General features: G+C 41.1%; 1 protein-coding gene across 1 annotated transcript; it reads right to left on the reverse strand.

Annotated features, from left to right (window-relative positions):
• Positions 1 to 21,253: 21,253 nt before the first annotated feature.
• On the reverse strand, positions 21,254 to 58,472 carry mtnr1aa (melatonin receptor 1A a). Its single transcript, XM_068727608.1, has 2 exons — positions 57,976 to 58,472; positions 21,254 to 22,772 (listed from the first exon to the last, which is right to left on the reverse strand). The coding sequence occupies exons 1-2, from the start codon at positions 58,157 to 58,159 to the stop codon at positions 21,904 to 21,906; spliced, it is 1,053 nt and encodes a 350-aa protein (XP_068583709.1). The 5' UTR covers positions 58,160 to 58,472; the 3' UTR covers positions 21,254 to 21,903.
• Between the last annotated feature and the right edge of the window lie 2,476 nt (positions 58,473 to 60,948).

Consider the following 60,948-nt stretch of genomic DNA (forward strand, 5'->3'; position numbering starts at 1 on the left):
GCCGATCACATCCATTGAACATGCAAGAGGTCATTTCAATTATGTCACAAGGCCAGCTTTCTAATTATGCATATGCACAAGAGCGTCATCAATTATGCACATGAATTATTCATATTATTAGAGCGTCAGAGCAGATGAATTTGTCTTATTGGATTTCCAATGTTTCTTTTTTTCCAGACAGTTCCATTAAGCTACTATTAAATAGTGAACTAAACAGTGTATGGACAATAATGCGTAATATAGCAATTTACATACATTCATCAATGGCTGTAAAGCCAGTGTTTACTAACAGTCAGTGAAAGACGTCCAGCCAGTATCAACCCACAGGGTAAAATATCAAAACTGCTACATTTTTTTTGGGGAGCTTTCAACTGTATGCCACTGCTTTCTTCAGCGAATAGAGTTTGCTGGATCTTTATGGCTTCTTCCACAGGCTATCCATTGCCTTTTTTGTTGATGACTTTGCCACTTTCCCAGTCACGGTTGCGACCAACAATATAACACTTCCTGTTATCATGGAACCAAGGTTGCACACTTACTGCGGGTCAGTGATTCCCAACCAACGGTACCATCCCATCTATGATGACAGGGTACTTGGCCCATCTGATAAGGCTGTGGGGTATGTTGGACAAAAAAACAATTGGGAACCACTGCTGTAGGTTATGTGAAAGACAGCAGAAGCAACTTTTGGAGTCAGATGGGAATCAAATCAAAGTCTGTATTGTATCTGTGTTGTGTGTGTGTGTGTGTGTGTGTGTGTGTGTGTGTGTGTGTGTGTGTGTGTGTGTGTGTGTGTGTGTGTGTGTGTGTGTGTGTGTGGGCCGTGTGTGTGTGAGCGTAGGTGTGGTGCTGTCCGTAGTACTGAAACAGAGCGGAGGAGGTCAAGACTGATGGTTTCTTTCCCTGCTCGCTTTCCTTGGTTTTAAAAAGAGCAGCTGTTCCTACGCGTCTCCTGCTGCTGATTTAGACAGAGGATCGTTCAGAAGTTGAAAACATTTGTACAGCTCTGCTAGTGCTATGATTTTATGATAGTGCTCTGAACCTATTCTTTGATTTTAAAAGAGTGGCCTTGTGTTGATATATGCATATTAATGTATTGCACGGTTAAATAAGTACATTTTTGGAAAGAAAACAATTTTTAACAACCCCCCCCCCCCCCAAGTCAGGTCATTCTGATCTGGCGCACAGACGGAAGAGTGTTCTGCAATATCACTCAATACTCATACATCAGTAATGTCGGCCATTGTCTATGCGCCCTCCTCCTGGGCATGCCTTTAGATACGGTCCATGGGTCACGTGATGACACTTGAGCAAGTTCCATTTGTTAAAGAAGACCATGAGATATAGTCAAAAAGCTCCAGAAGATGATGAACCTCCATGCTTACATGTCCATTGTGATGAACACAGAACAATGGGTGGCTGTGTGTGGCTGTAATATGCAGTTTAAATCGGCTTTACATATGTCAGCAGGGAAACCTGTTGTTGTTAACACTGCATTGTACCCTTCATTGACATTAGCATGCTAAGTGTGTTGCTGCAATCGGTGGAACAGCTGTATCCTCAGGCAGCATCTAGGGCCAATATGGTCTGACTGCATGTTTTGGTTGGACTTTCTTACAAAAATAAACTTAATTATGAATTCTAAATTCCATCCAATATCTGACATGAATCTTAGAAAGCCTTTGTTTTCTCTCCAACTAAGGAGCCTTCCACTTTAATCTTCCCATTTCTATTTTGGGATCTGTTCTGTGTTGTCCAGCATAGCCTTTCCTTCCAGAGGCTTGTTACTTAGAGCTGGTGGGATCTGGGCATATGTGTCCCTGTTTGTTTCCGATGTATTTTCAGAGAGGTTAATGCGTGCCGACATCACATAAATGTCCTCTCATCCAACTGAGAATATGCCAACCATGCAGCAAGCAAGCCAACTGCACACACGCACACACACTCACACTCTTCATCACTCTGTCCCAACCTCCCATCGGAGTTGATCTTTCTTTTTTCAATACACTATGATCCCATCTCTCTCTCTCTCTCTCTCTCTCTCTCTCTCTCTCTCTCTCTCTCTCTCTCTCTCTCTCTCTCTCTCTCTCTCTCTCTCTCTCTCTCTCTCTCTCTCTCTCTCTCTCTCTCTCTCTCTCGCCATCTGTAAATTACCAGGCTGTCCTGCTTGATTACTCTAACAAGTTTGTGTGACAATATACACTGTATCAGTAAGTCTGAAAGAGTTTTCCAGGTCTTCCATTCAATAGTGTTGGAGTACTTTCTAGCCATTTAGTACTTTACACTAAATACTTGGAATTTTAAAGCTTTTGTTGCTTCAGAGGGAGAGTATTCTTACTAAAGGTGGGGCTGAAGATGACAAGATTTAAAATTTAAAAAATCTGGGAATGTTACCATGTTACCAGAACTCTACACCCAATCCTCATCTCTGCCTTGAGGCCAGCAGTTCGAAGCTTCATTAGCTGCTACCAGCATACCCTGAAATCTTCAACCAAATCCCAATGCAAATGAAGGCTGATACGGTCTCTGACCGCATGGGAGCTATGGGGTATGAGTAGAAGATGAAGAGTGTTTGCCAGCTATTGAGCCTTTTGGCAAGTACAGACCAGATATTACTGCACATGTTTTGTACTCCAATAATATGAAGCAATATGACTCGTTGACTTCTCCTCTTGTTAGCCTTTTTGCCAAATACTCAGCAGTCAAGTTGCATTTTTTGGTAAAGTTGGTGCCATGTTTTGAAAAGGAGAAGGAGGTTCTTTAACCCTGTGTACTCTTAATATTCTGTATACTCCCCTTGTCCTAATAGTATAAAATGCCGAAACCCCTAAAGTAAAGCAGCTTAAATGAAATTTAAACGCTAAATCTATTTTGTGTGAAGAAACAACCCAAAATAGATTCATCACAAACTTTATGTTTTCCCTCTTCACAGTTCAGAAAAAACTGAAGGGAAACAATAACAGTCTTGAACTTTTCTATATACTGTTCCTTGAGGCATTCAACTACTAAATACTAGTCTTCTTCCATGTTTTAACCATTGCCCCCACCCACAATGTGTAGAAACATAAAAAATAACGATAAAATAAGATAATAAATACAAAACAAAAACATCAAGAACATCAATCAATCAACTCCAATTAGCACATGTAGGACAGTAGGCATGTCAGTAAGTCTGTGTGCATGGACACTGAAATGTACTCATGGCTTCTGCAACTAGAGAGCTGGGGGTACAGCCATCCTGTGTGAAATCCTTTTTAGCCAACCTTCACAATAAAGATGCCACTTTGCCCTTGAATGAAGGTTTACTGTATTAACTTTGCTTGGGTGGCTTTAAATATAGATGTCTGGAAAGTGAAATAATGTACTCCAGTGGGGTTTAAACTCATGATCTGATGACGTACAAGCACTAATCACTGAGCTAACATGTTCAAATAAGTCTCACAAAAAAAAAGTGTCGGATGAAAACGTGAGAATAGAGAAATATAAGAGAGTGTGAAAGTGTATTTTCTCAGGAAAATTGCATGTGATAGCAAAATGTTATGACTTAAAGGAACATTCTCTAGGGTCAGAGCTGCTAAAAACATAGCTCCTGTTTGCTGAATATTTGGGGCATGGACAAAATGTACAGCACAAGGTATTCAGAAGTAATAAACAACATGGAAAAAGGTTTGTCAGGGGCATCCAGACAGATCGGTTTGTCTCAGCCTGAGGCACAGCTGCAACGAGGCTGCAAAGAGACACAGAAGAAGAAATGTGACCGCAGAATTGGGTTATTGTGTTCTTTCCATTTCTGCAGAGCTGTATTGACAGTTGCAAGTATAGTATGTAGCATACTGGGTACATAGTGCAAGGACAACATCACCTCGCAACACAGGCAGTGAACATACTTTTCGATAAACTCTGTCAAAAGATGAGTGTGTGTGTTGAAGTTGCATGCCAGTTCAAGAGAAGAGAGATTGACACTGAGTACTAGTCTACACAATGAAAAATGTATATCTAGACTGGAAAGCCTACATTTCTGTGGGTGAAAATTGTGATGTCTCCCAGAATAACCCTGTTGATATATCTATATTATCAAATTAGATCTCCCTGTGTCTCACACTATTACACTCAAATACTTGTACAAACCACTGGACCTCCTTGGCTAACAGTCTACTTTCATCTGCCGACTAGCTCTCTTGACTGAAAGTGTACTTGTTCCACTGACAGCAGTGGTAATTTACAGACATTAAATATGGAAGGAGCCATGACCATTTCCATCATACTAGACCGGCTGAAATACTTAATCAGAGGGCTTCTTCCACATACTGTGACTGAAAAAGTGGGCTCCTTCAGACCAGTCTTAAACACAATGCTATTTTTGTTAACATTCAATTTTCAAGCAATTTTTAAGCAAACTTTTGAAATGTCGCAAAAAAAGAAATGTAAACTAGTAAAAACAACCAACTTAGAAACACTGATGAAATACACTTAAAGGATACCCACACACATACAGACAGAGATCCCTTCATAGTTTGATTTAAATGGGCACATTTTTATTGTTCTTTTCATTTCAGTGAGTATCAGCCATTTTTCATGCTGTCCGAAGATGAAGACAAACACTTGCACAATATGGGAATATCCGAGAGGACACCAACAGCAGAAACAGCTGATCAGTCATGCCAGTTAAATGTTCCCTATGTCAGAACTTATTCAGTAAAGGCGTTTCTACGTATATCCCATTTAGTGCATCAACTCGTTTCCCACAAAGGCAAAAACAACACCTCAAGTGAGCATAAAAACTTGTTTGGGCAGCTGTGCAGTTTCATTACATTTTACAGTTACCATACAGCATTTCCAATGAGATACTTTGAATAAAACACAACTACTGTGACCTTTTTAAAGTATTTAACAAAAGTCAATTCTTCAAAGGTATTGCAGAAAACTTACAGTATATTACTTTGTGTATTTCACAGACAGACGTACAGGAGTATGCACACATAAGCTAGCACACTGACCTCTGGAGTGACACCATTCACAGTGGGATATAATGGTAGATAGGACCACCTTGAAAAAGGGAGGAGCTGTTCTCAACCAAGCAAGAGAAGACATATGTCCTGTTCAACACGGTTCATTTAACCCATATGTTACCGTAAGGGCAGCACACCACATACCAGCAGTGTACAGTCCAGTAGAAAAGTAGTCTGTAACAAACAAACAAGCTTCTATCCCTTTGCATATGTGGATGTGAAGCCAATCGTGAAATGATATTTTGAGGTGATGCATGAAACAAAATCAAGTTAAGTAAAGTAAAGCTCGGGTTCAAGTATTAAAAAAAAAAAAGTACACAAACTGTCATTTCTTACATTGTCTGCTTACATTTTTACCCTTTGACACCCAGTTCAGTTGTTCACTCTGCCATACATTTTACCAGGATTATTTTGTATGCCATTATTTTTGAAAATGAACAAATGAATTTAAAAAAATGAGAGCCTAATTAATACATACTGTATTATTTTAAATGTTCAGTTTAATGTTCAGTTTGGTATTAGCTGTTTAAGTTCCTCAGTGAGAAGATAAGACGTAATCATTATGTCTGTCCGTGGTAATATCTCACTCTCTCTAGAAAAAAATGCAACATGAATAAAATGTTGCTTCAAACACATAAATAATAATAAATAGCAATACAATATCAAATGGGGGATTGTTCTCATTCTTTTAACGGTATTCTTCCATACTTAGGTAGAAGACATACTGAGGTAGAAAACAACACAATGTCCTGTGTGGAGATAAAGGAAAGGAAATCTGTCTCGGTTTGTGAGGCAATGTTAGTGACATGTTAACTTAGTTTACATATTTATTTTAAGCCCAACCATGATGTTTTCCCTAAACCTAAGTAACTTAAGCCTAAACCAAACGTTAGTTTTTTGCCTAAACCTAAAGTGAAATAGTTTCGGTGGCGGCAGCACCATGTAGTGCGTCAGTAATTGTGGTCATTTCACAAATTTCTGTGAGATCACGTTGTCGCTGCAGTGTATAGCCAACGATTTTAGCCCAACAGGGTTCAGGACTCAGTTTTAGGCCCGTGCAGAACTTTACATTAAGCTCCATGAGCAGAATGATCAAACTTGCATGCAGCAGAAGGTTCATGGTTCATCTCCACGGTCCCACAACTTCACTGCACGATTATATACTGTTTAATGTAAAACCTCTCTTTTACATTATTGGGGTGTTTACCCTTGAAGATAACTGTGCAGTGGTGACATATCATTTTCTGTAAATTCAAGCATGCGATAGACCACGGCCTATTACATACAGTACAGAATGTGCTACTTTGTGGTCTTTTATTCACAACCCAAGTCTGCGCTTCATGTTGGCGTGTATCCTTTCAGCTAAAGTGACAAAAATCTAAGCCCCTATTATATGCAGGGATTCCGTCGCTGACTGGTTATTATATGCGGATTTGGCGTATTAACATTCACAAGATTTAGAAGACAAAGTTGTTAAGAGTTTGACAAGTGAAGCTCGGTCAAATGTCATCATGATTTGCTAACGCTGAACCGCAAACGCTGCAAAGACTCTCAATTAAAATTCACAGATGAGATATTTAAGGCATATTATTTCTGTTAAGATCAGTGTCGGCTAATAGAGTGACCGGGAGAGAGCGGAAACAGTGATATGAGCTCCAACAAGAGGGCAAATAACCGGCTAGAACTAACACTAACATGGTAAGATACATGAAGTCTTGTAACTAAACAGTGTAACACATCAGATCCAGCCAAGTCGGCGACTTTGGATTTAGCAGCCACACTGGTATTCTGCCCCCTTGAGAAATGCTCTTATGCATTATGTGACCCTGGCAGGGCTACAACGCTTTGTTTTTGTTACCCTGACTTCTTTTTGAACAGATGTGTCGACATTTGTCTTTTGCCTTGGCTGTGTGACTCAGTTTTCTTAATTTTCCTGTAATTGATCATAGAAGATGTTGATGCGCCACCTGGTCCCAACGGTGACCGTCTGGAGGTTACTCAACAGAGTAATGCTTGCGGACAGTCCTTCTGGAGCACAGGGAAGTCGATGTTGGCCTGCCGTCAACAGTCAACTTGACCAGCAGCAATAGAGCAAGCAGGAATTAGATGACAGACCTCTCAGAATCCACACATCAGGCTCATGCACTTGGGCCAAAGCTACTGTTTGCCAGTCACACTGCTCAATCTGTAAGGGATGACTGGTTGATGTAGCAGCTGTCCACCTGCTTCTCCACTGGTAAAAAAAATGTTTTTTACCTTTGAAATCATTCTTAGTTATGTAATTAAAGTTAAATGGAAAGTAAAAACATCACCAATAATAATAAATAGTGATTAAACAATAAAATGTTTTACCATAAAAAATCTGTACGTATTTATGAAGAATACTTTTTTTTTTGAGTTGTATTCTGATACGATTGTTCAGGATAATATTTTGATCTCAATCATGTTTACACTTAGTGGCTCCCACTCTCACTTAAATTAACAGTAACATTACTAGCACAACATAATGACTGCCAATGAAGACGTAAAGACTTTAAGTATCTTTAATCACACTCAGCAGCTGAATTTGATCTGTAAGATTGTAATTCCATATCTGTACGGCAGCTTCTGTTAACTGATCACTGATAGTTTGACATTATTAAGGTAAAGAAAATGATCACACGTTTGCTCGTCTAAGTTTTAGCGGTCTGATATTTCAAAAATAAGGCAGTTTGTTGAGGTATGAACAGTATAAATGTGTGTTTTTAAGACTTTCACAAGTCACAAAGAGAGACATGCTACGTCACGGAGGATGTATTATCCTCTAGCTAGCCCAGTTAACGCTATTAATGGCTTCCCAGCATGTCCAAAAGTTGTCTCGCTCCCTCATTAGGAGAAAGTGTCACTGCCTGGACCTTTGCTAAAAGGGACCCCAGCTGTGAACTGAAACATAGCAGACCACAATCCCTGAGCGTTTCTCTCTCTCTCTCGACTCCCTTTCTTTCTTTGTCTTTAAACCCATCCATCATTGCTTTTCCTGTTTTATCCAGGACCAAAGGACTTCTTAATTAGTGCAGTCATTAAAAGTAAAAAATCGTACAAAGACGCTGTGGAGACTGGCACTAATTCCCATTCAGACTCCATCAACCCTCCATTGAAGGGATAGATTGGATGGTCTGAATATGCCACTTTATAATGAAAAGAGCTAAAAATAACTGGCCACTCAATTTAAATACAGTTATTCATTCATTTGAAAAACCATCAAGACTTCTTTAATTCTCTTTGACATGTTAATGCACTTGTACAGTATCCATCTGTTTAATGTGGGGTCTGCAGACACATAGGAAGAGATGAACTGACAGTAAAATGGTGTCAGTATTACTGATGCAATCAATCAAGCTTGCATTATGCACAACTTTTACTTGAAATGAAATAAAACCTAAAAAGGCAACTTACAAAAATACTTAGATTTCATAGGTTTGATATGATCTACAATTCTGCAATACTGTATACAACGCATTATAATAATTAAGATTTATGAAGCATGATGAACTTCTTCTGTGGGTGCATGACCCTGCAATGAGTTTAGTGACAGTTTGACCCTCATCGGGGGTTAAGGTTAGTGATAAGAGCTGGTTCAGGTTTATGTTGCATTCTCATGAATCAGGCAGACAGCAGACGGACAACACCATCTGGACGGCACGGGAAAAACAAAACAAACAGTAAATAAAATATATTGAATATTTTATGAAATTATGAATGCATATAGCTTTAAAATGCAGCTTGCACTCTTTCTTTTGAAAACTTAAACAACGTTCTCCTTGTGTGAGGAAGCTACGTAACGTCTGGTTGTAAATTTCGTTGCAGGGAAGAGCATAACGGCAATGCAGTCTACTGTTACCGTTGCCCATTATTCTTTAACGGCCCCACATAATTTAACCATCCTCCTCTCATCCACTAACATGATATCCGGATTGCCGTCTACTGTTTAACTGATGCATGTGAATTATGCATTAGGTAGGGAGAAACACACATCGACGGGGAAACAGTATCCGACACAACACCTGGACCGTCAAACAGACTATGGGGTCTGTTCACTGTTTACACGACCTCATCATCCCCTTGGACAAGAACGGTCAGGAGGACGCTACGGTGTCATTCAATGAATGCACACTAAGCCACAAAGAAACTTGACTTTGATTGAAACTTGGCACCAAAACCAAACTAACAATTGGGGGAAACGTTTTGACTGCTACACACTGGATGTGAAGGTAAACTGACTAAAGGAGAGGGAAGCACAAAGACTAAATACACAAGGAAGGAAATGAGGGTGATAAGACACAGGTGGAACTGATCAGGGCGGGGAAGGCAATCACACAGGCGGGAAACACACAATGGCTGGAAGTGAAATTATATGAAGCGAGAGACAAGGTGAGTATTTTAAAATAAAACAGGAAACACACTACTAACACTGCATTCTATTTCCGAGCGTTGAATTAGAAGATTGAGACTCGAACATCAGTGCGTCACATACAGAGCCCGAGTCGGGTGGAGATTACCTCCGCTCAGCGTGAACAATACACTTTCTTGACTAACAGTTTATCCATATGACCAGCACTTCTATGTGAGTGACCCCGGCTGCTGCACGGGTTGCATGACTAATGCAAGACAATAATTTTGGTATTTTGCATTTTCTCTAAACATACCTTTAGAGATGCCGGTAGGTGCATGTTTCACTTTGGAGAAAGCCAGGCTCAAACTCTGTGACAAAAGGGAAATCATCCGACATAATACACATGAACATATTTATCGTTTTTCATTAATTTTATGTAAAAGTTTACTCTAAATCAACAGAGACTGTGTCCGTGTGTGCGTGTGTGTGTGTGTGTGTGTGTGTGTGTGTGTGTGTGTGTGTGTGTGTGTGTGTGTGTGTGCGCGTGTGTGCTTCCTTATGTCTAAATAGCTCATTTAATTCCGGCTTATTGACCCTCTTATGATCTATTAACCATAATTGACTTTTTAGTTTCAGGGTGATAATGACCTTCACTGTTCAGTTGGCTTTCAAGCCTGTACTGGCACTAGGTCTGTGTAATATTAATATTATGAAAAAATAATAGCCTTAAAAAATGAATGCCCTATTTCAGTTACTGAACAAGCATGAATAAAACATGCATCGTAAGACTGCTTTCTTTGTTGAAGCCTAAACTGAATCATTGCATTTATGTGATATTGTTGCTTGCTCATAATAAGCTATCAATGACTTATCTTCAGTTTATTATAGTTCTTGGATAATAAGATTGTTTTATGCATACTATATGGATATTTTGGTATAATATGGAAATTAATGTAGACATCTTAAGCAGTTACTTTTCCAACCTTGCTGTGTTTATAATCAGTGTACATTCACCAAAATGCATTTTTTATTTATTTGTTTATTTATAGGAGATGGTACACATCCATTAACATTGACGTTTAACAGCAACAACGCCGTCATTGTGTTCCCACCAGTTCCAGTCACCTGATTCTCACTCTTATCGGCACACCTGCCTCCAATCCCTTCATTTGTTTCCTATACTGCCCTGCAAAGGCCGAGTGCCATAACTTATTAAGTTAAGAAAAAAATAAGAAAAGAAAAAGTAAAGGTTTGATGGCAAACTGTCAGACAGAAGTGCTTTCCTTTTATGGCATTTCAATCTGATTATATTACCCAAATAATTGTCATAGAACCATGGCGTGAACCAAGTGTGTTCACTGTGGTCAGTGTATCCTTTGATTTTAGCAGTGGTATTCACTGCTGTTTCATGGCCTTTATTTGAGACCACTAGCCTCTCAGTTGATGATCACTGACCTCTTCAATCAGAGCAACTGTAGGCTACTATCTCATTCATTGACTTCAAGTGTGGTAAGACTGTGTCAGCTCCAACCAACCATCACAAAAACATACTCCTGGGTACATGTAACAAACAAAACCTAGCCAGGCGGCAAGGCCTGCCTGCACTCAGCTGAACTTACACTTCAGGTACATTCGATAGAAGGACAGTCAACAACAGAATACAAAGGCTTGGAAACAACACCTGCATTCGATTGTGTTTCTCATTTTAGCACATGATAGACAATCAATCATGTCAGAGTGGTTGGTAAATGTGTCCAAATTACATTTCACATCCTGCAGTGTCTTTTCTTACATTTACCGAAGACTGATGACCTGTTTAATACGCTGCGGTCAAATCGTATTTTCAGCCTTGATCATCATCACAACGATTGCATGAATATCTACAAGCATTTGCAATGCACACATGCACCACGGATGGTGATGGAAATGGGACTGAAATGGGACAGTCGTCGTCGACCCGATATGATGTATTTGGTGAAAACATGGGGACTTATGAGGATCTAGCCTCTGAATTTGGGACACAGCCTAAGCACATATGGAGGGGAGGGAAACTCCTGACTTGCTGGAACACGCTGGTCTTGACATAATTTAATGTATTATCCATGTAACCAGGAGAACTCCAAACATGAATTAATCTCAGCAAATTCATTTTACATTGACTTGAACTTCAGTGAGACAAAAACATCATTTGTCTTTGCCTCGTCACCAGGCTGTCAATTATGTGAGTTTCAGTTTTTACATTGTGCCATCATGTTCTCTTAACCGTCCGGCATCAACATCTGATCGTAAGTGTACGTTGTGTCGAAGAAAAAAGTGTTTGTGTCTTGAAATATAGTTGTGTAAAATCAATCATATCCATACTTTGAAATGTATCCATGTATATTCACATTCATAGTGTGGTATCGGCCTGTATCATTGTCATATGTTGTTCACGTCACTGAGTTTATAGTATAGCGGCTTTGGAGCCTGGTTGAAGATGGGGGGGGGGGGGTGAAGCAGATAAACAAGGAATGCAGGGTTTCCAACGGAGGGGAAAGCAAGCGCATGAAAGCTGAAACCATGTGTCTCTATTACCTTTTCTCTACCTTACACACACACACACACACACACACACACACACACACACACACACACACACACACACACACACACAAAGGCGTACATGGAGTTACATGTGGACCAGATAACCTTTTGTGCCTACACTTCTCTCCGGTTTCTAAGAATAGCTGCCAACATTAAATGAAATATGACTGCCCTTCAATGTAAATAATGCAATGAGTGGTTAAATACATAGACATCTAGACTATCATGGCGATTGTACATTCACAGCTCTGAAAAATGATTTATTTCCATTTGCCTCACTGATGTTAGGTTTTTAATGTGTTGAATTTCACCATGGCATGAATACTTTTTATTTTGAATGTTAAAATGTTTTGATTGCTATACAGAATATTTAACATCCTGTTGGACTAGTTTAGCAAAATAGTAAAAGTTTCACACAGTTTAAAAGTGAAAAAAGTACCCATTTCTAAGATGTTATAAATTATTAGAAAAGCTGCAGACATGAGGCACCCCCCATAGTTAAATATCTAAGTAAGGTAAAAGTAATTAACATATATATACTGTATATATATTCAGCTCACACTAAAATGTTCAATTGACCTAGTCCAGTCCACCAAGACAACCAGGGCTGTCATTAAGTTCAAGCGAAGAGCAAAAGCGCTTTTAGGAAAGAAAAGAAAAAGCTTTTCATAAATGCCATCATTGCTTCTAATCTAGGTATAAAAAGGAATGTGAATGCTTTCATTTATACTTTTCCGTCAATCCGTCCATTATCTTTAACCGCTTATCCTGTTCAGGGTCGCTGGGGGTTGGCTGGAGACTATAGTCGCCAGACTATCGCAGGGCTGACGGATAACATTCATGCTTACATTCTATGGACAATTTAGTCATCAATTAACCTAAGCTGCATGTCTTTGGACTGTGAGAGGAAGCCGGAGAAGCCGGAGGGAACCTATGCTGACGCGGGGAGAACATCAGCCCAGGAATGGAACCCTCTTGCTGTGAGGCGACAGTGCAAGCCACCACACCACCGTGAAGCCCCGTTACTGTTTCAATAAGGAAATTCTCAGCAGTATCTTACCTCCGTTCTTGTCTTTGCAGCGCCTCCAGAATCCTATAGAATAATGGGATTGAATCTCAGCAGAGTTAACAGGAGTCTCAAACACACACACACACACACACACACACACACACACACACACACGTGTGTATGTGAGCTACACACCAGGGTCAGTGTTTCATGGCAGATAATGATATCATCTGCAAATCTGATTTTTAAATAAAATCTAATTATCTCACAATGTAAAAGTAGTACCACACTAATTAGGACACATACATCTCACCTCAATCTATTATGATATCAGCCTCACACTCCCCTGGAAAGTGTTCCTCAAGAGCACCAAAGGAGGCTGCGTGGCTCACCTCATCCCAGTCACATGCACTCATGACTGGAGCACCGAGTTCCTGTCCAATGAAACCGTGTCCGCAGGTACTGCACAGGTTGTTTAATATCTCAAAGTAATAAAGGATGAGGGCTAGAAAGAATGTCAGTGTTGTCTGAGAGCCAACTGAAACCCGGCTCCTCAAACATGAGTCATCTTCGTGCCTCTCCTGGCAGTATCCTCGGGTGAAATAATCCAGCGCTCACACACAGTATTGTACACAACACGGATAAAAAAGAAATGATGCTAGTTCAACTGCTCCTACGCTAATATAGTTCCAATTTGGAACATATCCTGTCTCTCAGAGTCATTTTCCTATATCTAATCTCCTCTGATATCTGCATAGACATGCAATATTTCTTATTCTGAACTCCCAAATGCCACTGCAGCTCATGAGTCATAATGAAATCAAGTTAAAAGAACAAAAGTTAAAATGTGTCATCAAGAGGTGAAATTGTCTACCAAATGGTCCTTAAAGAGTGTCATGTTTCTTTCTACTCCTGATAAGAAACAAATATGACTCAGTTAAACCAGCCAGCAACCTCCGGTTCTGCTGAGTGAAGCCACTGCGGAAGCTTGCATTCACTCTACTGACCAGCAGGGGCCATTCCTCCGGTTGCAAAAAAAGATTCTGACTGTATGGAAGTCTATGAGAAAATTACTCTAATTTTCACTTGATTTATTCCCTCAGTAAACAATGTAAACATGAGTTTATGGTCTCAATCGCTAGTTTCAAGTCTTCTTCAATACGGCATGATGTTCATTTAGCAAATTATGGTGCAGTTTAGAGTAAAATGGACCACAAAGCGGAGTATTCTTTACGGCTGGTTTATTGTGATTGACAGGTCGCTGCCGCTACCAGAGACGTATACAGCGCCTCTACGTCACTATTTTGAATTCCAAATATGATATGGCGACGGCCATAATCCAAGATGGCGACGGCTAAATCGCCGAACTCAAGGCTTCAAAACGGCAATCAACAAACCAGTTGGTGAGGTCTCGATGACTACGTCCACTTCTCATATACAGTCTATGGGTTAAACTGACAAATACTTGAGCGCTCTCGTGCAGGTGTGGCACCCTGGACATTTTAATGGCTACAATTATTTGCAGAATTGTTATTGTATTAGTTTGTGTTATTACCTTGCCCCCCGCCACCATTTTCTTCTGGTTATTATAATTTAACATGCTTTGTGTGACTTTTAAACTCACCTGCTTTCACCTAGACCAGGGGTCTTCAACGTTTTTCAGGCCAAGGACCCCCAAACTGATAGAGAGATGGAGCAGGGACCTCCTACTATATATATTGTATAAAATTGTGTTTTGCATTAAACTGGGCCTAGTGCCATGTATAAACATACATCTTTATTGTGCATTCAATACGAAGCTATTCAAATAATACACAGTTTCATATATTCATGTTTTTATTTCAAACATATACAAGGTACAGTGAGTAGGGTGGCCGTGCCACTGCCATTTATAAACACACCTTGTCAGCTGATACCAATGCCAATATCATCATTGTCTGTCAATTGCATGATAATCATGCATACAAGCTATTCAAATTGACGTTTTTATTTTAAACATAAATGTGGAAACAAAAATGAGTGATGGCCTATTAGTGCCACTGCCATGCATAAATATAGCTGTTATCTTGCATACAAAACTGAACTATTAAAATAATGGACAGATTCATGTTTGGAATTTTTTTTTTTTAAACTATCTAATCAACCAAAAATTTCACGGACCCCCTGTTGAAGACCTCTGACTGATACTCATTTTCGCTAATAGGTGGCAGTAGCGTTTTTTGGCAGTTTAGCGCCATTGTAATGTCAGTAACCTGGCCTGATAATTGTATTGTTCCCATTTAAGATTACACAGATAAATGGTGTGTCCCGTGACAAGTATAAGCAGTAGTTTGTTAGGCTGCATATTTCAGGAGGGTGTGTTTCACAATTCATGTATTTCTTGTTAGACCAGCCGTAAGAAAGGACAGTCGAGATCACGGATACGAAGCAGAAATTCATCTGAGACTGTGTTCTTGTTGTATTCACAGCACAATAAATTCATCTGGAAAACTGAATGGAAATTGTCATCATTCAGTGTGTAACACAGGCTTTATGCATACTTTGAGTTTTAGGTATACGATTCGGACGTTGAATTAGCGAGGGGATTTTTCTGAATTGAGCTGACTTCAGTCTATGTTGCAGGTTTAAAAGGCCTCCAGGTGTTAAATTGACCACTTAAGTTAAGTCGAGTGAGACAGGCCTCAGGTACAGGTCTTCCTTACATTTTTTTTTTAGGCCATCTCTGCCTCTGAGCTAATTGGAACAAACAACAATTTTTCAGCCCAGTTGCCAGGAAAGAAATGTTGGCAAACATTTTTTGGAAAACCACTGATACCTTTAACGTGGATGTGTTTGTGTTAGGTCAGAGCAAGTCACGTAGTATAGTGAGCAACGTGCTGTTTTGTATATCGAGCGACCGTAGTATGAACATTAGAAAGCCTATGGCTTTATTGGTATTTACTCTGTCTAAACTCTGACATCCATAGGCAGTAGTGTCTTCTCAGTGGGCTTTAAATGCATATTTTTCTCCTCACCAAAAAGCTCCTGTTGGCATGAAAGTATCTTGTTAAAACAGAAAATGTTCTCTTTATATTTAAAAATATCATCATTAAATGAGAAAAGGCTTTTTTTCACGTGGTGGCAATAATAAATTGTCGTGAATATGAGATATATTGTCTTTAATGAGAATCCATCATATCTTTCAATTTAAGCGTTTAATCAGATGTCATGGGCTGAACAGAGAACTTGCTCTTCCAAACCACTTTAATCATTGATAAAACACAAGGCCATTGGAAACAGGAAAAAAAAACTGAGCATCTTTATTATTGCCCCGTGCGTTTGTTGGCCATTCTCAAGGCAAACAATACAGATTTTAACTTAATACAAGCTGCACCAGGGAACCCCTAGAGAGTAGTGAGGAAGCGGAGTGAGCTGTCTTTGCTGATTAGTTTTATGCATGCTTGTAAGAAAGGCAGTAGAGTCCAGCAGGAGGGATGGATAGAACTGGATTTCATCCAAAAGTGCTTGTACTCCCATTAATCCCATATTCACGTCGCATCACAGCAATCATTTTGCCTACATTCTATAGTAAATTCAATAACAAGGACCACGCTAATAACAATATGGGTTTCAAAAGGTTTATTGCATGATGGAATGAGAGGGTTAGATTTAGGAAGCGGATCAGGGTCGAGGGGTGAAGGGATGAAGGGATGGGGTTGAGGGATGTAGGGTTAGGGATGGGGGTCGTGGGATGAAGGGATGAAGGGTGAAGGGGTTGACATTTAACCAAACAACATGTGGGGGGGTCTGCACGGTGGTGTAGTGGCTGGCAAGAGGGGCCGGGGTTCAGACCCCGGGCTGGACGGCCCCTCTGTGTGGAGTTTGCATGTTCTCCCTGCGTCAGCGTGGGTTCTCTCCGGGTTCTCCGGCTTCCTCCCACAGTCCAAAGACATTGATAACTCTTAACTAGTAGGTGTGAATGTTAGTGTGAGTGGTTGTCCGTCTAGCAACCTGTCCAGGGTGAACACTGCCTTCGCCCAATGTCAGCTGGGATCGGCTCCAGCCCCCCCGCCCCCCGCGACCCTGAACAGGATAAGTGGTAAAAGATAATGGATGGATAAGCCTGTAGGATTCTGGTGCCATGTTATGAAGAGGCAACATACTCCTGCCACTTTATGAGGAGCATGTTGCACTTCCCTCAACACTTCATCTGCCCTCCGTCATGCCTCTTCATAGCACGTGTTTTAGAGCAACTCTTAAAACTCTAAAGGTTTGCAGATGATTATGAATTAAAGTAGTGAAGAAAAAGAGGATTGCACATGTATCGCCATTATGGCATGAATATGAAAAAGGTGGGTAATGCTTGGTTTTTGTTCAAATGTAGAAAGAAACTGAATAGCTATTGTTAACTGTATCCTATACATTCTGAAACCTTTATAATGATTCAAACTAAGAGCATCTTCTGCATGCATTGTTATTCGCTTTTCTTTTCTTTTCTGTCTGTATTTTTCTCTGAATGGGAAATGTGGTAAAAGGTATGTGAAAACCACTTCTATTATTGGATGACAGCTGGAGAAAGTAAGAAGAAACCTGAGAATAGCTGAATGAGGCGGGAAGCGAAGAGGCTGCTCTTGGCTGAATGAAATAAATATACTGTCGAGTAGCAAAAACAAATGGAAATGGTTTCCTGTCATTTTTTTAAAGAAGACAAACTTCTGACAAGTGGCTCATTGTCATGCTGCTGCATATCCTGAAAAGATTGCATTTAATTTAGCACAAATGTAGAGGTTAGTGTGGAAGTGCAGTGTGAAAATATACTGCATTGTTTTGTTGAACTGTTTCTGCTTATGGTTATCTCTCTTCAACACATATCTTTGACAGCTCACCTCATACTCATACTCCACTGGTGGTGAGATCTTTATGATGTCTCTGCTGTCTTTCTCAAAATTTTTTCCTACCAGGCGGCAATAGCTCTGGGGACCTTTCATGGGGCCCAGGTAGCAGCACTGAATCCTCTGTGGATTATGTCTCTGTGAGGGAAAAATGGGAGGACAGACCTGCAATATCCAGAATCTTAACAATTTTAAACATCTTTAATTAGGACTCAAAGCCAGCCAAAACAAACATCATAGACACAGCTGCACCCTAAAGGGTAAACTAAATGTAACAACCTCTTTTACGGTCTGTTATGTGTTTGTTGGATTTTTTTCTTCTTCTTTTTTCCCTTTTGGGTTAAATTCTTTAAAGCTGCACTAATCAATATTTTTTAGATTAACAATAGATCCAATTACTGTGTGTAATGTAAAAGTTGCTGCTTGCATGACAGGAGAATACTGCAGATTCTGTAGCATTAAATAGAGTACTGACACCCTTGAAAACATCTTTTTTTTTACATCCTCTATCCATTAAGCTTTGTTCAAGTGAAGTCAATTAAAATAATGTTACAAATAAAGAGGCTCAGCTTTGAAAGTCAAGATGAATTGAAAGACAGCTGTTAAGTGAAAAAAAATAGGCGACAGTAAAAGAATAGGCATGAAAATAGTTTATTTTTTAAACCACCGCATCCAATAGCCTTCTTCAAAAGGGACTTGCTCAGAGGTCATTAGGTTGCTGAAGTACATAACTTTAGTGTTCGTGTCTGGAGACTCACCCCCTGTAGTCAGCAAGCAAAACTTCAGTTTAAAATAAGTCAAGAGTGACTCAAGGAGCTCATATGAACACATTTCCCCACTCACTCTTGTGTAACGCAGTAATGAAGAGTGCATTTTCCTCTCTATTTGCTGAAGTTTGAGATATCTGCCGCTGAGACTTTTTAAGCTCAACTGAATTTTGCTTGAGTGAAAATGATGTTTGTAAAATTCAACAGCAACCTGCCACTTCGAAAACAATGTCCTGGTTACTCAGACCTTGCATTGACTGTTTTGGTGAAAGCTTATATTATAAAAAATATGAGTGAGATAGACATGTAGAGCGGGGGTTCTCAACCTTTTGTAACTTAAAGCCCACTTCTGATTGTTAAAACCAAATAAACGAGAAAAAAACGCATGACATGACAAAAAAGGGAGAAAAAATAAACGTGGAATATGCGTCATTCCACTGTCAGTTGTAATGGCCAAAATAAATAGTCTGCTTACCCTCACTAATCACTGCTGGCCATTATGAATCTAAATTGAAGGGTCATATTTCGTCATGCTTTGGAGCTTTTATTTGTGCAGGGTTGTCTCCCACATTATAACCAGTATATACGCTTATACCCAGTCTACATCAAGTCTACATCAGATGAGTCAGACCTACCTTTTGATATGTCATGACTGGCTTAATGATATTTAAACAAAACTGGTCATTAAAATTCATCAATAATCTGTTATTTATGTGAATTCTTGAGTACATTTAGATTTATCAATTTACAAATTAAACTACAAAAACGAATATTTCTTTAATTTAATCAAACCATTTGTCAGTACCTCTGCGACCCACTAGATGAGGCTCACCAGTGGCCACCGGCCCAGTGGTTGAGAATAGCTGATGAAGAACAGATGTTTTGTGTTGTGATGTGTGTGTGTGTGTGTGTGTGTGTGTGTGTGTGTGTGTGTGTGTGTGTGTGTGTGTTTGGTTTTTTTATATCAATCAACAGTACCACTCCAGGAGAAACATTTACTTGGCTGAGAGTCATTTAGTGAATAAATATTGTATTGACGTGTCCAGTGTCCATTACAGCCACATTTTTCAAGAAATGGAGATCTTTCCTGTCAAAATGCAGAGCTTTATTGAAGACAGCGTAGGATTTGTTGTGTTCTGCTCTTTGAAGGAAATGCTCTGCTGGTACTTTGATCTATGGCCTTGCCACAGTAAAGGACACATTCTATTTTCTTTTCTTGGTGTAGAATCACTTATGGTTATGAAAGATGGGACGTGACTGGTCATGTAACACCTGACTTTTCTCTTCTTTATTGTTGTACATCCTGGGCTTTAAAAATCTTTGGGCCCAGATTACAGTATAACTCTGTTTTGGGGCAGTGTAAATCCCTGGGATTTTTACATTTGCTCATCCACAACCCATTCCGTCCTTTCCGACCACACACAGCTCTTGGGATTAAACAGAAGGGGGCAGGGAGTCTGCTGGGAGCTGGCTCTTTCAGCTTTTCGCTTTGAGGATGATGGTCAGCGGCCGTTATGTAAGCCAAGTGGATTTCAAATGCGTAGTTGAGCCGTTCTCCCTTGTGATGCATGATGCCTTTGTCTGTGTTCCACTAACCGGGTTGTCCGCGAATACAATGCAACACACATGCAAGCAATGACGTACAGTAGGCTATACAGTCCCTGCCTCCTGTGCACAGCAGAAGGACACTGGTGCCTTCCAACTTGTATGTTAACCTCGAAATGTGTTTGTAGAGAGAGCCTTATAGCTTCAGTGTTGAACTACAGCACATATGTGACCGACAGTACGGGGGCTGCCTGACATAAAGCCTAATCATATTTAGAGATCTGATGCCATTTTCTGCATCCTGGTTACGATTCCAAGTACTTAAACTTGTGTATCGACTAAGATGTATCCTTCAAAACAGGTTGCAGTTTTGAGGGAACACCTTATAACTTTAATCATATTAATGTGTTCTGTTCATTCAGGATAAAATTACATTACTCAGGCAGATTTGTAGGAGCTGTCATAGTTGATCCTTGGCATAAATATAAATTTACAAGATTTTAAAATTTAAAGGCGTTCATGTTTTGAACATACTGGTTTTGGCAAAAAATAACTTTTTAAGTACACACAGTTGCCAGTTTGTTAGGTACACTAGACTAATTCAACAACTCTGCAATATATTCTACTTTAAAGGGGCAGTGTGTAACATTTAGGGGATATTAGAATAAATACTAGAAACACCACTGCGCTGTATCAAGCTACATTAGTTTGAGTGGACATGTGGTTATGTAATTTACAACATGGATAGTTTTTGGCTTTCATGCCTATCGGTAACAATAACATTGGAGCAACAACCTAACATCCATCACAGTTTAGAGAATGACTTCCTTGTTTAACTTTAATCTACTTCACTTGCTGTAATTGTTCACATGCACTTTTTCTTCTTCCATTACTTCATCTTACAGTTCGTGTTTCCCCCGTTGAACTTCTCTTTAGAGAGGCTGTCTACCGAGATATCAGAAATTGCTTTAGGGAGTACATTGTTAAGATACTGGTTAGGTAATATGGTTAAAACTATGAAAAATGACCAAAGTTATACATTTACAGGATTGCAATAAACTTGCATTTGGGAGAAAATTGGACACAGGACTAAAGCACATCGTCTATCAATATCAGATTTATTTTGCATTAGAACGATTCCTGCATATCCATGCATACAGTATAATGAGCTCACAAGGTGGCAGAGAAAGAGAGAGAGAGAGATTCAAATATATATTCCACTTAATGTATTGCAGGGTATAATAAGACAGCAGCAACCCACATTGCTTGCACTCAATTAGTGTTACAGTGTCACAAATGAGAATATTAAAATTGGTTAAGTTTATAAACTTCTGGTTATGTTTTTAACCAACTTTTGCAGATTTCTTTTTTTTTATTAGCCTGATAAAATGTTGTTTTCATTTAACATAACATTTCATACAAAATAAATACTTATATAATGCATGATACATTTATATCATCACTGTAAACATGAAAACAAAACAGACATCATATATTTACTGTACTACAAGTACTGCAGAGTCAAACAGGAGCGCCTGATAAAAGACAAAGATAATATGCACCCCTGTTTTTACTGATTGGTCAGAGGTCAGATAGCACCATATGACTAAGCTCAGAGGACAGAAGCTGTGTTATATTCATATTTGGTATTTTTCTCACCTTTTCTCTTTTTTTGTTTTGTTTTTTACGCTCAGTCACAGCATATCTTTTCATGTTTGCTTCGGGGGGTTTTTCTCGGAGTTCTGGATCAGACAGAGTCCACTTTGACCTGGTTATTGTTGGTCATGAGTGGAGACGGTTTACTCTTGAGCCTCTCCACTGCATCGTTCGAGCTGTCCTGGAAGAAGATGCGTGCCGTGCACACTGACACTACAATGCGTTTGTACTCACGTCGGAAGTTCTGGTTCAGCACACCATACACAATGGCATTAAGGCAGCTGTTGAAGTAGGCCATGAAGTAGCTGGCGACGAATAACCACTCGGGGATGAGGGGAACCACCACCTCTGGTTTGATCGCTACGGCCAGGCCGATGAAGTTGAGCGGAGCCCAGCAAACGGCGAAAAGCACAAACACCACGAACATGGTGACAAAGTTTCTGACGTCGTGCGGTGTCAGCTTGGGCCGGTTGTCTGGCTTGACCCGTCTCCGCACCTGTATGACCAGTATCCAAATGCGCAGGTAGCAGTATGTGACAATCATGATGGGTAAGATGAAGTGAAAGAAAACCACTGCGATAGTGTACGCTGAGCTGGCTGACTGCTCAAATGTGCAGGAGTAAACCCGTGGGTCATACTGGAGTGAACCCACGAACAGGTTGGGCACGATGGCGACCACAGTCAGCGCCCAGATTAACATCACATAGCAGACGGAGTTTTTGTCACTGTACAGTTTGTCATACTTGAGGCTGTGGCAGATATAACAGTATCGGTTGATGGCAATGCCGGTGATGTTGAAGATGGAGCCGATGACGCTGACGCCCATGAGGAAGCCACTGATCTGGCAGTGGACGTAACCCAGGTTCCAGCCATTGTGAAAGATGGAGGTGAGGACCAGAGGGTACGGGTAGATGGCCACCACAAGATCTGCCACTGCCAGGCTCACCACAAAGATGTTCCCTACAGAGAAAACACACACCCACAGGAGAGACAAAGGAGGACACATGAGCCATTGACAACAGAAGCAGAGCAGATTGGTCACCCAAATCCACAGGACAAAGTGAGAGAGCGATGTAGAGAGAGAGCGACGTAGAGAGAGAGCGACGTAGAGAGAGAGCGATGTAGAGAGAGAGCGACGTAGAGAGAGAGCGATGTAGAGAGAGAGCGATGTAGAGAGAGAGCGATGTAAAGAGAGAGAGCGATGTAGAGAGAGAGCGATGTAGAGAGAGAGCGATGTAAAGAGAGAGAGCGATGTAGAGAGAGAGCGATGTAGAGAGAGAGCGATGTAGAGAGAGAGCGATGTAAAGAGAGAGAGCAATGTAGAGAGAGAGCGATGTAGAGAGAGAGCGATGTAAAGAGAGAGAGCGATGTAGAGAGAGAGCGATGTAGAGAGAGAGCGATGTAAAGAGAGAGAGCGATGTAGAGAGAGAGATCGATGTAAAGAGAGAGAGCGATGTAAAGAGAGAGAGCGATGTAGAGACAGAGCGATGTAGAGAGAGAGCGATGTAAAGAGAGAGAGCGATGTAGAGAGAGAGCGATGTAGAGAGAGAGAGCAATGTAGAGAGAGAGCGATGTAGAGAGAGAGCGATGTACCGAGAGAGAGAGCGATGTAGAGAGAGAGCGATGTAGAGAGAGAGCGATGTAGAGAGAGAGCGATGTAGAGAGAGAGAGCGATGTAGAGAGAGAGCGATGCAAAGAGAGAGAGCGATGTAGAGAGAGAGCGATGTAAAGAGAAAGCGATGTAAAGAGAGAGAGCGATGTAGAGAGAGAGCGATGTAAAGAGAAAGCGATGTAAAGAGAGAGAGCGATGTAGAGAGAGAGCGATGTAGAGAGAGAGCGATGTAAAGAGAGAGAGCGATGTAGAGAGAGAGCGATGTAAAGAGAGAGAGCGATGTAGAGAGAGAGCGATGTAAAGAGAGAGAGCGATGTAGAGAGAGCGCGATGTACCGAGAGAGCGCCAACGTATTCATTCAGAAACATGTTGGAATGATCTGCCTGAATAGAAAATGTGCAGCATTTAGCTTGTTATAGCATATAGTGGGAAAAAGAGGATATAGTAGAAAAACATTCATATAAAAGAACATCTGTAATGTCACACAGGTGTTTTCTGATGGGGCAATTTCAAGCTTGGGTAAAGGTTCACTGCCATACAAGCCAGAAACTCCTAATTTGGGAAATGGAGTGGAGTGGTAATTGCATTATCACGGAGCAATAACTGTGACAAATGTAAAACCATCACACTGATGATGTTCCATGTGAAGATCAAAATTTAAGGTTCAAGGCTCCTCATTTAAAAAAAAAAAAAAATGCACTGAGATTTGAAAGCAACGTAAAAGCTGTCTGGCAGGAAGGACTGTCCTTTGAAAATCCAAAAAAAAGCTATGGTTTGCTTTGGAAATGTCTGGCAGTAGTTTAAGTATACATGATTTGTAAATATGCTGAAAAATGCAAAGAAACCAGCACAATCCTTTAGAGACATCCATTTGTTCTTGTTCCTACTTCATTACATAAGCCACAGGGAAAGGGCCTCAAGGCTAGCAATTGAGATGGAATGCGTCTGCCAAATTTGTATTGTTTATGTATATGTGCGTCTGTGTGTATAAGCATAAACATATTTGGTAGTTTACCCCAGTGATTTGGCGAGTGTGCACTTGCATTCAATTGTCATCCATAGATGTCGGTGAATAATGAAACAGGGGAAAAAAAAAAAAAAGTGAAAGGGTCCCTGCCCCTAAATAATGCATATCTCTAATTGCCAGCAAGGACATGATGTACAGACCACTAATCAAGGGCACACGAGTGTATTCTTTGTTCTAAAACTGAAATTAGACTTAACTTGTCGGAGAACACACTGTTGCACACGGAGAGGTTGCGCAACCTCTTTCAAGTGAAATACACGACACGCACTTGAACGGGACAAAAGGGCAAATATGCTTCTTACTCTCTGTGGAAACTGCCTCATTGTGTGTGTGTCAGCACTCACTGCTTTGTGTCTCCTCTTTTCCCTAATTATGCAAACCTCCGCATTGTATCATTAGTTACCGTTGAGCGGCATGTCATGAGGATGTCGGAGGATCCTAACATCTAGCCGCACAGCATTGTCACAGCTGTCACTTGTATATTAGCGGAGTGTGTCCTATGTATAATAATAATAATACATTTTATTTATATAGCGCTCGTTTGTAAAAGGTTACAAGGCACTCAAAGACACTTTACAACAATAAAAGCATTTATAGTCGTGAGTACCATATTATGAGGCCTAATGACAAGTCCAGATCCAGTTTGCCGATGTTAAACAGCATGTCACGGATGACAAGATGCATTTACTGCATCTCAGATGGGAAGTAAGCACATTGTATATATCTCTACAATCACTGCAGAGCAATTTCATTTCTGCGCTGACATTTGGTCTGTCAGTATCAGACACACTCCCCCAACCCGCAGGCAGAGCTGTCAGTCTCACCTGAGCATTAGAAGCACGCTACTGTGGCCTGTTATCTCCAGTAGAATGTACCAACTATTCTACTGCCAGGGATCACGTGTGACTATTAATATAGTTTTGTGCTTTTTTTTAATTAATTTTTTTATCTCTCATTCAGCTGACAAAAATAAGTAAGAGAGATAGCTGCTGCAAGTGAATCTCTATGCATTCTGCCAAATGAGAATATGTTTTCCATGTTCAGAGAAGATGTTGACACAACATGCACAGTCATCTTTAGAGCTCCCTTTCCCTCCCTTGGCTATTCTTTACTCTAACAACCCGGTTACCGGATTTTAAACTCAAGTCACTCAGTATTAACAGCCTTGACCGTGACAAGGTCATTTCGGGAAAAAGCCTAGAGGCAGCTGGCTCTTTTGACTGTTGGACTCTCGCCCTGACTGTCTCTGTCACTGTGACTAGACCTGTGTTTGACGCATCACTCTGAGTTTTCATTTGGCTTGAGGAGAGATATGGCCTGGTGCTGTGTTCCTTTTCCATTTCTGCAATCCCACATTTTTCAACCGTTTTAGGTACACGTCTGAGCATTTTTCCTACTGTAGCGCGCAATACATTTTGACACACTCACTGACGAGATAAAACATTATCCAGTGCATTTGGACAGTCTCAAGCCAGCTCCACATTTTTCACAATGTATGTTGTTGCAGCATGATCTCTAAAATGGAATATGGTGATTATCTCTTTGGGATACTATCACACTCTTTGTATTTTGGACATACTGACAGTAAAAGGCATCACATCCAAATTAGTTTTAACCACCTTAGTCAATAGTTAATTAATGGTGGCAGTGATGACACCTCTGAGTCGGTATCAACCTGGAGCATTTGAAGTAGGATTTTGTCCCATTTTTTTGAGAGCACAGTTTCTCCGATTCAGTCAAGCTGAAAGTGAAGTGTCTGTGAGCAGCTATACTGAGGTCTTTTCACAGATTTTCCAAAGGGTTTTAAGACCTGGCTTTTACTGGGTCATACCAGGACTGTCACTGTCTTGTCCTGAAGCCACTGCAGTGATATGGATGGGCTTTGATTTGATATGCAGCTTAGCGTAAGTGCAGTCAGGGGTAACTATTTTATTCTTAAATCTTCTGCTTCTACTTGTTCATTGACTACTTCCATTCGTTCATTTAAACTCCTCCTCTTGGCAGTTCTCTATTCACAAATTTTGCCTTTTAAGAAAAAATCAAATCAGGTAAAAATCCAAGCGGTCACCCCATCTAGATTCATATCTTCCTCTCAAATAAGCTTAATACTTCACTCTGTACATCCACTCACTAATCAGTGTACAGTTATTTTCCCCAAAAAGCTGCTCCTGCACTTCCATCTCACAACATAAACACTGGCCAAGCCACAGGGCTGAGCAGTTATACGGCTATTTCCCATAATTGTGCATTAACCTCGAATGAAGTCCGAACCAAGAACTGATCTTTGTTTAATTAATAAAGACTTTGGGTTCATAAACATAGACTCTCTTGACTGAATTGACTGTATATCCCTCATGTGGGAACATAAACTGTCACCATAACATAGGGCTTCCCATTTGGCTGCTTTTCTTCCTCCAACCTCACAAATCCTGTGTCCCTCTGCGCTGAAAAGAGCACCCACAGCGTGAGACGGCCACCTTCACGCTTTACAGCAGGGATGTTGTTAGACTAGTTGTTAGCTGTCTGTTTCCGTTTCAGTTATGCTGTTTTTCAAGCAGTGAGGTCTTACAGTACTTTGACATGTCGCCAAGCTTGCTCTGCTCTGACTGTTGCCATTCGAAATGTGCTATCTCAGCAAATTGTAGTTCTGTCAGTGGTCCCCCTGACCTCTCTGATTGAGGCTCTCATTGCCCAGTTGTTCAGTTTTGGGAGAAATATAAAATATATATCAGTCCTGTGATCACTCGTGTTAAGATGTTTTTACACAGAAATGCTAATGTATCTTTGGACTACAGTCTACTGTCCTGAAATCTCAACACAAACGTTGTTTGGTTTCTCACAGCAGATATACTGTCAAAAATGTGTATTCTGATTACTTATTAACCTAAATCTATACTTTACCCTCACCAATAACCTAACTAAACTCTGTGTCTTATTAAATTATTTCCAGCAAAATATCCTTTGAAGACATCCACCAACTGTCTAGCAACTGTTGCAGGCTGTTACACTGATGCATGTTGAATATGAATATGACGCCTCAGAACACATTCTGATAATAATTTTACAGTAGGGAGACTGTTGGTAAAGCATTCAACTTAGCATTTTCAGCATTTGGTATACAGACTCCATGTGAGATATAATGGACATGTGCTGAAGGTTAGAAGCAGGTGGAGCAACCTGGACCCAATGTACCCTTATGTCCTGACTGCACTAATGAGCCAGGCATTTCAATACCCACGCTCAAAAGTCAAGTTTAACTGGACACCTTTTAATGGGAAGTTACTGAGGTCAGTGTGAAGGTGCTGATAAAGCATGTAAGGCGTTTTAGTACGCTGCCTTTGGCAGAACATACTGCAGAATGCTCATTTTAATGTATGTTGATGTGAGAAAAACCACCCCAGGTATATGAATACATTTCAATTAGTCATGTACATTTTAAGTGAAATGCATATCTCATATCATGAATTTCAATTCGAAATGGATCTGGTTTCAGGCTAGTATAAAGACTGGTGCAAACTGAGCTATAAGACATGTGCATTTCCCTCACCTTGAAATGTACTTTCTTGCTTTGGTATATTCACACCCAGCGCTGTGTGCAAGATGGAAGAAGTGGCATAAAGAGATGGCAGTTCCAACCACATGAGGAAGCACAGGGTATTCATATTTTTCTTTTATGCGGAAAGACTCTCACTAAATCTCCCAACCATCAAAAGAAAGCAATTTGGAAAGTGCTACGGCAAAGTGCAGTGTTATTGCACATGGTAACGTGTGGTTTTCCTGATTAAAGCAAGTGCGATCAACAGACTGCTGCAAAATAACTACCAAAACTGTGAGTTTCAGTTCTCGTCTAAATGTATATAAATGTATACCTGTTATGTTTTGAGGTTAATACGTGACGTCCTGACACACACCACAGAGGTCACACAGTGACAAATATTTAGTTAATTCAGAAGTCACTCCCTTCCCTTCCTCTTTTGTTTTACTAATTGTTATTTTAGCCTACGAGAGAGAGGGTGAGAGGGTGAGAGAGAGAGAGAGAGAGAGAGTGAGAGAGAGAGAGAGAGAGAGAGAGAGAGAGAGAGAGAGAGAGAGAGCAATTGAATGTGACAGTTTGTATTTGAAAAAATATATATCAATATTATGCACCAAAAACTTGATACAGAAAAAAATCCAAAAATCTATATAAAAAAAAAAAAAAAATCAAAGACATAATCAATCTTTGAATGTAGAATTAAACAAATACATGCTGAGAGGTTGCTGGTTTTATCTCTGCTGTATCGTTGAACAAACTCCTTTCCTAATCTCCACTTTTACTGCCACTTAAACTGCCCAAAGTGGCACACATGCCTAGAATCGGATCGGGGAGAACTGAATCTTTTATGCCAGAACCAATAAATAACAAAATTGCCTTTAGAGCTAACCACTGAGCTCACCAAAGAGCCTGATGAGGCTAACCAGCAATATTACCCCCCGGAAATTATAGTTATATCTAAAAGAACATTTATTAGTGTCTTGAAATATATTTGTGTAAAATCAAATCATACTTTGAAATGTATCCATGTAAATTCACATTCATACTGTGATATTGGCCTGTATCATTGTCATATGTTATTCACATCACTGAGACAGGGAGTCTATTATAGCGGCTTTGGAGCCCGGGTGAAGATAGAGAGGGGAAGACGTAGAGAATCAGAATCAGAATCAGAACCGTTTATTGCCAAGGCAGTTTGCACCTACAAGGAATTTGCGGAGGTGCATAACTAATAATTAATAATTTACAATAGAATATAAAGAATATAAAGGTATAAAATAATGTACAATGCTATTGTGAAGTGAGTTGACTCCGGACAGCTCGGTTTACTTGTATATTTTGTGATGCAAATAAATCTGCGTGAACTGAAGAAAATCCAATCTCTCTTGTGTTCTGTGGGTGTTTGTTACTGAGTTCTAATAGTGACATCCTGTGGTGTCACGAGTCAGATAGATAACAGTTACTGAGCTAGCCGTTAGTTATTGAGTTTTACCATAAGTCATAAAGTCAAAGAAGCTGATCCACAACGGGGAAAAAAAACACAACACTAAAAATGAAAGCTATTGTTGAAATGAAGGTGGAACTGCACAAAAAGATGGATGATGTGTTAACTTCTGTGCGAGCCATTGAGAATTGAATAAAGGGATGTGAAGAAAGTCTTGACCAGGCAGAGAAAATCATTTCTGGGACCCCCTTAACTGCTATTACAAAAACTTGAAACAGACATTAAGGAATTAACTGAAAGAGCAAAGATGGCCCCGTCAAGGTCTCGCCTTTCTAATCTGAGAATAACACATCTGCCAGAAAAGGCAGCGAGAGATGACACCTGTGCCTTTTAAGAAAGCTGGCTACCTGAGGCTTCAGGGCTTGTCTTTGAGCCACACTGCTCCCCGCTGATAATAATGAGTGCACACCCCATCTCTGGCCCAACACAACCCGGCACCAATGCTCCACCAAGAACCCTCTTAAATTCTTTAACTGCAGGGACAAGATGCTGGTTACAAAGGCGGCCAAGGCAAAAAGTTAAGTTCTTCTTAAGAATTGACACGTCAGATTTGACCTGGACCTTTCCGCTGGAGTGCACAGGCAGCAGAAACGCTTTGATGGAGTGCAACTGTGGCTGCTGATTACGCACAGAGACGGAGGCTTTAGCTCTAACACTTCGGCTCGTGTGGAGGAATTCAGTGAAAGGATTAAAAAAGAAGACGTGTAATAGTGTTCACTTTTCCCTCATTTTGTGAGTTTGTTTGTTTGCTATGAGCAGCCTATCAAACTGCAGTCAGAAACATTCAAAACCTTGGTCGGTCTCCTACTTTGTTCTCTTGCTAGTTGAATTCACATGGGAGCCCTTGATTAATGGATCCAACTGCCAGCAAAGAATATTTCTATTTTTTTGCCGGGCCAGGCTGCTTGGAGGAAAGCTGACTGGTTAAGGAACAAAATTAACTTTAGCCACTTTAGGAGCGCCAATCATTTACGTTTCCTTTGTGCCTTATGCATGGACCATCTGATAACATGCGCTACTACACGACAACTACAGCGGACAGATGTATGTCAATGTCTTGCTTTTCTGTTTAATATTATAGTAAACCCTTTAGAGACCAATAAAGCCATTCAATGTTTTTGTGAGTAATTGTATAGCTCTGATGGCCCTCTTAATTAGATATCTATGTTGTTAAAAAGAAATACCTCGGCAAACTCCTCTTTGAAATGCTTTTAAAAAAAAAATGGGATTCTCCCCATCTATGTGAGGGTCATTGATTATTTTATTTCCAAAGCCAGGGAAACAATGATGATAATATATGGTTAAATCTGCGTCCTATAAGTCTCCCAATTTAAGACACCAATATACTGTATATTGTAAAGTATTAGCTAGGAGGCTAGAAAATGTAATTCCAAGTATAGTTGAGCAACACCAAAATGGATTTATTAAGGGCTAAATATTTAATACCACTAGAAGGGGGCACCAGACACAGCACTTCTTTACTCTGTGACGGGGTTAAGTGGCCCTATCTCTTTAAAGTCCTTAGCCAATGTGAGTGGGTAAGTCTACTACATAATGTCTACTTTCTAGTAGTCCTACTACTGAGATATTTACCAAGAATAATATCTCAGTCTCTATCACAATATTTAGAGGCTGCCACCAAGGGTGCCCTCTATCTCTACTTTTATTTATTTTAGAAATTGAGCCTTTGCAATAGCTGTACACTCACATGCGCATGGAGCATGGGATTGCTCTATATGCCGACGAAGTGATCTTGTTTTTTAAATGACTTAAGGGTTTTGTTGTGGGTTTTTTCCCTGTTGTGGATCAGCTTCTTTGACTTTATGACTTAGGTATTGAGTTTTACCATAACGGCTAGCTCAGTAACTTATTTATCTGACTCGTGACACCACAGGATGTCACTATTAGGAACTCAGTAACAAACACCCACAGAACACAAGAGAGATTGGATTTTCTTCAGTTCACGTAGATTTATTTGCATCACAAAGTATACAAGTAAACCGAGCTGTCCGGAGTCAACTCACTTCACAATAGCATTGTACATTATTTTATACCTCCATTCTACCTTAAGTCTTCCCCCTCCTTCGAAGATGTCCTCCTCCTCCTCCTCCTCCTCTGAACTTTCACCTAGACAATTTACACTATTTTAATTAACCACAGACTCCTTCCCCACTCGTCTTCTCCTGATTCCGTTTATGGCCGCCACATACATTTTTCTCCCACATTCCCCCCTCGAATTACTCACGTCACTCATACTAGAAAAATGTTAGAACCTCAACAATTCTATACCTTCAATCATTCTACAAAATGGAGAGGAGAAAAGCCATCCCGGTCAGGAGGCCACACATTTTAAGGTCACAGACTGCTTTACATATTTAGGCATACAAATAGCACCTAATTTAGAAGACATAGTTAAGTCAAGCAGGATTAACACTCTTTAAATAATAATCTTCCTAAATGTTTATATTTATTTCAGAATATTCCCCTACCAGGCCCTCCACATCTATTTCCAAAATTTAAAAAGCTATTCACCAACTTTATATCTATAATAATAGACGCCCCAGAATAAGTCTATCCCTCTTGTATCTACCAATCCTTAGAGGGGCGATTATGTTGCCTTAATCTCCTGTGATATTACTATGCCGCCCAGCTGATGTATTATGTATTATTTGTCATCTGAAAATCTAATAAAAATAGGATCAATGTCTGTCATGTTGTGAAAAAGATATTTGGGTGGAGGTCAGGTTATTTCTTGCTTTAGTCCAACATGGAGTAACAAGGAATTTGTGCCTGGTATTAATTCTTTAAACCTAATAATGGAACCCTCATGTCATTTGAGGAACTGACAAGAATGCAAAACATTCCAAAAAAAACCCTTGTTTTAAATATCTACAGATCAAAAGTTTTATTTCAACCAGCCAGAACAACTCTTTAGCAAAGCCGCCTCTTTCTGCTTTAGAGTGAGTGCAAAACTGCTATGGCAAAGATCAAGTTTCTGTAACAAATTACCCATTGGTCTCTAGCGGTGCTGAAATTTAAATGCCTTGAGGGAGGATTTAGGAGCGGAGATTACGCTTGATAAATGGCAGGATGCTAAAGTTACCCCTTGACTCATAGGTTTTTATTTTGGGCTCCCGGGTAAATCATTTATACAGAGTTGTATACAAATAATCTTTGATATGTGCTTGCTAAAAGCAAGACGTCTAATTGCCCTCTCATGGAAAAATGTTAACAGACATACAGAATAGGTCAATGGCTGAAGAAATGTCTTGGCTACCTGTAAGAGCTCGCATCCAGTTTAAGACTCTGGTGCTAGCCTACAGGGCAGTGAAAGGAACAGCTCCTTCCTATCTCCAGGCCATGGTCAAGCCTTACACCCCCGCCCGACCACTTCGCTCTGCTGCCTCGGGGCGATCGGTCGCCCCGTCGCTCAGAGGTCCTGGCGGCCGATCGACCCGGTCACGGCTGTTTTCTGTCCTGGCCCCACAGTGGTGGAATGAACTTCCCACTGACGTCAGGACAGCGGAGTCGCTGCCCATCTTTCGGCGCAGGCTGAAAACCCACCTCTTCAGGAAGTGCTACCCTGAGCCTTCCACTTAGCGCTTATTGTTTTCATACTAGCTTGTTGCACTTATTGTATTCGTACTACTTATAGCACTAACTGTTTTTCTTGTTTCTGCACTGTACTTTGGCTCTGAGTTATGCTCTGCTTCATGCTCTTAGATGCTTGTTTGGAAAAGGAAATGTACTTATGACTTCTGGTGACTAGTAGTTCTTTTGATTACCAATGTTGAATGCACTTATTGTAAGTCGCTTTGGGTAAAAGCGTCTGCTAAATGACTGTAATGTAATGTAATGTAATGTCTTCCTGTCTCTTAATGGAAATAATAACCTACATCCTTGAATATGTTAAGTGGCATGGTGATAATAGATAAGAATGGAACCTTGAATCTGATAAAGTAAACAGAGAAAAGCATAAAGTTTGTGTTCTTTTTATATTTATTTTTTCTTTTGTTTGCTTATTGTTGTTTTTCCTCTTCCGCTTTTCTTCTTATTTTTGATGTTACATATTTGCATCTTGCCGCTGTGAACCTCGAAGAACAAAATTATTTTCCTATTTGGAGATTCATATCGATTTGATGGGCCATTTTATTCATACATCACTGTAATTGACAAGGTCGTTTAAATGCTATGACATAAGGAGTGTGACTGACTGTGAGGGTAAAAATTTAAATAAACCAAAGTAAATATTAATTTACAATGGTATCGAGATATAAAACAAAGCTTATAAACAAATAGCTAACAATAAAAACAACACGGTATGATAGCTAAAATAAAGTTAGTAGTTAAAATACAGGATCATAATCATGTGGTTTACTTTCTACACCTATTCATTCCTTCTAAGAAATAATTATTGTGGATTTTCTTTCGTCATTACTGAGCGACTGACTGCTCATACATGATTCAGTGATCGGTAACTTTGCCAACTAATTTGAAATTCTTGAATAAAGATGAGTCCTTGATGAATGAGAGGATATAATGTGTTTTTTGTGTGTCTGTGACTGAGTGTTGGGGGCATTTAGTGAGGTCTTGTGGAATTCACTCAAAATATCTCCCAGCCACCACTATGACATCAAAAAAAAAAATCTGATTATTGTGGCAGCTCCCAGGCGTGCACAGAAATGTGACAAAATGCACACAAAACAACTGTGATGTTGGGACTTTACTTGAACTGCATTACTACTAATCCAAAGAGAGAGAGGTAGAGAAAGGGGGAGTAGAGTAAAAACAGAGAGAGAAAGAGAGAGACGATGAGTGATTATAGTCCCTGGGTCACTGTTGGATTCGAGGATATTGCGTTTACATGTATGAATGAAGCCAGTGACGGACGTGGATAATGAGTCTCTTGGCAGGTTTAATCTGCTCACTTCTCTTGGAGAAGCTATTTCAACAGTGTTACATAAGTACAAACACACAGTATATTATTAATAAAACATGTGTGCTGGAAGACAAAATCTGTCAATAGCATCTGTTGCTGTAAAGAGAATTTCTTTTCAGCAGCTGATAGAATAGTGAAAAGGGAAGCACTTTCGGCATGGATTTAGGTAGAAATGGTTCATTCCTGCCCTGGTGTGGCAAAGGAAAGACGGGATTTACAAACTGGCCTCAAGTGCCCTCTTTCCTCGGGAAGCACCAACCACATACAGCAGAGGCGAAAGCAGCACTGCCAGCATAATTCTAGATTGCATCAAGCACCACGGCTGTTTTCATTATTTAAATGTCAGAATCAACAGTGGCAGTTAGGAGCACATGCTTAAGAATGACTCATGTCATCCAAGCATGTGCTCCTGTGTGTGTCCATTGGAGAGGAGATTCCTTCTAGATACTCTCAACTTGCTCTCAAAGCATTTTCTGTCACCAATAAGAACGTAGTTGTGGGGCTGTAAGTTTTATTTCATTTTTTTTCCCAGTCCATGCATTCTGGTTAAACACTGTATTTCTGCACAGTTGCAGATTAAGACACTAATATTATTAGTATGATACTGTTTAGGGATGTCCTGATCAAGGCATGAGAGGGAGTGGTGCAGTGAGAATTTCCACTGTTAGCGGGGGGGAGCTGTTCAATCCCATTGCTCCCCTGTTCAAAGCCACTCCACTCAATATCGCTACGTGTTCAACTCAAAATTCACACCACTCAACTCAAATTGCTCACCGCTCATTTGGGGGGGAAAGTATGTCATATTTCAATTAGAAATGTAGGCTACTGAACATCTTTTAACATTCAAAGCTTCTAGTGAGGTTTTTGGATTAATTTTAGAATATTTCATTATAAAAATCATTCAAATCAACTTTCTTTAATCGGTAGTTTCTTCCATCAGTTTTGTTTGATTGCTTCGGTACCGCCCCATTAATAGTGTGTCCTTTGTGTATACTGACTGGATAGCAAACAGTTTTTTTTTTACCTCAGTGAAAACATGCTAAACGGAAACAAATATGGATTCAAGTAAGATTTCTCGTAATATAAAAACATGTTATGAAATCTGTAAATTATCTATCTTTTTTAAATTTATATTGACTTTTGGACTTTACAACACTCTGGAGTTGGAATTGTTGGATCCCACGCGTTGGAGACAATCCCACGCAGCTCAGTTGGTATACTTTGGACTCATGGTGTGAGCGGTACACAAAGGGAAGCCCGCATCTGTATTAACGAAGCGGTCTAGCAGCGATCTAACATCAGCGTAAATTACTTTTATATAATAATAACTAAAAATAAATTGTGTCTGCTTATTTTTAGGGAGATCACGGCATACAATGTGACGACGGACATTCAAAGCTTCATTCACAGACCTGAATAAAATCTTTGAATGTAAAAAAAAAAAGATTAATAGCTACATTTTACAGATTTCAAGTAAGAATTTTCTTTGCTTTGTTTGTAGAAAGATTAATTAACTCCTCTTGTAATTGAGAGTGTTATTATGCCCTGTGGGTGTTAGCACTGGAAAGTAACTTGGGTGAAATTTTAACAACTTCTCAGATCCGGTGAGGTTTAGGCTGCCGCCTAACTGGCCAACCTTGTTGTCATTCCTTAAAAAAAAAAAAAAAAACTAAGCAGTCTCAATCTCAAATAGCTGGGCCCCTTTCTTATAGCCACCGCTGTAATTTTGAGGATCATGTGTTGTGAAAATACCTGTCCGCCACGCTTACTTTCTATGGTCAGGGAGCAGAGATGACAAAACACCACGGGTGGTGTCACCCTGGATGTCAGCCAGACCCCCACAGCTGGTGGCCTGACACAGGCTGACAGGTCCAGTCACGTCTTCCAGATAAAACCCTCTAGACAAGTTGTCCAATGTCATGTTGTCAATCTGATTACACAGTCTTCATGTGTCATGAACTAGTGGCAAAACAAGATCTCAAAACTTAACCTGTTTATCAGACCAGGCATAAAAATGAACAAGATTTGCAACTCTCATATCTGTGTTAAACAACTGTTTTGTCATATATGTACAAATATGTATCTTCCTATCACACTGATCTTGATTAACATCAGGTCAATGCATGGGGGATACTGTACGGAGCTGTGGGTCGGGCGAACCATGTGGCCACAGCTCTTGTGGCTGCTGGTGCTGCTGACATGTACAGTACTGCAGCTGCTCCCCAGTGAGCCACCCTCTGTGGTTCAGCTACAGCGTCTGTTATCAAGTAGAGAAAAACTAGAAAAACATTTGTGTGCAATGTAGCATACTGTGTCTTCTTTGTAACCATTCGAGATTACAGACAAAGGACAATGCCAGCAGAAACCCCCATCTCAAGCTAAGTGCTGTTTGAATATAGGTAATTCTGCTGAGTTCAAGCCCCATCAAACTGTCAATGTGACAGGTGCAGGTTATTTTGCTGACGCTAGTCTCCCCGAATGACATTAACCACCAAGGACATGTGAATGACGAGCGCCACGTTTCCCTGCATTTACAAGAGACTGCTGTTGCAGATTAATCTCTAATAGTCACTATTCAGAGACTGTCATGTATTGCTTTTGCTATTAAACCTGTTATTCTCCTGCTTAAGTACATCTGTTTAATGATGTAATCTAAACATCAAATATAAGGCATTTTTTTGCACTTTCTCTCTGTCGTACACTAAAATGATGGCCATCACATGGTTCACCACCAACCACTTCATGTTTCTACAGCGGTTTCCCCATTCAGCGACACACACGCCAGGAAACCAACTCTCTGATTATTGGCAGCTCTATTCTGAGGAACTTGAAGTTAGCGACAACATATTTAATTTCCTTCTGTGTGGAGATTGCATGCTTTCCCCGTGGCAGCTTGGGTTCTCTCTGTGTTCTCCGGCTTCCTCCCACAGTCCAAAGACATGCCGCTTAGGTTAGTTGATGACTCTAAATTGTCTTTCTCTATGTGTCAGCAGCCTGTGCTGGGTGTACCCTGCCTTGCACAATGTCAGCTGGGATTGGCTCCCGCGACCCTGAACAGGCTAAGCGGTTAACGATGATAGATGGATTTCTTTCCTTTGGACAAATTTCTATTTTGACCTGATGGTCGCGCTAGATGAAAAGTCAGGGCATCGCCAAACAATCATCCTGAGGGGACAATGTCTGAACTAAATTTCAATCATCCAATAGCGGTCAAAACCTTTTATTCAACACCGCAAATGTCAAACTAATTGTGGCATTAGAGTAAAAGTCGAACACCAAAGCCAAAAGTATTCATCATCAGGGTACCATGAATGCTGAATGTTGTGCCAGTCTGTCCAATAGATGTTCAGATATTTCACAGGATAAGTGATAACTTTGACCTGCTGCTGGAGTTAAAGGGGAAGTCAGGGGATGACCAAGTCATTAGTTATCATCCTCTGGAGACCACGAATTCCTCATGACTGAGTTATTTCAGTCTGGACCAAAGTGATGGACCAATAATCATGCTGTTAACATGGCTGAATATCATTATTTTTGATTAAAAGGTAAATAAAGAAAAATAGAAATACTTTCTATCTTGCCATGCAAGTTGTATGTTTGCAGTTTGACACTTATTTTCAAATGAGTTTACATAGTGTTCAACGTAAACCACGGATGATCAAACATCATTCATTTTACAATGTAGTTTAGGAATAGAGTACGTGGGTCGTGTTAAAATTGAATAAATTACAAGTAAGGTATAATTAGTTTGAACTGTTTAAACACCTAACAGCCCTATTAGTGTGAGCAGAATCTGGGGCATTTTGACGGAATTCCTATTCCTACCATGCTGCAGTAAATCCTTAGTTATTTTAGACTTTATCCATTTTTATGACATTATTTCCATACAAAAAAACAGATATTACAGTCTTTGCACTGTGTTTTGTTAAGCTCGTCCTAGCTTTGAAAGCACATTTTAGTCACAAATCCCAATTGTTAAAAGCATCATTGTTGCAAAATTGACCGTTGAAGCACACACACAAGGCTAGCTGTTCTGTATGAATTTGTTTGTTTTCTCTGTGAAAACATACAAAGAATAAAATGGAAACAGAGCAGAATAGAGACAAATTATCTGCTGAATAGAGATATTTTTTAGGCTGTTATTACCTGACCTGCCCTATTTATTTTTTAACCCCCTCTATCCTGCCTCACAATTCCACAGGTGATCAAGTCTGAGTAGCGCTGTCTGAAAGGCTGAGCAGTGCCGAAACGTGGTAGGGGGCTGATGGGTTGACCCAGATAGGTGAAGACAGACTTAAAGTTCAACCAGGACACAAGGGATAGGTTAGAGTACGGTGTTATGGTGTTATGGTGACCACTGCTTCGTTCTCTCTCTGTATCTCTCCACACCCAAACGCAAAACCATTGACTGTGACAATTTAATCTCCAGTTCATACAGCAGCACACCTCGAATTTGCATCATTGATTATTTCCCTGCTTGCCACGGTAATTGTTTTCCTAATGTAAGCTTCAACAGATTTTATCTTCAACTCAATCGGGGAACAGTAATGTCTCTATTTCGATATATTGCTTTATTTCCCAAAGGCAAAGTGGATATTGGTGAGAAAGACAGCAAAAGTCTGGTCAGTTACGCAAGAGTATACCCATCCAGCTCTGAAGACAGAGGATGTACTGTATGCATGAACAAAAGTACTGTCCGCAGATGGAAGGTGTTGAAACATCCAGTCATGCTCGTAGTTGTGCTGAAGGCTTTAGAACCGGGCCATTCAATTACAAATTTTGAAACAAGCTGGTCTCAAAGAACTACATGAAATGACCTCGATCAGTAAGCAGAGGTTGATGTTGCGGTATGTGTTAACGTTAAGTCCACATTTCTCGTCAGTATTGGGAACACCTACTTTTAAACATTATGAAAGACTTGGATATAAGCAGGTTTTTTTGGATACATGTAAACATCTCAATTTTAAGCCTTCACTGAAGATGTCCCCTGTCTGTGCAATCAATGCCATTCTTACTGTGTTTTGTCATAAATTATTTTGCTAATACTTGTCAAACACGAAATACCGGTCTCCGCTTTCTACTCAGCTTGACACAACCTCTCAGCTAAGTGAGCGCGCACACACACACACACACACACACACACACACACACACACACACAAACTCAATAAAAGAGCATTTGGGGGCAGTACTAATGCAGACAGAAAGGAACATTTCTCTATCATCATCATCATGCTTGCATTGTTTTGAGGCTGAGGCTTGTGGTCGTAAAATATACACATAGTGAATCGTGACTTGTCAATTAAAACTATTTTATTAGAATAAAACATATATATAATAAAGTAGCTGGCTGGACTTAAATGAGTAGTTGGCTGTTTGGTCAGCATCCAGCGCTTATGGAAAACTCTGCTACTCATACATTTTTTAGGATTACGCTGGGTGTGGCAGCTCGAGATTTGGATGGCAAAGGGACTTCTGGGCACACCCACGTCTGCGCGGCTGATACGCACGAGATCTACAGAGCTCTAGAAGAAATCCATTACAATTCCAGTCCTCAAAAAGTCTTGACCTGAGGAAAATAATGATTATAGGCCATAGGCTCCTTGGAGAGGATCATGACAAGAGGAGCTACGTAGGGAGGTGCAACCATTCCTTGATGAGTACCAATTTGATTACATAAAGAAATCAATGATGACACAAATGATGCCATCTCCACAAGAGTGCACCATGTCTTGAAGCACTTATACAGATCTGCTGCATGCCATGATTTTAGTTCTGTTTTTAACACCATTCATGCATATATTTGGCTTAAAAACCGAGTTCAGTTGAAGGTGAATCTTTTTTGATTAAGTAGTATTATTCTTTTTGGTCAAACGAGCCACAACAAGTGAAATTAAATTCCGCACTCTCTGACATAGACCATTTTTACAATTTATAATTATTGACGACGTACGAAAGTGTGCACTAGCAGTTTGGCAACAGAAGTACAGCATAGTGCTAAAGCTTGTCAAGCTATACAAGCGGCATTAAACAGCAAAGATCGTGAATGCAACCTCAACAAATTGACTTTCAAGATCTGCCTGCATTAGCGAGTGGCCCAATATTTAGTGGCCATATGTATACATGTATTTAGGTTGCAGCCATGGACGCTGCCGGTGTTTCGGTTTAACTATTGACCGTGTTCCCTGGTGACACAGCCAAATGCGTCAGTGGTTGCTTGTAGTGAAGGCAGGGTTAGGGTTAGGGTTAAAAGTCAGATCTGTGCATCCCTACTCCGTGTACAAATGATTGTGTCCCAACCTCATTCATTCGTAGCGAAATTCTCGGTTGACACTGCTATCCTCAGTTTACTCACAAGCAGCTCCAACATGAGCATCAACATCCAATATCAGCTATAAAGCTGAAGTAGACAGGTCTGTTGACTGGTGTGATAAGCATAACTTGCTCAGTAATGTGCGTGAAATTGAAGAAATTGTGTTCAATAGGTCACTTCCTCCAAACTGCTTAGTCAAGTGAAGAAAGTCGTCCTTTAAATCACAAGGTTAGCGATTCGATTCCCAGCGCTGCGTGTCTCAAATGTCCTTGAGAAAGACATTGAAACCCAAAGTTGCTGTGTATATCTTTTCAATAACACATGCATAAAAGAAATATGTGATTTATCAGACATTGTGTGAATTGGGTCGCGATGGTCTGTCATTTTTAAACAGCGTGTCCCCAGAAAAAAAGTTAAGGAAACACTGAATTAAAGTGTGTATGCTTTGAGATGTATGCTTTGAATTTCCGTAGCCCTTAACAGAGTGAAAGGCTTGTGATTAATTGGATTGTTTGTTCTTCATCTTAGGCTGATGTTTGCACATGTTTTTATTCAATGTGTTTTAATGTGATGTCTGGACTTGACACAGAAACTTTCCATTCTCCAAGACAATTTTCTCCCACGGGAGACCATAAAGTAACCTTAACCTTGGCACACAGCCTCAGTCAACCACATTTCATCGCACACACACACACACACACACACACACACACACACACACACACACACAGCAACCAATTACAGGGTGGCTTAGATTCCCATTTGCAATTGCCAAGCAGCTGATCCTGTCAGAAGATTGGATTGATCCCATTTATGTCATTTAGGTCCCTGGAAACTAAGTAATTAATAAGAAGTTACTGCCACTCATTATAAAATGAGCACAATCATCATGCTTCAAGGTTATTGAGGTTCTTGTACAATAAAAACCAAACTAAGCGACAGTAAAATCCTGAATGTTTGTTAAAGATTGAAATTAATGTATGCATTAATTAGGCATCCATTAAACACAACCTGAACTATAGATTTTAAATGGTTTTAGATAAATATAAACCACTAGCTGTGAAATGACAATGAGGATTGTCATTAAAAAAAACAACTTTTGCATTACATGTTGAAGTGAAAAAGAAATCCTTTTTTTACTGTAAGTAATGGATTACAAGTTTGAAGCAATGACAACAAAATGAAAGGATTATTCCAACATCATTTGGTTAATCTGAAATAGAATTAACATTAAACAAATTTTGGAAGAAAACTGGTCACAATCCAATTAACAACTGGTAGGAGACGGGAAGGCTTACCACTGCCTCCACACCCTTATTGTTCGCATTACTCCCTGAACTTACAGTGAACTTGGCCACATTATCAAAAACACTAGGTCATAGGGCTGAAAAGTGTAAATGAAGTTTATATCGCCACATATTTTGTATATTAAAGTATTGTATACACTAAATCGCCATGAAATGTGATTTAAATACAGTTAGTAATACGGTAGTTAATAAATATGCCTGGAATTCAAGTTATTTGCAGTGGTTGTTGAGGCAGTCTCATACACGCTGAAAGTTCAGAGCTTATCACACTGCACAGCTGATTCTGTGCGTGTGTGTGTGCGTGTGTGTGTGTGTGTGTGTGTGTGTGTGTGTGTGTGTGTGTGTGTGTGTGTGCTGTTTGCTCCACTTTCTCACGACAGATGCTGTAGAATCTTGTTTTGGGTGAAATACTTGCAGCTTGATATTAGAAACCATGAATCCAGCGTGTTCACCAGTACCTCAAAGCCATCTGTCGCCATAGCTTGGATGGCTTCCAGGTTTCAACATACGGTACAGTAGATGATGTGTGATGATGTTTTCTGTACTTTAAAGCTGCTGCACGACTCAATACATTTTAAAAAGTGTCGTAGTGACAGACCCACAGAGAACGTTTTAGCATCTTTCAGAATTCTTTTGGTTCCTCTCTCACTGTTCTCATCAATCTTGTTTCCAGCAGTAGTCACCTGTTTACTTACTCCACACCAAATAGTAGACACATTTAGTGACTAGCTGGTTAACATAGAAGAATATTTAGCAGCTATAGAGCTCGATATCTCCTCAGGAGTTGGTGGAGACCAAAGCAGAGCTTAAAGGAGAGTGAATATTAGATTTACATCCACCAGGTGGACACAAACACGACTCCAAATTCATTTGAATGTTGCTTGCTGCATGTTGAAATCTGCAACAGAGAGTAATGTCACAGACACACACAGACTATGTGTCGTCGGTTCTTCAGCGCGAGTGAAGAATTTGGAGTTCTTCTAATCATATAACAAATAATTAAAACTGCTAATACAATACGATGTTTTTTAATCGAGGCAAGTATTTCAATAAAAATACATTCTTGTATCTATAGATGAGGAGGAGGTGACCGCAACAGTTGCCCTGCAGAGTCTGCAGAATCCTTTTTACAGATGAAGCATTCCAGTTTTTAACAATTGCTCCATCTTTTGGTCCCGTTTATATAACTGTGCATTTCTTCACTGAGGTTTTCTCAGCATGTAATTTGGCATAAAAGGGGAAGAGTACGCTGACAAGTTTCTGTTGACTTTGCAGTGACACGGCCTTTCATTAGCAGCTGTGCTGGTGAGCATGTGGAGAGCTGCACTGACATTCGCAGTACAATTTAAGTGGCAATTAATATCCATGGTACATATCCGTTGTGCCGGTTGTCGGAATAATAGGCAAGAGAAAGGACTGTGTGAAGTTTAAGGTGATGAATATGTAATGTATCGAGTCACGCAACTGTCTTAAAGGAAACAATCCTTCGTGTATTTTTATATATTGTTGCTGTTCCCATGGGAAATTGAGGTCATACCAGAGCTTGAGCATCTGTTGAGCTTTATTATATATGATTGGTTTGTGCAGCAGTTATTTCCATCATCCTATCAGACCCCAATTGACCTGAAAGAGCTCAATGTAATCTCCTAATACCATAGTTGGAATTCTTTCTGCATTTTTTTTAATGTCATCTTTTGAATTATTTTTCAGACTTACATACCATACATTTGCAGGCTTTGGACAGATGAGCCATCTTTTATTGCTGTGGTTAACGTCTTATCTTACCATTTTTTGTCCCTTGAGTGTCACACTGAGCATAAGCTTTGGACACAGTCTCTAATTTCCTATTTGCTGCATGTAACAGCTCTGCTTCAAAGTCACATGCAGAGCAGCCAGAATATTCCCACTAATCCCCTTATTAAAAACCCACTATCTTTTTTTTTTTTTTTTTTTTGCATCACTGGCACATTCATGTGTATCTCAACCTCGCATCACATCCTGTGCAGCGATTCCCATCATAATATAACAAGATCAAAAGTTCACTTAAACACAGAGCGTGTATGTGTAAACACACAATCATATGCGTACAGAAACTGTATCTGCGTGTGGAAAGGAGCTTTATGGGCACACAGTAAATACACAGAAAAATAAGCGTTGTGTGTAAACACACAGAGCAGCTGGGAGACAGACGTCAATCACCCACCCACGCTGGTCATACAACCCTCTCTCTTCCAGTCCGTGACTACTCGCAAATAGACGTCTGAAACAACGACGTCAACAAGCTGGTGGTAAAAACGGAAGACCCCAATAAAACCAGTAACCAGGAGACACACATTATATTTTAATTACAATCTTCATGGAACAAATGGGCCTTGAGTTTTTCCATTCTGTTTGTTGTTAGGGAGCTAAAGCTGAAGGATTTGGGGAAATAAATAAGCAAAACAAATTATGTAACATGGATGTGCAACTACAGGGCTGAAACTAAGCCATATTTTTATTATAAAGTAATATATTTTTCAATAAAGCAAGAAAATAGTGAAAGTACCGCTCAGAAGAGAAGTTCCCAGAGCCCGAAGTGATGTCATCAAAACACTTGTTTTGTTGCAAGTTATTAAATTTGTAACAATATAAAGAAAATGCTTATTTGAGAAGCTGGAATTACAGAATATTTTTGCTTTTTCACTTGATAAACAACGTTAAAGCTGCCAAAATCAATATTTTTATGTTAACGATGGATCAGCTGACTGTGTGTTATGTGATCGCCGATAGCAACAAAATTATTATCAACTGACACTGCCGTCAATGCGCTAATTTTCTGTTGATTGACTAATTATTGCTACAGAACTTACTTATAACTACTACATAACATAATTCACATATTCAGCCTCACAGAAATGAACACATACATTCACGATGCAGAGTGTAGAACAGGGCCATTCAACTTCAACTGGGCCGGATTTAAAAAGATGGGCCAGACATTTCAGCTGCCTATTTCTAAGTTTTTTTAAGCTTTTGGTATATAGCCACATCAAAAATAAATAAATAAAAAATACGGCAAATTAATATAGTAAAAAGCTAATCTTTATTGTTTCGCTTTTGAAATAAATACATGTATATTTTTGGTCACATATCTGACCCGGACACATCACAAAGTGCAGAAACGCAATCAAAAAATACACACACACACACACACACACACACAAGCCCCTGACAGTGCTCATTCTTTAGCACATAATCCTACCCTTCACCCTGAACACCACATGTCTAACCTCAACCCTTCACCCAAAGCTGACATGAATCCACTTCTTATTCTGATTACATTCGTCTAACCTCAGCTGTGAAAGAACTGAGACTCGGTCAAAATGACCTCATTTTGCAAAAATGTCCTCAGTTTGAATATCAAACCGGTCCTCACAGGGACAGGGGCACTCACACACACACACACACACACACACACACCAACCTGTCCTACAATTACAGCGCAGGCAGTAATTTGGACTCTTGACAGGATGATTTAGCTCATGTGGGATTAAAGGACACAGATGATGAATGAAGGATCAATTACTCATTTTGGATCTGATACCGTATTCAAGCCTCTGCACGGAGTAATTGACAGCATCTGCTGCGGCCCATTCTGACACCTAATTGAATTACAAAAGAAGGGGAGGACAGATTCTCGTGTGACGCACAGCGCTCCAAACATTTTTTGCCGCCCTCAGCAGGGGAAATGTTCACATCGTCTGGCAACATCATCGCCATCTCGCTGAGAGGCCCCTGAAGGCCAACTATGCATCCCTCAAGTAACGTTCCCATCCTACGGCAACACTGGGGGCCAAAATCCTTCTGATGTAACTATTTGATTCAACATAAATCATCAAATCTAATCCAGGGGATTTTTTTTTAAACAAAAATCGGAGGTACTTTTATGTTGTGGCGAAAAACAACAACAACCAGCAGCTTGGCTCACACTTCTCTCACCGTTCCAGTCGTAATAGGATGAGCTCATGGTTTGATTGCCATGGTGACATTACATCCCAATCCGGAATTCCTCGTCACAGATGATGGATTTAAAAAAAAAAAATCTGCATTCTGGTTCCTTTTTAGTTTTTGTTTTGAAAAATAAAAAGTAAAAAACTAGAGGAATTTGGCCCGGGGACGGTGCCGAGCCATTTCCTTCTGGATAAAGCAAGTTTTATCATCTGACTCCGCTTGATACACTTGAACCACTGTCATTTGTCCTCTACTCCCTACGGTGGTTTTATTTTGCACCACCCATGTGCTCCAACATCACATTTCACCATTTTCAACAGCGCTGATCCATTTTTGATGGAATGCATGTTAAAGCATTACAGCGGTATACTTCAGAAACACCGAAAAGCCTTTTTTTTCTGTCGTCAGTTTGGTAAGAATGTACCTGAAGGGTTTGCATATTCTGCCATGGCTATAGTCTCCCGACATTAAAGCTACATAAAGTGAGAGTTCTGATGCAAACAATGAATCAAACTATGACTGTGAAATGGGAAACAGTTGCTATTGCTGCCAAACCCCAAGTTAATCAACACAGCTACAGTATTTCCGCCCCAGCGGAAGTAAACAACTGGCTGGTAAATAAACTGACTTCGTAAATATGACACCAATTGCACGAAATTATAATGTTGGTCTGTGAACAGTTAAAATCCCGGAGCAACTTTAAGTCATTTTGGTGACGAACACGCCTCGATGGAGGAGCTGATAGCATCAGAGCTATAATACATTCTCAGGAAACCAGACAATTTGTAACCAGCCCTTAATGGAAATGAATCCTCGAATGCCATCCTTAATGAGCTCATCCTTAATGAGCTCTGATTGTGCACCACTATCAACACATCCTCTCATTAGAGCTCAGCTGTAGAGGACCATCCTGTGACGCAGCTCCATAAGGGAAACAGCCATTCAGTCCACTAAATGTCCTTCCTTATGTAAACGTCCATATAAAGAGAGGAAGAGAAGTGTGTTGTGCCGTCATCTTCTTACCTGTGATATGCTGTAACTGACTTTTTTTTTATGTGACCACTTAACGTCCCCGCCACTTGCCTTATCCGCTTTTACTTCAGTCAGTGAACAGCAACGCCAACAAAGCAGAAATGTCGACTCTGGCGCCGAGTCCCACAGAGGGCTTCTGGTTGAAATTTGATTTTATAAGATATTCGTTCGCCGAGTCAGCAAAGATTGTGTTAATAAACGTCCCCCGAGCAGCGACGATATTATCCACATCTACTCACACGTACAGTTTTATCACGGCGCAATATTTCCCACAAAAGATATCAGATTATTTCTTTCATAATGCTACATATCACAGGAGTTATTTCCCATATTATCAGAGAGACTGAGGCTTAGACTAGGTCCCTGAGCACTGAGCAGCAAAAACATCTAATTTCCTACTCCTTAATTCCCTATTGCTTTTGGACGGCACCCAAAGAAACGCTGGAATGAACCCAAGCGACGTCTGAAAGTGTGACAAAAGACAATAATCACGAAGAGCATGTTTATGGGTCATTAAAGGAAAGCATACTGTGATGAGGAAATCTCACACACTAAGCTGTTGCTCATTAGAGGGACGCGTCGGACTCCACTCACTACTTAAAAAATGTGATGGACCATGAAGAATGTGTCATAATCTGCCTCTTGAGAATTAGTCTGTACTGCTAAGTGTGACTTTGTATCAGCTGATAAAGGCTATTTAAAAGCGGTTCCCTCAGAGCTCTGTGACTTCCTGTCGACCTGTCCAGGCTGAAACCTGCCTTCGCTCAGCTGGGATCTGCTCCAGCACCACCCCCCCCCCCCCCCAGGACCCTGAATAGGATAAGTGGAAACAGATAATGGACAGATGGATGGATGGATTCTCTCTCATACGGCTGCAGGTAAAACAAAGTGCAGGCGTCACTGACACTCATGCAGCCACAATAAGAGCCCTTAACGACGCAAGCCTTTACAATAGTCCTATTTACTCTTTATATACACAATATTACCTCTTCACTGTACAATTGTAACGTCTGTTCTTATGCAATCCTCTGTTCCTGTTCACATTCTTTTCATGCCACCGCTCTAAATCTACAGCTATCGTTTAACCTCCTTCACAAACACCTCCATCATTTGAAACTGGTCCTAAACTGTGCAAAGACAAACATGGATGTTGTTTTTGAATGACTACGGTGGTTCCTGAAAGTGCTTTCTTTCCATTATTTACGAGACAAATAAATTGTTGAAGCAGTCTCTTTCCTGTATAGTTCCACTCTCAAATCACTCAGCCTGAAGATTCCTCACTGGAGATGGTTGTGGGACACACCAGCGCCAACTATACAAAAATAAATCTGGCCTGCCGGCTCTTTCAGTGAGGAGGGATCAGCATTTGTTTTTATTTATTTATAAAGCTAATTTCCAAAAGCCCCCCATCTCTCAGCTCAGTAGAAGCCATTGTAACCGCTCACAGGGAGGAAGCTCTGCTTTTTGTTACTGTGTCCCATACTTGGAATATGCTTCAACAAAACTTTAAGGTTGACCTCATTTACACCGCTGAGACAATTTCAAAGTTGAATTACTAATCTTATTGATCGTATTGTCGACGCTTTTAACTTTTTTTTTAAATTTTAAATGATATAGCCACATATTCTTCTTTTATTGCCATTTCATTTGAATTGTGTCTGTATTCACTGTATGTACCTCGGCACCTGATGAGGGTTCTCCCTCAAAGGGATTTCCGAGGTTTTAAAAAGATGGAGGCAGTTATACAAAATGGATATTGAGTTAAGTGATCTTAAATGATGCCAAACAGAGACAAAGAAAGACTAAATTGGACTCATGGCTGCACAATAGAGATCTAATAGTGGGAAATATTCATTGGTGATTAGACTGAATTACATGGATGAGCGGCTGTTTTCTCAAACAAGCAGTCAATGGGCTGTTAGCGCACAATTGCCTATATCCACATCGAGATAAAACAGAGGCCCATTAGCTTTCATTTGTGTCAACCTGATGAATGTCATCCAATATTCACGTTTAGCACCTGAGGGAAACGTCTATCTCCTCAGCAGCTGAATGCTCCATTGTGTTCACCAGGTAGCTGCTACCTTTGCCTGCCTGTACTCTATAGGTACTAGGTAGTGTGTAGGTGGTTTATCAGTGAAACAGCTGCCTGCTGCTGGAGAAAAAAACACTGATGAGGGCGTTAAGAGTGGAACAATAGAGTGACGCTACACAGAGCTAAAGAGAACTGCACTGAGGTGATCATTCTATGTCGGTGTGTCAGTATGAGGTGTGTTAGTATAATGTAAAAAATATTTATTAGAGCTAATCTAACTTAAAAGATCTTCATAAAAATAACTAAATATCAGCAACCAGTCTTATCATTTCTTTGTTTACTATTCAGTTTACTTTATATTGAAAGGCAAATAAAAACTGGATATAGAATGAAGGAAAAAACTAATTCAATCATTTTCCAGGGTGAACAGTGTGGCTTTATCTTTTCAGATAACAAAAGCAGAGTGCGGCTTATTTCATTAGGATTGTACTGAAGATCGCTTAAGCTTCTACTGCCTCGAGTCACACCCTGTACGTGACTTTTTTTGCGGACCCATGAAAGAGTCCCTTTCTCTCCAGCGTCAGCGGTGATACTTCGCCTCGGTTCGCTCCACGCTGGATCTAACAGAAAACATTTCTCGCTACTAGTTGTTGCATAACGCAGACGTTCACAGAAGGTTTCGGCGGAAAATCAGGATGAATCTTGTCTTGTGCAGACTGAAGGAACAAATGTGTGTCTCCGCGAGTGTCTTCGGAAATACAGATTTAATGGTCGGACTCAAGTTGTTTTTCTGTGTCCCTGAACAACAAAACTGTCTCTTACCATTTATGCATCCTGCTTTCATTTTCTGACAGAGCTTTTAGATGTTTCCCCCAAATTCTGACACCTCTACTCCAAAATTAGGGCGATCGTATCAAACAAAAAGACTTGTAGTTTTCCTATTTTAGACTTGGACTTGCTGGAACCATAGTTGCTAATTTTACAATGACAACATGCAGCTCAGGATTATTGTTAGATTGTTATGCCCTCACTTCTTTGCTTTGTAGTCACTAAAATAGCTTTTCCCATACGACGGCGCAGTCCTCTGGAGTGTTTGTGCAGAACAGCGCTGTGTCTCAGTGATAAACCGCATCGCTGAACCCAGAGACGGAGGCCTGATAAGGCTGAATGGAACAGTGCTCACAGGGTGGCATCAAACGGCATGTGTCTGCCGTAATAATCCTCATTACGTGCCATTCAACTGAACAGGACCGTTCGCTCATGGAGAGTGACGAGGCTTTCTGATGGAGCTGGTTTCGTGTTTGTCCACTGGCTGATTTTAGACTCATTAAATGTCTTCTTTTTTTTTAAAAAAAAGGGAGGAAGAATCTGGAAAATTAGGTTTCTCTGTTTTCTTCTTTTCAAATGTTCTATCTGAGGCGGATCGACTGACCCGGCATATTTCTCTCTCTTTTTTTTCCCATCGGTGCCTTGCTTTAACGGTCATGCAATCTGACGCATTCACAGCTGGAAGCTGCTGAGTCCCACTACAGTCTTCCACTGTCGGCCACTGAGTAGCAATGGTGGACTAAGTGCTTTGTTCAAGGGCACCTTGCGAACAGAGGAGAGTGTTTCTCCCCCCTTCATCCCCCCCCCCCATCCCTCACTCCCCACAGTTCTGTTTCCCCCCCAACTGGAATTAAAACTGGCACCCTTTCCCATCACCCAGCCAGCATCTCTAACCTCTGAGCTCCCGCCGCCTCGTGTATGTGTGTCTAATCAAATAGTTGCCGCTCTACAGTGAGCACCCTACAGTATGCACGTGTTCTGCACAGTTCCCCTCGGATGAGCTTTAGGTTCTACTTGATCTCACTGCCCTAAACTTCCCGCGTGCGTCATCCACAAGCTCCTATCGAGCAGAGAGAAGTTTTCACTGTACAATATTGTAAATGATTAAAAATAGCACAGGAAGGCATGGGAAGAGGAAGGGGGGGGGGGGGGTTCGCTGGAATGGTGGGGATGGAATCTCAAATGGCTGCAAATATGCTCTCTTGTATGTATAAGTATTTATAGACTCATTATGTCTTCCTCTATAAGTCAAAGCCTGCTGTCCTCCACTAGGGTGAGAGACAGACAGAGACAGAAAGAGAAAGTAAGTTAACATGCAGAGCGGAGAAGACCAGATGCCAGATAAAACCATGTCAGGCTGGTCGTTGCTTAACTCTTATTCAAATAACAAGCTGAATTAATTTTGCCCACTTGGCCATCATATAATCTGGAATGCACAGTGTTTGTGTGATAACCGTCTTGTTGCCTGACTGGCTTGATGGAAAGGGCTATTGGCAGAATTCCTCTACAGGTATGCGGTCTGACAACATAGCGTCCTTAGAGAGCGATGGGGTGTTGGATCAGAGTGATGCAAGCAGACAGGGTGTCATGGAATATGAAGCCTGGAAGGGTAAAATTTAAGTGAAAAGAGAAGAGGAAGAAAGAAAAAAAAAGAGAGTGTGTGCTTGGGAGGAGGAGGAGGGAGGAGGAGGGAGGAGGAGTACAAAGAAGGTGGGAGATCGAAATGAGGCGCAAAAACCTGGCGAGGGGAATGCGAAACGCTGCGCAGAATGTAAACCAGGAAAAGAAAGAAACAGGTGTTTTCTGTGGGGAAACAAAGCATACATTCTTATCATCCACACCGCGTATACAGCATGGATTACTGCAGGCGGGCTTTGTGTGTACAGATAATCCGGCCAATTTTAGAAAGTCATGAAATCGTCTAGAAGCTGAGGCCCCCTTGGCAAGAGTAAGTCAAATGAGCGCTTGCTGCTGGCTCAATGTTTCTTTCTCAGATGACACTGGAAAGAGGCCCAATACCCTGCGAGACAAGGGGGCGCCTGCTAAGACTGCCGTCAGATATGATAAAAAAAAAACAGAAGATCGCAAATGATTTTTGTGATTAATGTTACAAACAAACCCAGTCTCCCTATGACGGAAGCAACAAACTAACAGGACTAAAACAGAAATCAGTCTTTCTTTCTAGAATATGAATGCAAGGCTTCCGCTTCTGTCACCGCATGTCTGCTTCGCGTGACAGGCTCTCACCAATCTGCTGCCTTTATCTCCGCTATCACGTGCCGTCAGGCTGAGGTCGGCAACACAAACGCCATTAACATCCGGCCGCACAGTCCCGACAGCGCTAGCTAATTAGATCTGTGTGTGATCTGATGTTTGAGTTTTTTAATCTTTGTGGAGCGCTAAAAAGCCCTCTTGACAGGAGGAAATAATCTGTACAAAGTAGATCTCCAGGCCAGGCGTAAGTAAAACGTGTACGGTTGGTTTTTTTTTGGTGTTTCAGGACACACAGGAAAAAAAAAAAGAATGCTGACTGGAAGTTATCAGGTGCAAAGCAGCCTCGGGGTTCGATTTCTTCTTCTTCTTTTTTAACGTGTTCCGGCTGAACCCGGGGGCATTAACTAATCTATAGCTGGGAGTTAAGTGCCTCATGAGTTAAGGAAAGAAATCTATATCCTCTCCCACTCAATGTTCATTCATTCAGCTTGGGAGAACTATAAATGAATTGCAAAGCCACGACCTGCCTGCTGTCCTGGGTCCCCAATTAGTCGGTGTTTTTCACCCGCTGTGCCCTTTCCTTTCGGTTCTGATACCGTTAAGCTGCTCCACCACACTGTGCCGCCCCGATGATTATCACAGCAATCACCACGGACACCGACAAACCCAGTGAGCAGCTAGAGCTCCCCGCGCAGAACGTCAGCCAAGTTTGGGCTTTAATCAAACTTATTACCTCATTACTTTGTGTTTTTCTTCAAATTCTAATGGACTCCGGGATAAACGCTCAAATTCTAACCCAATATTTCCATCGGGATGGAAAGCACCAAGTATGCGACTGCTCTGAGATTGTGTTTGTTTTATTGAGAGTATAATGTGATCGTGTCTCGGCAAAAAAAAAAAACATACAGAGGATACCAACCTGTGGCCTTTTCCGTTATCGAGGGCCCCTTAACCGGCCCTAAAGGGCGACTGTGACACACTGGGTTAAGAAGGTCGTCTGGTAACCGCAAGGTCGACTGTTTGATCCTTGCCTGGGACGTGTCCTGTGTCCCTGAGCAAGACACTGCTCCCCGGGCGTTTCTCAGCAGCCCACTGCTCCCAATAAGTTGGTGATGGGTTAAAAGCAGAGGATAAATTTCATATATGTGTAAAAAATGTATAAGACAATAATTAAAATTTCATTTCTTAATGAGGCCCACTTGAACTCTTGCTAAATACTGTTAGACTTTACACGCAAAAGGAGGGAAATGAAATGTCCCCTCCGTGTGTTTCATGACAAATAAAGACTCTTTTTTTTTTAAATCACAAATTGTTTCTACTCTCTCAACCCGCTTGTCCTTCAGTCACCGTGGGTGAAACCGTAGCGGCGTCAGCCAAAGGGGGGGGGGGGGGGGGGGGGGCACAGCAGGGTCCACGAAAAGGCAGCATGTCATCAGAGGTGAGAACACATGATACTGACACCGCTGGCAGAGGAGACGCTACGCTGCGGAGCTCCGCGATGCCTGCAGACACGCTTAACAGAACTCGTCATCTAGACTTTATGATATAAGCTGTTGTTTTGTTGTTTTTGCAGGGAACACACAGTTTCAGAAAGTACAGTAAGTATTGAGTAAACACAGATGGTCACCGAGCACAGCAAGATTTGGGAAACTGTTATAGTTGGAGGACTAAAACTGGAGGTGTTTAGAAGAAAGATACAGATGGCAAGGTGTTTCAGATCCAAGTGAAACATTAAGCAAAGTGACCGTAAACCAACTTTTTCAAGTAAATAAAAAGAGCATTTATGCGTGAGAGACATGAGTACTTTCTTTCCTTAGGCTCCGTTCTGGCGCAACGCATTCAACCCAAGAAACATCCCAGGTTTGATCACCTCGCTCATGCAAAATATATATATATATATATATATATATATATATATATATATATATATATATATATGATACAGTCTGGTCTAAAGGATTACAGTTTCTCACAAAACAAGTCTTTCAAATGGTTTCCCTCATGATGAAAACAAGACAGGATGCTGCCAAATCAACATGGACTACTACGTGCAACGGTCCACAAAAGGGGATTTGTTTTCATTTCACAGTTATCTCTTTATTGAGCTCCACGGCGCTGAGCCAATTTCCTTTCTCCGAATCTCCCGACAACGCCGATGGATATGTAGGAACCTAATTGGAGGCGCATGCAAATATCACTTAACTCTGCATTAATGCCTCAAAATATGCATTACAATGAGAGAAATAACACTGTAACAGATACCAGAGGTGTAACGCTCCAAAAAAGAAAAAAAAGAAAAAACAAACAGAACCCGAGCCCGCTGTATCAGCACACTGAGGCTCGTCTTTGTCTGTCACTTCGGACTGTGATCGGTACAGTAGATTTAAACCTCCAGTTTTCTGCCTTGGGAACAATCAGTAAATAGAAAACGGGGATGATGTGACACAAATACGACTTTTCTGCTCTCATTCACTATCTGCTGTCCTGTCTGCTACAACATTACAGTTTGGCTTAAAAACAAAACCACTTGGTTACGTTTAGGCAACAAAAGTACTCGTCCAGGGAGAAAGCCCTGTGCTTTTTGACCCATCCATCACCCCGACCTCCACCCTGCGCGGACTCCTTTGAAACTTATTTGTGATACATTCCAAAGCAAACATAATCCATGTGAATCTACCTAAAAACGTAACGCCAATTGTGGTTCTGCAAGGACTACTGACTCAAAACCTTGCAGGGACGCTACCCTGGCCATCACGGACGGCTCTATCCCGCGAGAAGAAGCCAAGAGCGTCGTCCTGAATAGAGAAATCCACGCAGTCTACGGGACGAAAAGGCATTGCGACAGCGTTCACACGGGGCGTGGCCTATAGGCGATACGGTCAAAAGCTTCTGTCACTGTATGGCTCATTTCATATCTCGATAATAAAATAAATAAATGTAAAGCAACTTTTCTGGTCATATAAATAGGTTATCTGGTGATTGTTCACTCCTGTGGGAATGACGTACTTGACAAATGCAAAGTACAGATTCTCATTCGATTAAGAACTTTAGTGCAAAATGAACAGTTTGAAGGGAAACAAAGACAAAAAGAATAGAAGAAAAATGAATACATATTTCCAGCTATACACTGACTATGTTTAAACGCATGCAAACAAATAGAGAGTAATCAGATCAAGACAATAGTTTGATTTAACTACGCTGGGGTATTCCTGTAAACAGAATTCTTAATAAACTGAAGTTATTATGTGTTAGTCATTATCATTTTCAGACGATTTAATTGTGTTTTACGATATCATTACACGGTCAGGATAGGACTCCATTGAAAGACGATGGATTATCACACTGAATTACCCCCCCAGCCCCACAGGGTCTGGTCTTCTCTACTGTTGTCATCAAGGAAAAGCTACATAACACCTCGTCACGTTCTATCCCATGAGCTACCGTCTCACTCAAGTCCAACAGCAAGCCAGAACAGTCATTTGAGGCCGTCCCTCTTCCGGCACGAATTTGAAAATGCCCTTATCTACAGCAGAACAGGTGCATCTAATGTGATTTATTGGCACCGGGCTGGGCTCGCAGCGCTCGTCCTGTTTCCAGCGGTGCAGCTCAAAACCGCTCGGCGTGTGTTGTTGGCTTCCCGTTCGCTCGCTCACCGCTGACGTCGGGGGGATTTGGCCGCGCGCACACCGCTGCAGAACGTGAACACGACGACTGCCAAGTTCACCACTGAGTATATTTCATTATTTCATCCCCTTGTTGTTCAACTGCTGCGAAATCTCTTCGCAGCTTTAGTTCATGCCAGGGAAATCTATTCCCACTTGTATTTCTGGGTGAACAGATTTCGATCTTATTCAGCAACAGGGAATTGAATTCTTGAGAGAAAATGTGGCAGTTAAAAGCCGCTGCTGAAAGTTTAGATTCCCACAGATAAAGGCTAGTAAAACAAACATTAACAGCCAAAACATTCCAGCAGTGATGGAAGTTTTTTTTTTTTTTTATGTCAATCAATATGTCCGCCAACTTGCATGCAATTTGCCAATGGCTCGTCGAACAGTGAATTGTAAGAGCCTTAAGTTAGGCATGCACGTCTCTCAGAAGTTTAAGTAGCGAATACGCTTCAAAGGCATGGACCCGAGGAACCGCGTCATCGGCCTGCGTGGGACTTGTTAGTATTCACGGACAGTTTTGCACAAACACAATTATGAGGTTTTCTTTTTCCTTTTCTTTCATCCGCGCCTCGTTATCCCTCAAAAGTTGGGGCTTTTCATTGGGACGCTTCGCCTGAATTCAGCGTGGCAAAACAAAAAAAACAAAAAAAACATTTTATCACCAAATGAGCCGAATAAATAAATAGTGATTGCAGCTTGTAATGCTCAACCATGTGCAACATTTAAGCGTCGAATAGGCAGATAATATACGTCAGCAGCGTGCTCGCTTCAACGTCTAATGCTGCTGCATTATTACCCCGTTAGTCACGATTCAAAGGAACAACTTTAAAGTTTTACTAAATGTGTCTCTCCTCTTGTGTCATACTGTGTTTCGCAATTTGTGTGTTTTGTGAGCAGCTCTCTTACAACAAATATTCAAATCCAGAGCCCGTGCAGAGCTGCACGTGCGTCTTTATCAAATGCTGATAATCGCAGAGCAATGGGTGCTTGCAGGAAATCATCTCGTTGTACATCCATAGATAACACGTAATATCCCTCACTGTGGCTCTCCATCATGCGTGATGGAAATCTATTCTGACCCCAACATTTCTGCAAGGTGAGTGAAATGATAATATGGGGGGGGGGGGGCATTTAGCAAATCACCCGACAACCTCCAGATGATGACAGCCGCGATACGTGGAGCTGCCAGGTGCACTTCTCCGCGCGACAGAATACCTCTTGGGTTTTTTTTTCCCAGCACAGCTCTGTCGACTATTGCATTATGAGCGTGTTGCCACTTCCACTGAGCGAGACAGACACTGCTGTGTCAAGCATGTCCGAACTCGAGGGGGAGGGCGCGCGCAATTTAATCCACAGCCTATCATTTTAATGAAATTCACGGCGAAGTGGCGTGAATAACAATAAAATACATAATGTTTTTTTATGTTTAAAACACACGCACGTGACACACATCGACCTGGTAATGCATGTTTATTTACATGATGAAATTAAATCCCCTGGCTGGAGTAACCTCAATAGGAGAAGCCCGGGGCAGCATTAGTGTAAGCAGCGCGCGGGGCTTTCCCCGCGGCTTCCGTCACATCGGGTCAATAATTATCGCAGAGAGAGTGTTTCTTTCATGCTTATACCGCAGCTCGGTGGAGGTCAGTGACATCCAATCTGCTCCAGAAGTCGAGGTCGAGTTTCAACTGTCCATTGCAATCTAAGCCCGAAGGCTGCTGCACAGTAACCGCACATTTCAGAGCAGAAGCTATGAGGATTTTATTTTATTTTAATATTAAAGTGATCCAACATAAAACAACAATAACTCCCCCACTACGGTGTTGTCGGCTACTTTGACAAGCTTATACCGCGAGCGCAGATGCATCTTAATGGGGGCTCGGATTTGTAAAGACCAGCTGATGGACAACCGTTAAAAATGTCAACAACAACAAAGAAACAAAAAAGAAGAAGAAAAACAAAAATCATCACTCACAACATCACCTGTCTGTAAGCAACAGAATGTGGCACCTTGCGAAAGCATTATATCATAAAAAACAGTATTTTAGTCTCAACCCATATAAGACTGTTTAAACATTTTGAGTTTTTTGTTTTGCTTTTAAACGCTCCATCGCCACACATGCCCCCCCCCCCCCCCCCCCCTCCTATCGGACTTTGACTCACCTGCATTCCTGAGCTTCTTGTTCCGGTACACGGAGAAGATGACCAGGAGATTGCCCAGGATGTCGACAACGATGGTGAAGATGAGAAAGCACCCCAAAGTTGTGGAGACCCACGGCGGGCGGTTCAGGACGGTGTCACTGGGGTCTGTCGTGGAGCTGTTCAGGTGAGACCCATTTATAACCATTTCGCTGAACTTTCCCAACTGGCCCAAATTCAAACGCGCCTCGACTCCCCGAGGTCGTCTCCTAACGCCGGGATTTCGGAGGCAGCCGGTGGTGGGATACTAAAGCCTCCCGTGGCTTTCTTCTTCATCCTTTCCACGCGCGCTTCTCCTCCTTTTTCTCCTCCCTCCTTCTTCTTCTTTTTCTTCCTCCCCCTCGCGTGGACTTTGCCCAGTTTACGTGGATCAGCTCTGGTATTCTCGGTGTCACTCCTGCGCCCGTGTGCCATTCACTTTGTTGGTACGCATGTGTGACATGAAGCTGCCAACTTGCCAACCTTCCCAGCATGTGATCGAGCGGTCCGGAGAGGAGCGCTTTTATTTTGGAGGGAGAAATACTGCCGCCTGGTGGAAGAAAGGTGCAACAGCAACGCGATGGGCTCGGGAAGCGTCCTACTTCTTTTTCTTTTTTTCCCTTCTCCATTTACCGGATGTGTGTGTGTTCATTCATGGCTTTGCGGTCGCTCGCTTTGCTCTATCTCTGCAGCCCATTCATTATAATCTGGAAGAATCATTCATGGTTTATCTATGTCGGGAAAAATACCACATACTAACGGCGCCATTGAGATAAAAGGAAACGTACATTTAACCTACAGCATGCATGCATGTGATTTAAGGTGATTCGGTTCGAAGAATTTCCTGATTTAAATTTTCCTTTGTCGACTTTGGCATTATTGCCCAATGCTGTTCACATATAATTTAACATATAATTTATTCAGTATAACGGAGGCTATATTACCGGCGTCAGTGAAACCACACACTCTCCACCAAGGCACACTTATACATACTAAGAACGGATTAGTTTGAGCATCCCTGAGAATGTATGATGGGGTTTCTATACTATACAAACAATAGCCATTATGCTATTGTTAGTTAATGATGTTCATGAGAAATGGGTCACCCCCCCCACACACACACACACACACACACACACACACACACACACACAGAGACACCTCTGCAGCCCATTCATGAGGTTTTTTATGCTGATTTTTTTTGTCATAATAAAATGTGAAAACTCTGATTAAAGAGTTATTTTTATTCTGTGAATTTGGGGGTTATATCCATCCACAGGTTTTATGGTACACAGCAGTGCTTTTCAACCTTTCTGTCTTGTCGGTCCTATAAAATTAAGCAATGTAATCTTGAATGACGTCGACTGCAAAGAGTTATAGGTTGTAGCTCCAAGTCAGTCAAAAGTGATTATTTGAGTCCTTTTTTTTCCAGAGGTCTATAAATGAAGTATTGTTGAGAATTAGCTCAGACCAAATGGACCTGGCTTGAGAAGTGGCGGGTGCCCAGTTGCCCTTGAGCAACGCACTGAACCGTTAACTGCTGCCCCATCAGTCTGGCATCGCTCCACAGCTACATACATGCGTGTGTCGTGAAAATGAAAATAACGACGGAGTTGAAACGGTTGAATTTCCCCAAAAGGGATTCATAAAAAGCTCCTTGAAAATCACAAAAGAAAAGCAGAGAATAGAGAACAAAAATGAATCTAAGTTTGTGTAGCAATTCTTTTTCGGCTTTGCTCTCTTGTTATTTGTCTTGATAAACACTTTAGACATTTAGAAATGATTTTTTTTAGACATTTTTTTGCTACAGTTTACTTCCATATGTGTTTGTTTTTGTTCCAGCTCAGTTCATGACCTGTCAGTGAGCTTCTGCTAGAGCCTCTAGTCATTGACAGAGACCAATAAGTTGTCAGTTACTATTATTATTACAAAACTTTAACGAGTCAGATTGTCAAAATGTTTTGCTTTTGTCAAAGCCAAATCACTCCCTATAGCAGGCATGACACGAAAGTAAAGAAAAAGTAGCGGGTGTGGGAGGAGTTCGGAGTGGCCATGGAGAAGGACTTTCGGTCGGCACCAAGGTGTTTCTGGAAAACCATCCGGAACCTCAGGAGGGGAAAACGGGGAAACATCCAAGCTGTATACAGTAAGGATGGGACTCTGTTGACTTCAACTGAGGGGGTAATCCGGCGGTGGAAGGAGCACTTTGAGGAACTCCTGAATCCGACTAATACACCCTCTATTGTAGAGGCAGAGCTGGAGGCTGATGGCGGAGCATCATCAATTTCCCTGGTGGAAGTCACTGAGGTAGTCAAACAACTCCACAGTGGCAAAGCCCCAGGGATTGATGAGATCCGTCCAGAAATGCTGAAGGCACTGGGTGTGGAGGGACTGTCTTGGATGACACGTCTCTTCAACATTGTGTGGAGGTCTGGGACGGTGCCTAGGGAGTGGCAGACCGGGGTGGTGGTTCCCCTGTTCAAAAAGGGGGACCAGAGGGTGTGTGCCAATTACCGAGGTATCACACTACTCAGCCTCCCTGGTAAAGTCTACTCCAAGGTGCTGGAAAGGAGGGTTCGGCCGATAGTCGAACCTCGGATTGAAGAGGAACAATGCGGATTCCGTCCTGGCCGTGGAACAACGGACCAGCTCTTCACTCTCGCAAGGATCCTGGAGGGGGCTTGGGAATACGCCCATCCGGTCTACATGTGTTTTGTGGACCTGGAGAAGGCGTATGACCGGGTCCCCCGGGAGATACTGTGGGAGGTGCTGCGGGAGTATGGGGTGAGGGGGCCACTTCTGGGGGCCATCCAATCCCTGTATGCCCAAAGCGAGAGCTGTGTCCGGGTTCTCGGTAGTAAGTCGGACTCATTTCCGGTGAGGGTTGGCCTCCGCCAGGGCTGCGCTTTGTCACCAATCCTGTTTGTGGTATTCATGGACAGGATATCGAGGCGTAGT

Source organism: Cebidichthys violaceus, unplaced genomic scaffold (assembly GCF_023349555.1).
Source record: "Cebidichthys violaceus isolate CVI_PGR_0920_01 unplaced genomic scaffold, fCebVio1.0.p SCAF_4, whole genome shotgun sequence".
NCBI classification, from domain to species: Eukaryota; Metazoa; Chordata; class Actinopteri; order Perciformes; family Stichaeidae; genus Cebidichthys; species Cebidichthys violaceus.

What these genes read in the sequence shown, in the direction of transcription:
- mtnr1aa (XM_068727608.1), bottom strand. Translation starts at nt 58,159, where the DNA reads ATGGTTATAAATGGGTCTCACCTGAACAGCTCCACGACAGACCCCAGT. An exon ending in CAAGAAGCTCAGGAATGCAG is followed by an intron (nt 22,773 to 57,975) that starts GTGAGTCAAAGT and finishes TTTTCTCTGTAG; the next exon opens with GGAACATCTTTGTGGTGAGC.